Here is a 61,670-nt window from a genome sequence, read left to right as displayed (position 1 = left end):
TTGAATAGGAAAAATAGCAATGTTAGAATTAATATTTGATTTAATTTAAAAAATGCAAGAACATGATACATCAAATGACACAGAATTAATTTCAGAGACTAAAAAAGCCAAGGGTTTCATAACAAACGCAGCGATAACACGCACACACACACACACACACACACACACACACACACACACACACACACACACATACACAAACACACACTCACGCACCACTCGGGGTCAGTTCGTTCATCTGTCTGCTGGTTCCTCACGAAAATGAAGGGAATACGAGATTGGAAGGGAGGAGAACAAGGTTTTTCAGATATGGATGGATGGATGGATGGATGGATGAGTGAAGGAAAGATACACAAATGGATGGATAGACAGACAGTCAGCAAACGGACGGACAGTCGGAAAGATGGATAGATAGAAAGATAGAGATGGGCAGATCGATAGAGAGCAGATGGATGAGGTGTGATGATTGAGAGAAATAGTTGGACAAAGCAATGGAGAGAGGGATGATACAGGTGAAAAAAGAGATGGAGAGAGAGAGGGATGGATGGATGGATGGAGATGGACTCCATATTCCTTGTTGTTTTTATGTTCATTTCAACATCAAAATATTCCTAATCCACATCAGATTATTGATGATCCACAAATTATTCAACATCATCATTCAATTGTAAGTAATAAAAATCTGATTATTCCTAATCATCAAATGATTGATCATTTACATCTGATTCTTTATGTCAGATTATTGATCGCTTACATCGGACTGTTGTTAATTCACATTGGACAATGGATCATTCATAACTGGGTATTGATGATCCGCAACTGATAATTGATCATTTCACATCAGATCAAATCATGATCTACATCAGAATGTTGGTATTTAGGATGAGATTATTTATGATTCACATCAGATTATTGCCGATCAACATCAGAATGATGGTAATTAGGATCAGATTATTGATGATTTACATCAGATTATTGGTGATATATGTCTGAATGTTGGTAACTAGGATCAGATTATTGATGATTCACATCAGATTATTGGTAATCTACATCAGGATGCTGGTATTTAGGATCAAATTAATGATGAATCACATCAAATTATTTGCGATCTACATCAGAACCTTGGTATTTAGGATCAGATTATTGATGATTCGCATCAGATTATTGGCAATCTACATCAGGATGTTGGTAACTAGGATCAGATTATTGATGATTCACATCAGATTAATGGCGATATACATCAGTATGTTGGTACGTAGGATCAGATTATTGATGCTTCACATCAGATTATTAGCAATTAGGATCAGATTAACGATGATTCACATCAGATTATTGGCAATTAGGATCAGATTATTGATGATGTGAGGAAAAATTGTCGCTCGTCCACGTGTGTGAATCACCTGATCTTGGTCCTTTTGAGGGACTCAGATGAAGGTGTTGGAGGTGTGATGGAGGAGGAGGATCCCACCCAGGGAAACCCATCCGAGACCACCAATGAAGATCCCACCTGGAGGTCGGGGAGCTTCTGCCCCCCCCCCCCAGTTTATGGGATGCCTGTAACACAATCTTATTACAGCGTAAAGTCATTACTGCACACACACACACACACGCAGTGCGCCACAATGCAATTTGCCATTAGCCCATCACACTGACAGAGCATGGCTAATGAGCACATCGCAGACACGCAGGGGAGCGGAGCACAACATCTTTCATATTTTAATGCCCCATGACGCTCCTCCCCCCCGCCGCCGCCTCCCCGTTGGTTTGGTCCAAAGTGTCAGGTGACGTTCAAAGGCTCCGGTCACAGTCAGGAATTTTGGTTTCTTTTAAATCACGGGTCAGGAACCTTTTTTGACTGAGATATATTCTAAATATATTTCATCAAGAGCAATATAGTATTTTTAACTTATAATAAATTAAATGTGTCTTACTTTAAATGTGACCTCTGACGCTACGTGGATTTGTTTTCGAAGTGCGGCTTTATATTTGACCATTTCATCATTGTAATTTCATCATTGCATATTACTCACACCGCTGATCCAAATGTAAATTCCTCTGTCCACGCAGCCTGGAATGCACGGTAATTATCAGCTTTTTTTTTCTTTTCCCCATCTTTTCCGTTACAAGGGTTGGAGCGGATAAACTAGTTGGTTTTCCGATGAAATTGATTTCTTCACCTTTACAAAGACCCAGACGTGCTCGGAAGCCATTGGTTCCCGACCTGACCAACAGGTGACTAGTGAAATTTATCCTCGAAATTACTTTCTGTTTACTTTAAAATGACACAGTATTATGAAGAGATATCACTCGTATTTTAAAATCAGATCCAAACTGATTTTTTTTTTTTCAACTCAAAATTGTCTGAGAGCCATATGCCGTCACTGGAAGAGCCATATTTGGTTTGCGAACCATAGGTTTTAAAGCATCACGTCACATATGGATGTTTTTTTTTTTTTTTTATGCTATTACAGCGCCCAACGCTGTAATAGCAATGTAATAACATGCATTCATTCATTCACTAATCTGCTTATCCTGCACTGAGGGGGCGGAGCCTTTGCACCCTGTCATAGACATCCATTCACCCACTCAGACATGGTATTTAGACCGAAAAAATCACCCTCATTCGTTCATCAAACGATTCACTCGCTCACGATATAGACATAAACAATCACCCTGTAATTCATGCATCACACAGACACACAATCATTCATAGCACAGCGACACAAAAACATTATTCAGTCATTTCGACCATTAACCCTCTCATTCACATATTAAAAGCAGACATACAACCATTCATTCACTCACTCATCTTTCATAAAGACTTACATTCACCCTCTCATCCGCACAATGTGCAGGACTGTCTAAGAAAATTAGAATATTGTGATAAAGTTCTTTATCTTCTGTAATGCAATTACAAAAACAAAAATTTCATACATTCTGGATTCATTACAAATCAACTGAAATACTCCACGCCTTTTGTTGTTTTAATAATTGCTGATTATGGCTTACATCTTAAGAAAACTCTAAAATCCTGTCTGAAAATATTAGAATATCATGAAAAAGTGTTTTTTTTTTAATTGCATTACAGAAGATAATGAACTTTATCACAATATTCATTCAACATTCAACCATTCACTCACTCATTTACACATTAAATACATAGTTAACCCTCGTGCGATCTTAACATTGTGTTTACTCCCCTTGTCCTACGGGTCAAAAATGACCCATAATACAATCTTTGTACCCTAGTGGTGTACAGCCAACATGGAAATATAAACAAAAAAGAAGTATCACCTTTTTCTAATTATGGGGTCTCTAGGAAAAGTCATAAAATTTCAAGTTGGAAAAATTTTTTTTTTTTCTACAGCTTAACATGGAAGTGGGTCACTTTTGACCCGCAAGACAACACAAGGGTTAAAAAAAAAAAAAAAAAAAAAAAAAAGACACGCGATGAAGAGGATACAATTTGCCGAAGAGCATATCAACTGGGCTAAAGAGAAATGGAGAAACATTTTGTGGACTAATGAAAGCAAGATTTGTGTCTAAGGGTTGCGGGCGGTTTGTGAGACGACCCCCCAAACACTGAATTCAAGCCTCAGTACGCTTAAAACCGTGGAGCTCGACGGTGCAAGTATCATGACGTGGGGCTGTTTCTCTTACCGTGGTGTCGGGCCTATTTATCCCACACCAGGGATCAATTTGCTTAAATCTACATACTCGAAGAGGTCATGCTGCTTTACGCTGAAGACGAAATGCCCTTGAATTGGGTGTTTCCACAAGACGATGACCCCAAACACACCGGTAAGCGAGCAGCATCTTGGTTCCAGACCGACAAAATCGAGGTTATGGAGTGTCCGGCTCAATCCCCGGACCTTAATCCATCAGAAAACTTGTGGTGTGACATCGAAAATGCTGTTTCTGAGGCAGAGTCAGAAGTTGTTTGACTCCATGCAACACAGATGTGGAGCAGTTCTCAAAAATACTGGTTATGCAACTAAATATTAGTTTTGTGAATCACAGGAATGCTAAATCTTTATGTTGTTTCAGTTCATCGAGTAAACATTTGTGTTTGTTATGAAAAATTTCGACACTGCTATTTTTTTTTAATCCAAATATTGCTACTTTTTTCTTGATGCTTTCATGTAAACAAATAATGTGCAGTGTTCCCAGTGAATGGAAATGTAAATATTAGAAGGATTTTGAGCTTTACCCACATTTTTAACAACGCTGCTATTATTTTGAACACAACCGTATATAACCGTTCACCTTCTCATCACACGTCCGGGAAATTCGGGGTCTCCATTGAACCTCCTGCATGTGTTTGGATGGTGTGTGAACCCTGAGGAAGCCCACGCAGACACCAGGAGAAAGTGAGACTCCACTCAGGAAAAACTCCACAGTGGGAATCCGACCGAGGACCTTCTGGCTGCCAGGTCACCCGGGCACTTCGAAGCGGAGAGAACTTTCTTTTCTCTTTTCTTCTGTAGGGTCAGCAGCGGTCTGATCAAAGACTGACTGACAACACACAGAGAGAACAACTTGTGTGAGAGCACACACACACACACACACACACACAAAATGCCAAGGAAGCTACATTGTGAATTTACTTTGAAGGCGCTCTGACTGGGTGATGGCCTGCATGGAAAAACACTGGTTTAAGTGGACACACACACTCACGTGCACGCAAGCAGTAACCACACAAACACCTTCTCCAAGCCACTTATTTATAATCACATTCGTTGCAATAGATAAAAAAAAAAAAAAAAAAAGGAAAGAAAGGAGGAGCGGTTGGAAGGAGACACGGCACCAGCGGCGTTCATTAAACAAACTCAGACTTTATGAAGCAGTTCTCAGGAAGTAAGTGCAGCACTGACCCGGCGCCCCCGCCCCCCCACCCCAACCCGACCCCCACCCGACACACACACACACATACACACACACACACACACACGGACAGACGCGCCCTGCACTCCGGGGTGTGGGGGCCCGTCAGAAAGGGTGGGGATACCAGAGCAGAACCGGGCACGGCCACATGGCGGAGGAAGGGGAGGGGGGGGGGGGGGGGGGTGGGAGGGTGGGGGGGAAATTAAAATGAATAAATATATATAAAATAATGAGATAAAGAAGCACCAACCACGCTGGTGACCTGCGGGGGAGGGGGGTGGGAGGGCGAGCGCCACCGGCGGCGCCCCTGAGTTTGTTTTTCCTTGATATAATTCACGGCCGCTTGCAGCCAATGAGGACCCTGTTTGAATGCAGGGGCACCGCTTGTGTCGCTATGCCGGGTTGTGTGTGTGTGTGTGTGTGTGTGTGTGTGTGTGTGGGGGGGGGGGCTGGCAACCCCCCGACTGGACCAGCCCGCTCAAACACAATTGGTCGAGAGCCGTCAGGAGAGAAAGCAAAGCAGGTTCATGATGGAGAGGGGGGATGAGGGGGCAACACACACACACACACACACACACAAACAAACACACACTCAATCACTCACTCACTCACTCACAGAGGCAGAAGTGTGTGATGTGATGATCACATGACAGGGTTAAGGTTGGTTTCAGTGTGTGTGCGTGAAAGGTGAGGCTCACCAACTAGAGTGTGTGTTAGGTGTGGGTGAAAGGAGTTTTTCTAGAATGTGACACATACACACGCACACACACACACACACACACACAAACAGGTATAAGCACATGCTAGCACACACACAGAGACACACACAGATGTATAGACACAGGCAAGAACACAGACATACAGACATATAGACACACGCATGCATGCACGCACACACACACACACACACACACACACACACACACACACACAGGGAAGGAAAGACATGCATGGACACACACACATACACACACTGACATGGACACACACAGGGAAGCACAGACATGCATGGACACACACACACACACACACACACACACACACACACACACACACACACACACACACACACACACACACACACACAGACATATGTGGGGTTGATTGGTTTAATTTCCCTCACAGATAGGATCTGTCTGCGGTGGATAATCTCTGGGATTATTTTAATCCCTGGTTGCCAATAAAAATGGATATTTTCTGCTTTGAAGGGCTGATTTGTGTTGCAGGGGGCCGGGGAGACCACGGACGCCCCAGACTGTTGGACCAAATAACCGCATTATAACACTGTAAGAAGTGGTTTACTAAATAAAGTGGGTTTATTACTGAAATATAACATTGAGAATCACCAAATTGACTATAGTCTCTAATTTCAGATGAAACTCCTGTAATATTATTATATAATATATTCAACTATTACTTTCTTGTTATCCTTAAGTTAGAAAATACAAACATTGCAGTTTTTTCCCATATTTTTTTTTTTTTTTTTTTTTTTTTGCATTTTCCCATTAAAATCCTCCAACATCACATTGTTACTATTATTATTGTTTTATTATCATTACCATTCTAATTCCTAATGCAACTGATTTATTGATTGCTTTTTCATGAAATGAACTCTGTGCGCGTGTGTGTGTGTGTGTGTGTGTGTGTATGTGTGTGTGCATCTCTGGCACGGCTTGCTGCACATCTCTGTGCCTGACCAGGAATTAGACAGATCCACCTGCAGAGGCTCTGCAGCTGTGTGATGTGTGTGTGTGTGTGTGTGTGTGTGTGTGGGGAGGGGGGGGGGTTGGTGGAGCGGTCCGGTCCAGACGTGACGTGGATGCCAGAGGTGTCACATGACCCTCCTCCAATGAGGAGGGGAATTGGGGGGAACAGATCTCCAACTGCTGCTCCATTTTTATTTTTTCGGAGGGGGCGAAGGAGTCGGGTGGGGGGGTGGGGGGTCTGGAGCGGCGGAGGATATTATGCTATATTACCCAGCAGGCACCAGGTGGTGGCGGTGCAGAGGACACCATGGCAACGCCGTGTTTCCAAAAAAAAAAAAATGAGGAAAAAAAGAAATGCCATGGCAACGCCATAGCAACCGTGGCCCCCTCATCTGCTGGCTGGTGGCGCGGCGCGGCCCGGACTCGCTACAGTGGCGCGGTCGTCAAGGTACACACTTTTAGTCACATGGTCGCGGACCGGCGCCGCCCGTGGGACACTCCGTCGGCCGGTCGGTAACCGATCAAATCCATCAATCCATCAATCGATCAGTCAGAGAAAGGAGCAAGAACACAGTATCTACTGGTCTCTGTTTTTTGCTAAGTGAAAGATGGCGGCGGGGGGCCGGGAAAATGAAGTCATGGGGGAGGGGGCGCGCCCGCCGCCAACGGGGTGAGCCGTTCGGGGACGATGGTTCAAATTTCCAAAAAGGGAGCAGAAGTAGCAAAAAAAGAGACGGCAGACTGTGTGTGTGTGTGTGTGTGTGTGTGTAGGGGGTCGGAAAGGTGATGGCGGGTTGGGGCGGGGGTCCATGTTGGGGGGGGCGGGGCTGACAGACCGATCGCTAGAGTAGATACAGATGAACAGAGTTCAGACTCTTTACTCGTCTTATTTTTGACACAGGCACTAAATGTCTTCACAGTCATAGAGGAGGAGTGGGGGGGGGGGGGGGTGAGGAGGGGGTTGGGGGGGGGAGGCAAAGCGGCCCCCGCACCCCCAAAATGTGGCCCCCCCACCCTGGGAGAGAAACAAACAAACAAACAAACAAAGGAAAGTCAAACAAACAAACCAAAATGAAAAAAAAATGTGACCTCGGGGTCTCTAAATGCTACAAAGCTAAAAACATTTAAAACTATTTCATCTAACACTTCCTCCAAATATACCAAACTTAACTAATATATATATATACCTGTGTGTGTATATATATGTATATATTTATTCGTACATATATATTTCTTTATAGGTAAATGATTCAAATCGAAAAATGAGAGTTGAATACAGTAAAATATCTCAGTTAAATCACAGTATAACATGGTACATTCTCAAAAAACGTAGTATATTTCGAATATATTCTTTTTTTTCCTCTTTTTTTTTCTTCTTCTTTCCTCTCGGGCATTAAAAAAGGGTGGGGTGGGGGGTCCAATGAGCAGAAGGAAACAAATAAAGGAAAGTAAACAAACAAAAACAAAAAAAAAAAGGGTCTCTTCTGTTCATGTGGTCACAGAGTTCCAGTGTTAGCGCCTCAGTGTGTGTGTGTGTGTGTGTGTGTGTGTGTGTGTGTGTAGGGGGGGTAATGGATGCTCAGTGACATCAGAGGGTTTGAGAGCCCTGGCGAATGGGTCGGGAGAGAGGCGGGAAGCGGTCGCCGTGGTGACAGGGGTACAGAATGGACAGGTAACGCAGCCCACAATCGTTACCGTTTAAATGCAAGTAAATAAATTGATATGAAATCAATACATGATTTATCTGGGGGGGGGGGGGTGTAAAAAAAAAAAATTTGGAAAATAAAAAAAAATTCTCTTGACACGTTTCATTTTTTTAGAATTTGCCCGTATCAAGGGGGAAAAAAAGGGAGAAGCCCTGTGTGGTAAAAATATACAGTTTGAGATCATCGAGGGGGAGGAGCCACAGGTGTTGGGGGCGGGGCTTAGAGGGTGAGCTAACCTTTCCATCTGTGACAACATGCACAAAACACAGTCACCCCCCGATCTCCCCCCGCCGTCAAAAGCCTTTATCCACAGCAACCAGAGTCTAATAAAGTAGACATTTCTGCTACATTGTGACAAAGCTACATTCCACTACAGTAGAAGAAGAAGAACGAGGAGGAGAAGGAGGCGGAGGAGGAAGAGGAGCGCTGGTTTGTGGTCTAGGCGTGAGAGACGACAGCAGCGGCGGCGGCGGCGGCGGCGACTGGATGTTGAACCCTTGCAGAGAACGGATTCGCCACCTCCTGCGTTAAAGATGGCGTCTTTTCTTGACTCCCGTCTTTTTGACCTGAAAGATGGCTAAAGGAGCAGCGCGCCTGAGAAGGACTTGATATATAGAAATACAATGGACTGCGGGGCGTCTAGGGTAGGACCGGCGGGCCGCCACGCAGATGCCACAGCGGTGGCGGCGGCGGGGATATTGCTCAGAGTCACAACAGTCGTCCGCTGCCTGAGACCTCGGTGACGAAGCGCCAGATCAAAATGGTAAACAAAGAATATCCAAGGCCGACACTAGCGGCGAGCTAACGTGTCTGGGATGAGGATGGAGTACTTTCACTATGAGTGATTTAAATTGGTAAAATCAACGACTTGTAGATTGTGCGACTACAGCTGTATATATATATATATATATATATGTCTATATATATGCATATATACACACATACAGTATATATGTGTATAAAGATGAAAAAAGAGGAATTGTGCTTCGAACCCTGCGAGAGCAGAGCGGTAGTGAGATGATCCCAGGAGGCTCCTGTAGTCCACTTCCTTACATTAAACCCTGAAAGGACACTCTCGGGGAACAGCAACTACAACAAAAATGGCCGACAAATCGCTGCACCTGCGCCCTTTACTCCGTTACCACCGGTAAAACTCACTGGAAGCCTCCTTCGTATGTTACACAGCCGTTCAGTGCCAAACACAGATACTGCAGCGGAATTGAGATTGAAGCTACCATGTCACAGGCAGATGGTTGGGGTGGAGGTGGGAAGGGTGTCTGGACAGTACACAAGTATGCAGCCCTCTGGTGCCAATTATAGCTAGTCCCAGTGATCGGAACATGGGCTCCATCCTCCAAAACGACTTGGGTACATGGCATGATTGGTGGGGTGGAAGGGGAAGGAGGAGGTCATTGGGAGGGTGGGGATGGTGGTGGTGCTCTCTGTACCAAAAATAAGCCTATTTGAAAATATATAGATGGTGCCAATCACAGGTAGCATACCCACTGGCGCGCTGGCTTGATCCACCTATGGGGGCTGGGAATTAAATTATAGGGCACAATCAGATGGTGGGTTGGGCTGCTTGGGTGGTGGTGGTGGTGCTGTTGGGGTTTCTGTATGAAAACAAGCCCTATTTGAATAGCATACAGCCCTCGAGTACCAATCACAGTTCGCACACCAATTGGCACACTGTCTTGATCCAGCTATGGGGACTGGGATCAACAAGTGGGACACATTAAGATGGCGGGTGGCTGGGTAGGGCTAGCAGGATGATGGTGGTACTGGTGGGGTGTCTGAGTACAAGAACTAGCCTATTTGAATAGCATACAGCCCTCTAGTGCAAATCACAGTTAGTGAACCAATTTGTATGCCAGCTTGATCCACCTATGGTAACCAGAAGTTCAACGAGTGGGACACATAAGGATGTCAGGTGGGTAGGGCAAACAGGGTCGTGGTGGTGGTGGTGGTGGGGTACCGATAGGTTCTATGATACCAAACCTATTGGAAGAGCATCCAGCCCTCTAGTGCCTACTGCAGTTATTGCACTGCTTGAGAGGCTGGCTGGATCCACCTACACCTGCAGGGGTTGGAACTAGTCGGGGAACGTGCTGCAATGGCGTTGGCGGGGTAATTGTGACGGTGGGTTTGTTGGTAGATTGGGGTGCTCTCTGTACCAGAACAAGCCTATTTGAGGCAGTGCCAATCACAACACGCCATTTGGCATGCCTGCTTAATCCACTTTTGGAGAATGGGAATTAAACTTGTGGGGCTGAATGATGAGTAGGTGGTTTGGGCTGCTGGTGGTATTGTTGGGGTGTCTCTGCATGATAACAAACCTATTTGAATAGTATTCAGCCCTCTAGTGCCAATCACAGTTCTTGACCAACTAGCATGCCGGCTTGGAGACTGGGAATCAGACTATTGGGATACATTTGGACGGTCGATGGGTGGGGAAAGTTGGTTGTCGATGGTGGTGCTGGGGTGTCTTTGTATGGTAATAAACCTATTTGAATACCATTCAGCCCTCTAGTGCCAATCATAGTTATTGCACTATTTGGAAGGCCAGCTTGATCCACCGGTGGGGGATTAAACCAGTTGGCACTTGTCATGATGGGTGGTGGTGCGGGTGGGGAGCATTAGGAGGCTGGGGCCGGTGGTGGTGGGGATGTTCTCTGTCCAAACAAGAAAATTTGAAAACTAAACAGACAGCGCCAATCACAGTTAGCACACCGATTGGCATGCCGGCTTGATCCACCTATGGGAACTGGGAATAAAACAAAAGGGGCACATTTGGATGGTGGCTGGGTGGATGGGGCTGGTGGGTGTCTTTTATGATAACAAGCCTATTTGAATAACGTACAGCATTCGAGTGCAAATCACAGTTCGTGCACCAAATTGACATGCCCACTTGATCCACCTTTGGGGACTGGGATGTCAACTAGTGGGGCACATTCTGATTGTGGGCGGGCGGGAAAAGTAGGGTGCCGGTGGCAATGGGGTGTCCTTGTACGATAACAAGCCTATTTGAATGATATTAAGCCCTCTAGTGTCAAACAGTTATGCACTGTTCGGAAGGCTGGTTGGATTCACCCGCACCCGCAGGGGATTACACCAGTCGAGTACATGACATGATGGGTGAGAGGTTTGGGGCAATGGTGGGTAGGGTTGGTGGGGATGATGGTGGAGTACTTGGTAGGGTGGGGTTGGTAGTGGTGGGGGTGTTCTCCCTGCCTAAACAAGCCCATTTGACAAAGTATACAGATAGCGCAAATCACAGTTCGCACACCAATAAGCATGATAGTTTGCTCCACCTGTGGGTACTGGGAATGAAACCAGAGGGACATTTGGAAGATGGGAGGTCGGGGCGAGTATGGTTAGGTGTCTTTGTATCATAACAAGCTTATTTGAATAGTATGCAGCCCTCTAGTGCCAATCCAGTTCCCACAAAAATTGGCATACCCGTTCGATTAGTTATTGCCCCGATCACAGTTCGTGCACTACTTGGCATGCCGGGTCGATCCACCTATGGGGATTTGGGGGATCCACCAAAAGGGGAAGTTCCGGATGGTGGGTGGGTGAGGTGGGGTTAGTAGGGTGATGATGGTGCTGGCGGGGTTTTCTTTGCGTGGTAACAAACCTATTTGAACGGCATACAGCTACCCCGTGCCAATTAGTCATCGCACCAATTGGCACACCAGCTTAATCCGCCAATGGGGAATTAAGGTTGTAGCTCACAAGCAGCGGTGGAGGTGGGAGGGGGGCATTCTTTAAATGTAAACAAGCCTTCTTGAATAGCGTGCAGCCATCTGTTGAAAATTACAGCACCAATTGGCATGTGGGCTTGACGACGATTAATTAAACTTCAAGCTAACATGCGACGGTTCGGGCTGTGTGGGGCGGGGGTGGGGGGGTGGTTACGGATGGAAGTGCTCTCCATATGTAAACAAGCCTTTTTAAATAGCAGATAGCCCTCTAGTGCCAATTGCAGGTACTGCACCAATTGCTATGCCGGCTTGCTCCACATGTGGGGATTGAGGGTGAGGCTAACATGCACTTGGGTTCGGGGGGTTGCAGCTTCTTCTGTATGAAAACAAATCACCAATGCGAGTCTAGCTTAAAGGCTCCTGCGCCAAAAACAAAAACAGTTGTGGCTATCGAGTCCCTCCCACTCCCAACAGGAGCCACATCCAGCTTCCTTCTCCAACTCCTCCACCTACCCCTCCTCCAAAAACACTAACGCAGCAGAGAAACATGAGTAGGATCCAAAACTAGAAGATTGGAGAAAAGAAAATAGACAAACCCCAAAAAAAAGGGAGGAAAATTTTTGCTACATGTCCCTTTTTGTTGTTCTTGTTAGGTCTCTTTTGAAACATCAGTTTTGTTTGGACGTTCCTGGCTCCGACGAAGGGGTGGAGGAGGAGGGGGAGCGTCAGGTCCTGCTCCGTCCGATTGATTCAAAGGGTTTGTCTTGTTTTTTTTTTTTTGTTTTTTTTTTGAGTTCCTAGTAAAAGGTGACATCACATCAGATGGTCCTTGGGGGGGGGGGGGGGGGGGGGACCGAGAGGAGGCCCGGCAGTTCCACCCAGAGGAGGGGGCGGCCAAAGTGCGTGAAGGGGTGGAGGTGACTTAAATTGCTTTTTCGCGACGACTGATTTACAAAATCGTTGGCGTTTGGTAGCGGAAGGGCTCGGGCGGCGCCGCCTCTCCACCGCCGTGACACAGTTCACCCGCTGCCATAAGGAAGGTCCGTGGTCCAAACATCTTCAGGTGGGCGGAGGAGGGATTTCAAAGCCGGAGGGAGGGAGACGCTCAGAGTGTACATGTCTACGTGTGTGCACGTGTCAGTGTGTGTGTGTGTGTGTGTGCGTGTGTGTGTGTGCGTGTACAAATATGACATCATTACTCACAGGTCTGAGGCTAATTGTATCCGTAGTTGTGACTCGGGGAGGGGAGAAGAACTGATGACATCACAAAGCTCAGTTCCGAGCGGAGGAGAAGTTCCGGGGCCGCCGCCGCCGTCGCCGGGACGGCGACCTCGCCCTCGCTCTCGTCGTCGCGGGAGCCACCCAGGGGGAGGTAGCTCACCGTGGTGTGGTGCCTCACCGTCGCCCTCACTAGAACGTGTACAAAGGAGCGGGCGGCGGCGGCGGCGGAGCCACCCTCGCGCCGGGCGGCTCCCGCGGCAACGGACGCCAGACGGCGGCCCTCGGCGGCGTTGTCGACTCCGGGACGGCCGAGAGCATTGGCGGCGGCGCTCGCTCCTGCGTCTCCCTCTCTCCTCCCCCCCTGTCATACCTCGCTCTCCAGGCTGGAGAAGTGGGCGGAGCCTCGGCGCGAGCACAGGCTCTTGGCTTTGAGTGGCAGGTGCGGAGAGTAGAACCTCCTGGGCTGGGGCACCGACCGCAGTCTCTGGTACTGGAGTTTGGCGCTGGCCGAGGGCGGGGCCTGGCCCTGGCCCGCCATGCCGACGCCTGCTGGTGGCGAGACGGAGGACGACGAGGGCGGCGGGGGGATGGGCATGGGGAGGGACGTCGGCGACAGCGAGGGCGGCTGAGGCGGCGACGGCGAGGGCTGGGGGGCGTGGTCGAGGGGCTGCGCGCCGAGGCTGAGGTTCGATTGGCTACCCGATTTGGCCTGACCGGGGTCCGGTTTCGGGGGGAGGGGCTTGGGCCGAGACCCCCCGCTGAAGCTGTGGCAGTGGGGGATGAGCTCTTCTTGGCTGTGCGAAGGAGTGGCGCCCCCCCTCCGGGGGTGGGCGGGGTGCGGGTGGCTGTGGGGGTACGGGTGGGGTTGGGGGTAGAGGCTGCAGGAGCAGGTGGCGCCCCTACCCGCCCCCTCCCCTCGGTCCCTCGCTCGCCCTTTGCTCTTTCCGCCTCCGCTTTTCCACTTCTTCTCCCCTTTGACGGGGATTTTGTCCATGGACCAGTACCTCCTCGGGGGGGGGAAGGCGGCGGGCGGGGGCGGCCACTGCGCCCCCAGACCGCCGCTGCCCCCCCCCGACCCCCACCCGACACCCGGGCCCCAGAAGTCGCCGCTGATCCAGCCCTCCGCTCTGGTGCCCAGCAGGGAGTCGTCTCGGCTGTTGACGCTGCCCCCTCTCTCCCTGGAGGGGTAGGTGCCGAAGAACCAACCCCCTCCGCCGATTCCGCCGCCGCCCCCCGCGCCCCCCTCCCAGTACCGTTCGAAGCGGCCGAACTCCCCGGACGAGCCCTCGTCCGAGTAGCTGTCCTCCTGCCTCGCCCGATCCCGTTCCGACTCGGACGCCGCCGCCCGACCCGCCCTCCTGCCGCGCCCCCTCACCCGCTCCCGCTCCTCCTCCTCCTCGTCGTCGTCGTCGTCGTCATCGTCGTCGTCGTCGTCGACGGAGTCCCACTCGTGGAAGGACAGCCCCTCTCTGGTGTGCGCTTTCTCCTTCTCGTAATGCATCAGCAGCGGGCGCCGCTCGCCGACTCGGCCGCCGTCCTCCCGCTCCATACCGCCGCTCCTCCGCCGCTTGTACGACGGCAGCAACGGATGGAGGGACGTCGGCGGGGCGTTGGTGTCGTCGCCCCTCCCGTTCACCCAGAACTTGACGGAGGCGGGGAGCTTGTTGAGGTTGGGGTAGCGCTTGCTGGGGGTTCGATGCCTGGAGTGCGAGCTCTTGGGCCTCCTGCCGCCCTCCTCCTCCTCCCTGTCGTTCCCTCCTTCCCCCTCCTCGCCTCTTCCCCGCTCCCGCTCCCCTTCCCACGAGTCGCGCTCTTTCTCCCCGAACAGGCCCCTGTAAGGCCCGGAGAAGGGGGAGTAGCTACGCATCCCCCCGTCCCGCTCGCCCTCCGGCTCGGCCTCCCGGTCCGGCTCCACGTCGCCTTCCTCCGGCTCAGACCGCTTCCCCCCCATGGATTTCTTCCTCTTCTTCGTCTTCAGCGCCTTCTTCTTCTTCTTCTTCACCTTCCGCCGCTTCCTCTCGCGCTCCCGCTCGCGCTCGCGCTCCTCGCGCTTCTTCCGCTTCTTGCTCTTCTTCTTCTTCTTCTTCTCCTTCTCCTTCCTCCTCTTCTTCTCGCGCCTCTGCCTCGCCGAGTCGCCGCCGGCGCCCCTCTCGCGCTCGCTCCAGCTCGCCCACCACTCCTGGAGCTGCGAGAGCTGACTCCCTCCCCGCTCGCGCTCGCGCTCGCCCCAGGAGGGGCGGGGCTTCCTGGGCGGGATGGGCGGCGGAAGGCGGCCGTGGCTGAGGGAGCGCGGCCGGACGACGGAGCGCTCCCTGTCCCGACCCCTGCCGAGCAGCAGGCTGGACTCCTCCGTCAGCTCCTCGTCGTCGTCGTCGTCCTCGCCGTCGGCGCCGCCCGTCCTGTCCCGCGTGCTCCGCGAGGAGCTGTACGAGTACGTGGGCGAGGTGGAGCGCGACGAGGAGGCGGAGGAGGACGAGGACGTGCTGGAGGTGGACGAGGAGGAGGACGTGGAGGTGTAGTGCAAGGACGCCGAGGGCGACGGGGGGGTGTAGGAGGGGCTGAGGGGCACCGGCATGGGGAGCGAGAGCGGAGGGGAGAGGGGGCGCGTCCGCCTCCCCCCGCCCTCCCTCGCTCCGTCCCGCGCCTCCACCCTCCGCCCCAGGGGCAGGATGTTCTCGTACAAGGGTCCGCCGTGCTCTTTGGGCTTCTTGGGCCTGCGCCGCCTCCAGAAGGATGAGGGGAGAGGGGGGGAGGGCTGCGGCAGGGGGGGTGTAGGGGGCAGGGGGGCTTGGCTCTTGGGAGGCAGCCGTGGCGTGCCCAGAGCTTTGCCGGCCCCTTTCCCCTGACCCCCGCTGCCGCCGCCCGCCGCCCTCTTCCCCACCCCGTGGTCCGGCCCCTTCTCCGAGTAGAAGGCCACACTGGCCGGGGGAGGCGGGGGGTGGCCCCGGGGCATAGTCTTGGGGGTCTGGGACCCTGCCTGCTGCTCCATGCAGGGCCCCAGTCCCTCAGGGTCAATGGGACCATAGTATCTCTTATAGCCGTCGAGACCCCCGCCCCCTCCGGCAGTCGAGGCCCAGGTCGGCGGGACCTTCTGGGCGAAGGGTCCCATGTCGGCGAGGCCCCCCCTGACAGCCAGAGGGTTGGTGGCCGTGGCGGACTTGGGCAGCCGCCAGCGGTCCACCACGGCCAGCCTGCGGTCCGGCCGGGGCAGGAAGGTGGAACAGGGGAGAGGCGCGCCGGCGATGGGGGTGTTGGGGGGACCCAGGCCGGTCCCTGAATGCACCACGGTGGGAGGGGAGCCCGGCAGGGGCGTCTTGTAGACGGGCTGCGCCTGCTGCTGCTGTTGCTGCTGCTGCTGCTGCTGCTGCTGCTGCGACTGAGGCGGCGGCGGCGGCTGCTGCGCCATGGCTATGGCCTGGTTCGCCATGGAGGCGGAGACGACGTGCGGCTGGGACGACACCGTGACCATCGCCGTGTGATGGTGGGACAGGGTTTTGGAGCCGCCCGGCGCCGTCTCATCCTCGAAGCTGCAGCAGCTGTACATGCCCTGGGAACGCACAGAGAACACCGTCAACTCCTTCCGGTATCTATCGGGCTACAAGCGCAAATATGTTCGCATCCTTCGATCCATCGACATCAAGCTTTCTGTGTGAATATCCATTTATCCTCATTATTTGCCAACGGCTATGAGAAAGCTTAGAGTTAGCATTAGCCTAGCCCCTAGTCGGCTTACTCTGTCGGGGGGATTTCCCACCATGCAAGTAACCTCATGTCTTCTCCAGAGTCCTTCCAAGGGCCTGTGGTTTGATCTACTGCTATTAAAGCTATCATTGTATCACCTCAGAGATTAGCATCTAGCTGTTAGCACTACTGTTATTATCAGTATGAGATCATTCGCGCCCACATCCTCCCTCCATCCCTATCACACTCTTGCCTTCTAACTCCCTCCCTCCTTCTACCCCAGCCGGTCGAGGCAGATGGCCGCCGCACACGGAGCCAGGATCCGTCTGAGGTTTCCGCACCGGTAAAAGGCAGTCCTCTATTTGTCAGGCGTCCCGGGGGGAGTTTAAACAAACAGTAAAATCGCGCGCGCTCATTAGCATCAAAAGAAACGGATGCGAATAAAAATGCTAATTAATGACGGAAATGAAAACGCATACGCTGCTTCATTTTATTTTTTTTTGTTTTTTTTTTTTCCTGCCAATAAAACTCCCAGCCCCCATTTATCCGGCTTTCTTCACATATTAAAACAACACGCATGGAGACCCGAATACAGCTGGGAGAACATCGGAGGAACGGGGAGGAGGTTGATGTCCGCGCGGCGGCGCTAATGGGATGCGTGCGCTAGCGGCTCGACCAAGGTCACTGTCAGAGGATGAAATCCAGGGCGGGAGCCGGATTGAATTTCAATTAATCCCCAGAACTGACCCGGTAGAGTCGAATTGACTCCCCCCCCCCCACACACACACCTCCCGCTCCCCATCCCCCCCCACACACACACCTCCCGCTCCCCATCCCCCCTAGACTCTCCAACATTCCCACACAATGCGACGCATGAGGAAGGGTACAGCACGGGACGCACACACACATATCACATGCATACCCAGGTCCATATATTTGCAAGCACACACACACACACACACACACAGGGGCAGGGACACATTTACACATACTGCAATGCGCTCATGTATACCCAGTTCACACTGTGTGCAAACACACACACACACACATTCAAAATCACATGCATGCACACGTGGATAAGATGCCAAAATACACACACTACTATGCACACATGGATATACCCAACTCACATTCAAAATCACATGCATTCACACGAATTAATGCACGTGTGCATGCACACACACACACACACACACACACACACACACATATATTCAAAATCATACATACAACTACATTCATGCACCATATACATTCAGGCTGTGCACACCTGTGCCAACTCACACTCGTGCACACACACACACACACACACACACAGACACACACAACATTACAACATATCCAGGTCCATATACATGCACACACATGCACATGTGTCAAACATGTATCTGTGCGCTTGAAATTACAGTGGCTAATTAATTATTTGGGTTTATCAAAAGGCTGTAAAACTAGCAGTTAAGTATGAACCTAGAATATAATCCACAATAATATCTGGAATAAATCCAGAATAAAAACCCATCATAATGATAATAAGACTAAAATCAGAAAAAAAACAAACAAACATAAAAATAACTGGAATAACAGCCAGAATAAAATCCATAATAATGGACTAAACTGTACTAAAATCTGAAAAAAAAAAACCTAATAATAACTGGAATAAAAAACAACATAATAACAGGAAAAAATCCCCCCAAAAAAGCTGGCCTAAAATCCAAATAAAAAAAAAAAATCCATAATAATAACTGGAATAAAGTCTCCAGATTGAGCGGCGAGAAGACGGCGTCCCGATCGGACAAATGGCCGACACACAAAACAAACAGATCGAGGGGGAGGGAGGGGGGGTTTGCTGACCCTGCTGATGGCCAGGAGGAAGTCCAGCCTGCCGGAGCTGGTGGCCATGCAGTGGCGCAGCTTCCAGTAGACCAGGTGCTCCCAGGCGAAGACCAGCAAGCTGAGGCCCATGGCCACCAGCAGCATGTAGAAGACGCCCGCCATGTTGTCGATGTCCAGCTTGCTGCTCATCACCTCGATCTTGTCGTTGTGGCAGATGCCCGACAGCCAGAGGCGCTCCAGCATTTCAATCTCATCTGGAGGTGAAAAAAAAAAAGAAAGGATCGGAAGCAAAGGAGAGAAAAAAAAGTTAGCTTGTGCTATTACCGTTATCACCGCATCACATTATCGCCAGCGGGGGCCATGATGTTCTACCCGAAAATATCAGAGCAACACGGCACTTAGCTTAGCATTACATCTTGAAATGATAGACAGATAGAGAAGCCTGTCCGTGGTTTGCTAGCCGCCACCCAAGGTGACTCTTCAAGGTCAGAGGTCAGCAATATAGCGAGAGAGAGTGGGAGAGAGCGAGAGAGGAAGGGAGAGCGGGAGTCTGAGGTGATGAAGCTGCTCCGGGAAGCTAAACGGCAGCGACAACCCAATTTCTACATTGTAAGCAAGAGTAAATTAGGAAGGGAACAGAAGAGGGGGGTTGGAAGGGGGCAGAAGGAGCCACGGTGCGGCGGCCCGAGAGGTCGAACTGCCGCGCGTCGGATGGAGAGACGCGTCGAGGGAATGTTTGACGAAGGGAGGGCGAGCGTTGCGATGGGAGGCGGCGGGGAGGAAAGGGGGAGCGAGAAGAAGGGAAGTGGGGGGGGTCGGAGATGGACGGAGACAGGAGCAGGCGATCATAATCATTTAATTGTGCTGGTCAGAACTTCCATCAGGAGGTGGAGAGCTCCAGGGAATGGACATCCACATCTGGGCAGAGCCGCAGGGGGCGGAGCCAGGGGAGTCTGGCTCCGCCTCCCCGCTAAGGGTCAAACACTGAGCAGTCACTTGATCGCGATAATCACCTCATCACTAGTCACATGGTCACGCAGATCACATGATCGCCTGATGTATGGAGTCACACGGTCTCCTGATCAATAGTCACCTCATCACTTCAGTCATATGATCACCTGATCACTGGTCACCTGATTGCACCTAATCAATCACAAGGGTCACATGGTCACCCGGGTTTCCTGATCCCTTGTCCCCTAATCACTTCAGTCACCTGATCACATGGGCCTGCTGATCACACAGGTCACCTGATCACTTCACACATGATCACTAGCATCACCCGATCACACAGATCCCGACGCTTGAGTCTGTAACACAAACACACACACACACCTGTATATCTCATGTATTTAAATATCCAAGTGAGGACTCATGCGCAAAGTCGGGACCCCCTCCCAGAATAGGAGGGATCGTGTGATCCAACAAGACGGTGATGCAACCCAGAGACACCACTGAGCTGGAGGGGTGACGCCTGAGACGGGGGGGCCGCAAACCCAACCCCTTCCTGGGATATAACTATGCGATAACACGCCATCGGCATCCTGGAAGGCCCTGCCTCTGGAGGGAGAGATCATTTGGACCTCCACGAGGGATCACCTCAAATCGAGAAAAAAAGCAATACCCCAAATTTTTGGCATTTTGATCTCTATTTTCCTGCTATAACACAGGCGATGTAATAACAGTGTCATAACCGTGTAATCACAATGTAATAAGAGAAACTCTGCAGCTCCAAACATCTCAGATTGAATGATTTCCGGTGAAAACAAACACCATCCTTCATCCCCTCTTCCTCCAATGCAGATACACAACCATATTCTTGCAAACCTACACACACAGATTCAAAATTACATGCATATTTAGAACCATATATATACACGCACCCACACACACACAGATGCAAACGTACATTCACAGCTGTGCACACACATATGCCAGCTCCTATGGCATGCACATACACACATTTAAAATCACACACATACACACCTCCATATACATGCACGCACTCACACGTGGACATATGCACACGTGTATGGCTGTGCACACACATGTACCAACTCACACTCGTGAGTACATACCCACACACACTCAAAATCACACACATACCCACAATCGTATTCACGCACACACACACACATTCAAAATTACATACATTAGAACCATACACACACAAACACACATGCGGACAGATGCAAACATACAGTCACAGCTGTACACAGACATATATCAACACTCGATCGTTCACAATCACACGCATATCCGGGTCCATATACATGCACACACATGTGCACGTTGGGGCCGCGTATATCAAACATGTGTTGGGTTATTAAAGGGTCATCATCTATTCGTTAGCAGTACCAACCTGGAATATAATCCATATCAATATCTAGAATAAAATCCAAAATAAAATCCATAATAATAACTGGCATGAAAACCACACAAAATCAGTATAAAAACTGAACTAAAATCTAAAAAAAAAAATCATAATAACAACTGGATTAAAATGAAGAATTTTCTTCTTCTTTCGGCTTTTCCCTTCAGGGGTTGCCACAGCGAACCAACCTTCTCCATCTAACCCTATTCTCTGTATCCTCCTCTCTCAAACCAACTAACAATATGTTAATATCGGGATTAAAATAAAATAAAAAAAAAAAAAACATAAAAACTGGAATAAAAAAACAGAATAAAATCCGTAATAATTTCTGGACTAAAATAACAAATAAATAAAAAAAAAGTTAAAAAAAAATGAAAAAAACAACATTGTATCAACTGGAGTAAAATCTGGATTCACCCCCCCCGCCATTAATAATCCCTGAAATAAAATCCAATCATAATAATAAGTGGAGACTGGAATAAAATCAGGAATATCTGGATTAAATCCGAAAAAAAAAAAAAAAAAAAAAAAGTGAACAACTGGGTCCCCAACCCCCCTCCTCACCATCTCCCACCAGCTGCAGCAGTGACAGGTCAAGAGGACGTTTCCAGCGAGAGTTCTTGTGCAGGGCGATACCGTAGCCTGTGGTGGCAAAAACCTTCCCCGAGCCTATGGTCATCACCTAGGAGACAGGAGGCCAATCAGAGCGTGTTGTTTTTGTGTGTGTGTGTGTGTGTGTGTGTGTGTGTGTGTGCACGCGCGTGTTCGGTCAACCCTCACCTTACAACCTTCGTCCTTCCTGGCCATGTAGTTCAACACTGCAGCATCGTAAATAAAAGCATCTAGTTTCCTGCAGAGGGGACGGGGGGGGAGAATTAGTTTATGATTTGATGGTCTGGAAGCGGACGGGGGAGGAAGGGGCTACGGCATAAACAAAAAAATGGAGGGAAAGAAGGGGTTGGAATCGCGAAAGGGAGACTAGAAACAGGAGAATAAAATGGGATTTATACCATGCGAGGAGCGCCGTGACACAAGGATGGAGAGCAAGAACGGAAAGAAGGATAGAGGGAGAAAGAGGAGGAGGAGGTGGGGAAGATTTACACACTTCAGACGCGGCATGGCGAGCGGAGAGTGATGAGGATTATAAAGTTTAAATACAGCGAGGAGGCGCTGCGGAGGGGAGGGGGGGACCGACGGAGGTAGAGTTCCCCTGTTCTTTCCTGCATGGTGTTCTGCACGGGGGCGAAGAGGCGACAGGAGCCATGACAGGGGTTTAGGTGGAAGTGGAGGAGGGGATTATCCCGCAGCTGACGGGCGGAGGAGAGCGGAACAGGAAAGAAGGGGTGGTACGGGGGAGGTGGCGGAGTCCGCGCACGGATGAAGAAGATATTCTGTAGGGTTTCGTGTAAAGATGCTCACTAGCGGCGCACACTAGCACTTTGAGACAAGAGTCGGGTTTCACGGAAGCATGTTGGGGTTAAGGATTTCAGATGCGATACTTGATTTTTTTTTTTCCGAAAAGTCGGGACCAGAACACGAGACCATAGTCCCTAGACCAGAGTCCCGAGACCAGAGTCCCGAGACCAGGGTCCCAAGACCGGGGTCCCGAGACCAGGGTTCCTAAACCAGAGTCCCGAGACCAGAGTCCCCGGACCGTGGTGCCTAGATCTGGGTCCCTAAACCAGAGTCCTAAGACCAGGGTCCCGAGACCGTGGTGCCAAGATCTGTGTCCCTAGACCAGGGTCCCTAGACCAAAGTCCCGAGACCAAAGTCCCAAGACCGGGGTCCCGAGACCAGGGTCCTTAAACCAGAGTCCCAAGACCGTGGAGCTTCGATCTGGGTCCCTAGACCAGGGTCCCTACACCAGAGTCTCGAGACCAGAGTCCCGAGACAGGGTCCCGAGACCAGGGTTCCTAAACCAGAGCCCCGAGACCGGAGTCCCGAGACCGGAGTCCCGAGACCGGGGTCCCGAGACCAGGGTCCCTTAACCAGAGTCCAGGGACCAGGGTCCCAAGACCATGGTGCCTAGATCTGGGTCCCTAGACCGGGGTCCCTAGACCAGAGTCCCGAGACCAGAGTCCCAAGACTGAGGTCCTGAGAACAGGGTCCCTAAACCAGAGTCCCGAGACCAGGGTCCCAAGACCGTGGTGCGGAGACCAGGGTCCCAAGACTGCAACAGCAAACAGCTACGCCCCAGAAGTGTAGAAGAGGAGCAGTGTCCTTAGCTATTGTTTCAAGCCAGCCAATTTTGGCCACTTTGCGGGTGAAACGTCTTTAGAAAACAAAAGTGGCGTGATGGGGAAATGGGCGAGGCGGCCACGGCGGCGCCGGAAGGAGGACGGACCCGGTCTTGAGGTTCAAGATGGCCTCCTCCACTCCCTTCTGGTTGTATTTGCCCATGTACTGGTGCATGTCCGGGTAGTTGGAGCGGATGTTTTTTTCGGTGCTCCCATTGGGCACGGTGCCAAACTTCAGCGGCGGGTACTGCTCCTCGGGATGCTGGAACTGGAGGAGGGAGGAACAGGAGGCGGAGTTGGAGGGTGAGGAGAAGTTGGAGAAGGGGTGGGGGGTTGAGACTGTGCACCAATATGTCTGACCTACTTCTGTCCACTTTCCCGGACGAAACTCACAACAAACCGAATGTTTGAAGGCAGATTCGCGGTACTACTTAGGACCTTCTTAAAGGACTCCAGGACTGTTGTAAACCCCAAATACCTCAAATGAGATTTTGCTCATTTTCTAAATTCCTGCGCTTTAATCAATTAAGGATTCTAATTCCCTGGATTTGGCCCGGCTCTAAGACTTTAATTCCCGGCCCCCAGGCTCCCTGCTGTCACCCGAGGCGACGGGATACCTTCTTGTCCGAGAGGCCCGACACGGTGTCGATGTACTCCTCCTGGATCATGAAGGCGGCCAGGTTGGCGGTATAGGAGGCCAGGAAGATGACAGCGAAGAATGCCCAGATCAGCACCATGATCTTGCTGGTGGTCCCCCTCGGGTTCTCCACCGGCACAGAGTTGTTGAAGACGATGGCCCACAGGAGCCACACAGACTTCCCAATGGTGAAGGTGGAACCTCCGGCTTCTGTCCGATGGAGACGACGAGAGGCGACACAAAAGAGGGGCATGATGGGGCAAAGGGAATCGGCATTCGAGTTTGGAGCTTTAGTTTGTTTTCGCACACTGAGCTAGTTTCCGCTGCTCTGATTCAAGCTAGCCTGTGATTACGTTAGAATATTGGGAGGTTGTCCGAAGGTAGCGGAGAAGGCTCAAATGGCACTGGTTAAGTAATAGTTGCCATTGCTCCAAGGAGAAGTTCCTTCGTTTGGGCATCAGTGGCAGGCAGTGCTTATTTGCAGTTCAGATACAAATTTTTATCAAAAAAAAAAAAAAAAGCAAAATATGCAGTTGAAACCAGTACCGGCAAAAGCTATGCAAGAATGAATTCCCCGATGTCTTGTCTGAAATAAGCAACAGGAAGGAAAATCGTCTAATCTCAATCTGGATGCCAGGTACGAGGGAACTAAGGGCAAACGTGTTTATTTGGCAGAGCTAAACAACGACAACTGGCAAATGAACGATTGAGGCAAAGCGTTGGGTTGGAGGCTAGAGGTGCCCAAATAGATGGCAGCAAAGAGGCTAGCTGACATCCACGGTCAGAATCGAGCTCCACCGGTTAAAGAGGTGGCCGTTGGCCCCTAGGATTGTGGGTAATGCGGTTCTTCTCGATTACATCACCAAGACCATGCTGTTCTCACAGACGTTTGGCCTTGACAGGACCAGAGTCCATCCGAGCCCCTGGTAGTCCAGCATCAGATCGTCACGGATACGTGGCTCCTGTTGAAAATCCAGATAGGACAGGGAAAGGGGTGGAGGGGAGAGACAGGGGGAGGAGGGAGAAACCGCGAGCGGACTCACTCTTGCCGGTCTGAAGGCTGCGGTTGTAGCCGACGGGGCTGAAGAACTCAAAAATGAAGACGGTCACCGCTACGACGGTCAGACACATGACGAACATCATCACCCAGACGGCGGGGCTGTAGGGCTCTGCGGACAGAGGGAGAGGGAACACACGGGTGAACTCATCCCCAGCTATGCTCACCCATTCTCTGAACCTACCGCAGACTACACTCATGCTTCCACTACACCCACCCCTGCACTGTACTGACCCCTGACTCTTGTCACCCCTCAGCTGTACTCATCCCTGTTACTGTTATCACAAGTAAACTCACCCCTCCCAGTACCTACCGAAGACCACACTCGTGTCCCCATTGTTCTGACCCCTGTACTGCTCTTGGCCTTTTACTACACTCACTCCTACACTGTCCTCACTCCATGAACTACACTCACCCTCCCATGGTACTCACCTCTGACTAGAGCCACCCTCCACTGTACTACCCTCAGACTACATTCATCCCTGCAATGTACTCAATCCCCAAACTACACTCAGGTCTCCAATAAACTCGACCCCCATACTAATTCACCCTCCAATATACTCAACCCCTGACTAAACACACCTACACGCCACTGTGCTGACCCCAGTAATGGTATGCACCCCGTACTATCCTCACCCCACCAACTACACTCGCCCCTTCCCTGTCCTCACCCCATCAACTACATTTACCCCTCCCCTGTAGTCATGTCCAACCACACTCGCCCCTCCACTGTACTTACACCCCTGACTAGTCACCCTCCACTGTACTGACTGCCGACTCCACTCCTCCCTATACTTCTCACCACCCAACTAGTGACCCTCCACTATACCCACCTCCGACTATACTCGCACCCTCCACTGTGCTCATCCCAAAACTAGGCACCCTCCACTGCACTTGCCTCCGACTACACTCACCCCTCCCTGTACCCACCCCACCAACTACACTCACATCGTCCACTGTGCTTACCTGACTCACCTCCGACTACACTCACCCCTTGCACAAAACCCAAAACACAAATACACTTACACCCTCCACCACTCTCCAGTGTTCTTCCCTCCCTCAACCCCAGCCTCCCCCCCTAAGCCATATTAGCTCCGTCCTTAAACAAATAAATACAGTGCAGGCTCGGTGTACCTGTATGAAGTACACAGAAGGTCATTCACTGCGGTGCTTCTCTTGGGCGATTTTCCCGGCAGCTCCTTTAAACCTCTGGTGATTTGGGTCTTTTTTTTTTCTTTATTGTCTCGAGTATATACCGCACTGTCGCTTCCTGACTCAACGGAGGACAGTCGGGAACGTCAGCGCTTTTTCAGCCACTGTGCCACTGCACACTAGTGGTGTGCATTGTGAAAATTATCCAAAATTATTTAATTGGCCTTAAACATTTTTTTTGTGATCAACAAACTGTTACATATAAATATTTAGTCATTGGGAGTGTTGTTGCTGCACACTAGTGACAGTAATCTAATACTCTTCCGTGTCAGTGGGAGGCAGCAGGTAGCTAGCGAGTTGCCAAACTTGTCGCCCAATCCAAAGAAGACACAGACTACTAGCCTGCAAAGCAGCTGTAAACAAGACAGTTTACGTAAACTAAAGGACGATATAGAGAAAAATGATATAATACAGTCATACCTTGACTTAGGGGTTTAACGGGTTCCATGGCCGAGCTGGTTACTCAGTCTGCTTATATATCAAATTAAATCTCCCAATTATAATTAATTGAAAAGCTGTTAATCCACTCTATCCCTCTTGCTTTTGTCACGTGTTTTAAAGTACTTCATTTGTAACAAAGTATAAAAAAATACCAACACATAATAAAAGAGAATGTAAAGAAATAAAAACATTTTTAAGTGTGTTTACCTTGAAGATTGCCTGTAGATGCCAGAGGCAGAGGAGGAGGTTGGGGGAGTTTTTCATTTTGTGCATCGCTTAACTTAACTTACTGGCTACACACTTAATGCTACAACGTGTTGCTAAATGCGACTTGCACACTTTGCTACACTTTATGTCTAAACCTCAATTAGAGACAGAGTGAACGCCGCTGCTCTTTTTAAAACGATCAAACCGTCCGCGACCGGCTTTGAAAGACTCCTCCGACGACGTCTTGTCCGTTGACGTTTCCGCCGTCTGCTGCACAGAATCCCCGGAAATATCTCCTGCCTTTTGCTCTCCGTCGCTGTATCTCACCAACAATAACTTCCCCATTTCTTCATGGATGAGTCCACGACGGGCACCACCTCACTCATGATGATGATTTTCTCTGGGCTACCTAGTGGCACGTGGATCGTCCGACTGTTTTTGATCGCCGCTTCGCAGACATCGGCGGCCACGTCGGTGTCAAACTCACATCCCACATGCTCTAAGATCCGGGCTCGGATCACAAAACCGAAAAACCCACGAAACTCTTAAGCCCAATCACTCGGGAGTCAAAGTTCCGGCGAATGTAAAAAACGCCGGAGGTTGAAAACACAGGGGCGGGTTGCTATTTTTTTTTTTCTTTCGTTTACATCGACAACATGCGGTGTTTCCAATCGTCCCTTTGCACGGGCTCGGAGTATATCTCCCCAGGGGTCAAAGGTCACAGGCGAATCACATACATATACATTTAGCGTGGGCTAATAACAGCTGATGTGAAGAGACTGAAACACGCGTCCTAGCCCAGATTGATGGATCATTCTGGCTTTGTCTGATATCGGTGTTATTATTATTTTTCCTGTTGCGACCGGGGATTGTGGTGGGGGCGGTCGTGTAATTCAGGAGTGGGGGGGGGGATGACGGATTAAAATCCCCCAGCAGAGAAATAGAAAGAGAAACCAACTCAAGTCCATTAAGGTGGTTCCCATCAATCATGTGGATGCGGCCTATCGAACAGCCCCCCCTCTCCCAGCCCGGAGTCTGCTGACAGAGGGGAAGTTGGAGTCGGGGAGTCGGGGAGCCGGGCGGCTCCGGCGGAGAGGCTAATCTCCACCAGAGGACAAGCAGCCAAAGACTAAGGCGCCTTCTTTTTTTTTATGCAAAGTCAACACTTCGTGATTGGATTAGTTTAGTGCACGCACGCGTATACACACCCGCGCCCGTGCACACACTTACCTAAGAAGGCGGAGGGCGACACCGTCCCGTTGCTACGGGAGACCATGACGCTGATCCCCGTCTCCACGAAGGGGACGGAGAAGTCCACGACCTCGGACCGTTCCTCGTTGATGGTCAGCGAGCCGATGGCCATGTCGGCACGCTTGTACACCACCTGCGGAGACGGGTGGGGGCGGGGCTTCAAGTAAACACCTTTAGGTTGGAAAAAAAAAAAAAACGCTTCCTGTTTTGAACATCATAATCAAAAGAAAAACAAAAATGTTTGGAGAAAAGAATGGCAATATGGGGAGCGGATACTTTGGACTCAAAGCCAATCACGGCTGACATTGGGGTCGAGAGGCGGGGTTTAAACGCAACATCACCTGTCATTCCCGCCTACGGACAATTACGCGTAAATACACGTACTCAATTATTCAATTTATACGCCAATTATTAATGAACCGATTCTTCTCCACATAGCCACTGCTGTTGGCTTCAATTAAATCTAACCTAGCCACAAATTTCACATTTTTAAGTTGGTTGCATGTGATGAACTAATATACATTATATTATATAATATACACTCACAAATGTGATATATCTAAACTTATAGGTGAATATACAACAAAACTATGTATATATCTATATATGTGTGATGGATTTAAACGTGCATGTGAATAGGAGAAATATATACACTCACCCGCCACTTTATTAGATACACCTGTCCAACTGCTCGTTAACACTTAATTTCTAATCAGCCAATCACATGGCGGCAACTCAGTGCATTTAGGCATGTAGACATGGTCAAGACAATCTCCTGCGGTTCAAACCGAGCATCAGTCTGGGGAAGAAAGGTGATTTGAGTGACTTTGAAGGTGGCATGGTTGTTGGTGCCAGAAGGGCTGGTCTGAGTATTTCAGAAACTGCTGATCTACTGGGATTTTCACGCACCACCATCTCCAGGGTTTACAGAGAATGGTCCGAAAAAGAAAAAATATCCAGTGAGCGGCAGTTATGTGGGCGGAAATGCCTTGTTGATGCCAGAGGTCAGAGGAGAATGGCCAGACTGGTTCGAGCTGATAGAAAGGCAACGGTGACTCAAATAACCACCCGTTACAACCAAGGTAGGTAGAAGAGCATCCCTGAACCCACAGTACGTCCAACTTTGAGGCAGATGGGCTACAGCAGCAGAAGACCACGCCGGGTGCCACTCCTTTCAGCTAAGAACAGGAAACTGAGGCTACAATTTGCACAAGCTCATCGAAATTGGACAATAGAAGATTGGAAAAACGTCGCCTGGTCTGATGAGTCTCGATTTCTGCTGCGACATTCGGATGGTAGGGTCAGAATTTGGCGTCAACAACATGAAAGCATGGATCCATCCTGCCTTGTATCAAAGGTTCAGACTGGTGGTGGTGGTGTAACGGTGTGGGGAATATTTTCTTGGCACTCTTTGGGCCCCTTGGTACCAATTGAGCATCGTCGCAACGCCACAGCCTACCTGAGTATTGTCGCTGACCATGTCCATCCCTTTATGACCACAATGTACCCAACTTCTGATGGCTACTTTCAGCAGGATAATGCGCCATGTCATAAAGCTGGAATCATCTCAGACTGGTTTCTTGAACATGACAATGTACTCAAATGGCCTCCACAGTCACCAGATCTTAATCCAATAGAGCATCTTTGGGATGTGGTGGAACGGGAGATTCGCATCATGGATGTGCAGCCGACAAATCTGCGCCAACTGTGTGATGCCATCATGTCAATATGGACCAAACTCTCTGAGGAATGCTTCCAGCACCTTGTTGAATCTATGCCACAAAGAATTGAGGCAGTTCTGAAGGCGAAAAGGGGGTCCAACCCGTTACTAGCATGGTGTACCTAATAAAGTGGCCGGTGAGTGTATATCTATAAATGTATGAAGAATTAATATTTTGCTTTGTGAATCAATGATGAATTCATGTGTACATTTGACAATATATGACTTAATCTATATGAATAAATAGAATGATTTTTGATTTTCTCTATTTAATTATATATATATGTTTTTAAGGCAACCTGTTTCCTGCATTTTGCCGCAAATCAGCAGAAATTAAACCGAATAAACAAAGCGAAGCGGGGAAACAAGGATAGAGCCGCCCCTCCTATCCCCCTCGCCGCTCCCCCCTTCCCCCCCTCGCCGCCCAGCTTCCCCCCCCCCCCTCGGCTGCGGCGCGTGGATTAACCTGATCAAAGAATGACGGGCTCTCAGAGCGTCTGATCAGAAGACAGACGGAGAAAACAACATTTGCTCGGCCTTTTCTTTTCTCTTCTTTCTTTCTTTTTTTCCCCTCCATCCCCCCTTCCCCCCCCCCCCCCTCGCCCTCGGTGTGTGAAAACTGATCTGACGGACGGCTCTGACCCGGGCGGGCTCAGGCGGCGGAGGGAAGCGCCGGTTGTTGTGAAGGTGCGACATCTCATCCACCCCCCCCTCTCTGAACGATTGGAACAGCTGGGAGCTTCAATGGAACAGCGGGGCTGCTATCACTTTCATTCTGCGTGTGTGTGTTTGTGTGTTTGTGTGTACAAATGGGTTTATGCTCGTGTGTAACCATGTAGAACTCATCCTCCATTCTGTGCACATATGCGGTTTTACGTGTGTGAGTTTTTTTTTTTTTTTGTGTGTAAAGAGTGCAGACGTGTACATGTGTGTCCAGGCTCTTAGCGTGTGCATGTGTCTGCATGCGTGTGTGTGTTTCGACTTGTGTATGACCTTGTTTATATTCTATGTGCGAGTGCAAGCATAAGTATATGCCTTTATTTGATGCACACAAGCAGATGAGTGTTCTAAGACTTTGAGTGTGTGTGTGTGTGTGAGCGTGCGTGTGTGTTTGTTTAACTGCCTGTGCACGACCTTGTTTGCTTCTGAGAGTACACACAAAATACACTGTATGCCTTTCATTTGTTGTGCAGAAGCGGATGAGTGTTTTAAGGTTTCAAGTGCGTGCGTGCATGCGATTGTGCGCGCGCATGTCTGTGTGTGCGTGTGTGTCCGTGATGGGACGATATCAAAACCCAATCAACCCCCCTTTTATTTTAATTAACCGTTCTCTTGACTCCTAGCGAGCAAAAGCTAGCACTCCTAGCATTAAGCACTTCACCTTTACCCCGCTAATCAGGCACTTTGTAATTAGCTGCCTTCTAGCTTGTTAGCAAACGGCTAAGTACAACCACTAGAGGGCAGTGTCTAACGTTAGCTGCAAAGAACACTACTGTACTCGTATGAGGACTCCCGGTCCCGAGAGGTCTATTTATTTGAATATTATTTAAAAGGAAATTGAAAAAAATAGGTCCTTGTTGACGAATGAAAGCTGGCGGAGCACAAAATCCCCACTTTATTAAACGCCACGCGACAGGGAGCGACTCAACTTAACGATACCCGCTCAAATCCACCGCTCCGGTTAATATCGGCTCTCCGGTTCGGCGCGGGAGTATGCGCTCGCTACCTAATGAGACGCATTTGGGTAAACCCACCCGGCGGGGCTCGGGAACGCAGGAACGTTTATTAGGAGTTTATGGACGGATGTATAATCCGGGGTCTCCTTGTTAGCGGGCTATTCGTCCAACGCACTGGATTAACATTCAAAATTGTCCTTTCCCTCACAAGTCCTATAAACATACAACTATTCACACATCCTACAGAGACATTCAACCGTTTACTCTCTCATTTACATCATGAAGAAATACAACCATACAACCATGTCATTTACACCATATGGACATACAGTACAACCATTCACACAGTCATAGATGTCATATTCACCCCCTCATTCACATTTACTACAGAAATAAACCTTACACCCTTTCATTTATATCATATAGACAATCAACCATTCACCCTCTCATTTACATCATGAAAATAAAATAAAAATTATGATAAATAAATTAAAAAAAACAAAAATAATAATAAATAAATGGATAAAAAATAGTAGATAAATAAAATACATGCAGATATTAAAACCATTCACTTATTCATACATTACATATAGACACACAACCATTCACCCAGTCTTTCATACATCAAATACACACAACCATTCACTGTCATTCACACTTTACAGAGACATACAACCATTCACCCTCTCCGTTACATCATATAAATCAAATAAACAAATAAAATAAAATAACAAATATATATATATATATAGAGAGAGAGAGAGAGAGAGATTACAACCACTCACTCATTCATACATTACATATAGACACACAACCATTCATCCTCTTGTTTACGTCATATAAATAAATCTAAATAACAATAAATAAACAAATAACATAAATAAATAAAATAAATAAATGAATGGATAAAACGTAAATAAATAAATAAAATATAGATATTACAACCATTCACTAATTCATACATTACATATAGACACACAACCATTCACCAAGTTATTCAGGCTTTGTGGACACACTGGAATAACATCCCACCCTGGCCCTGCTCTTATCGTGACACATGATATTATACAACCGAGGCTCTAAACATATGTTTGCGTGTGGCGATCCATCACCACGGCAACTAACCAACAGCTCCTCAACGGATCCGATGATTCATTAGCAAGAACCATCCGGGAGCGATGCCCGGAAAATCTGAGTGCCGCAGAGAAGAATCAGCGCTCGTCCTTAAAAGTACTCAAGACTTCAAATACCTGGAGGATCTGAGTCGGTGTGTGTGGTCTAACAAGTACTCTGACTACTTTCTAAATAGAGTATTCTACTTCTTATTGTCAGTGTTCAGTGATAGTGAGCTACCAACGTGTTTCACAAACACACACACACACACTTGCCTCCCCGATCATGCCGTTCCAGACGCCGTCGATCTTCTTCCCGTGCTTGCCGTTGGTCACCAGGTAGAGCTCGTAGGTGAAGCCCACGTTCTTGGCAAGACGCTTCAGGATGTCGATGCAGAAGCCCTTGCAGCACTGCTTCATGGGGGCCACACCCTCGTGGATGGAGCTGACGAGTAAGGAGAGGACAAAAATAAATAGATAAAAACCCATCGACGAAATCCGATAAAAACCCGATCGATCGTTCCCCGTCGATCCCCCCGGTTGCCGAGGGTTACGGCGCTCTGACCTGTCGTTCAGGTGCCTCCTGCAGGGCACGGAGTCGCGGATGCAGGTGCCGGAGGCAGGGTCCGCCAGCTCCACGATGACGAAGGGCCGCTCCTCCAGCGTCACCACACGCAGGTGCTGCGCGTCGTCCGGGGGCTTCAGGAAAGGCCCGTACCGCGACCATGCCGGGTACCGCAGCCGCAGCACGCCATTCTCCCACCAGCCTACCTGGGAGACACAGGAGGTCACGCGCTCAAATTTATTACTATGTTATTACTACCCTATCGCCGTGTTGTTACTGTGTTATTACACCCGTGGGACGTAGGATTCTGATTAGCTAATAGCTAACGGGGTTGTTCTCAGTGCAGGGAGAAAATAAAAACATTTCAACACATCTGATTGTCCATGGTTATTATTCCCACTATGCAGAAGATGAACGCTGAGGCAGCAAATCAGGAAAAAAAATGACGGAAATTAGCTCAAATGTGCTTTTGTGTAAATAAACAGTCTTCATATGTATATATACACACACACATATATATTGGAATAACTGGAGAAACAGAAACCGTCCGATTTTTAAATCAAAATAACCAAAACAAAACAAAAAGAAACAGTAAATCACTTCATCGTCTGCAAAATATTTAGCAGATGGTGACAAGGGATGAAACTACTGCTAAAATCTAGAATAAATAAAATAAAATGATGAACATAATTTAATATCTGAAGGCCTGTTAGTTCAAAGTGACAAAAAAATGCATACAGAAGTTTAGAATTAGCATAAATAGCAGATGTTGTTGTAAAAATCTGGCATTAAAGAGAAAATATGCTAGAAATGTATCGAAAAAAGAAAAAAATGTCAAAGACATAACTTTTTTTGATATTCCGATATAGGTGAAAATTCTGGAGTAAAATAAGCTGTGTGAAATAGAATCAGAATGAGTTATGATTAAAAAGAAATTAAAAAAAAAAGTCTGTCTCTGGAAAAAAAAAATCTGAAAATAATTAATAAATTAGATAATTGGATTAATCTGCATTGAAAATGACAGATTTAGTGTCGGGGGGGGTGGGGAGGTGGCAATTTATTAAAAAAAAAAAAAAAAAAAACTTGTAAAATCAGAATATAAATGACAAAAAAAAAAAAAACCCAAATAAATCGATAAATAAATAAATAAACAATCTTATTCCGACAGGCGCCGCGGGCAGCGCCGTAAAAAAAGTCGGAATTGAACGAAGGGAGTTGCCGGGGAAACGACGAGCGCCGCCGCCCCCGCTTCATCGACACCGTCGGGAGGAAGACGTGACAGGTCCAATCGAAGAGAATCTAATCCCGGCCGCTCTGATTAGTTCGCTGTCGATGGCGAGCCGCTCCTCCTCTTCATCGGCCGCCTCCCTCCTCTGATTAAGACTTGCCTTAAAGGGCAATTTCCCCCTTTAAGGATTTACCCTTAACGCGCTCGCCAATCAGCACGTTGCTTTGGAAAGATTTCACTCACAAATCATCGCTCTGAAAAAACACATATTATAATATTGTTATGTGACATGCTATATTGAAAAAAAAATGTTAAAAAAATTTTAAAAAGTCCAAATCCCAATTTTTTATTTTTTTTGTAATGTTTATACAATCTTCTACTATTATTTATTATTGTTATGTTTTTTTTGTAACTCTGGCAAAACAATTTCCTTCGGGATAAATAAAGTTGTTCTTATTCTTATTATTTCTCGGGGTTCTGTATTAGGACGCCGCCTTTAGCGTTCATTCTGACAAGCTGATTATTCTTATCTGACCTTTGACCCTCAGTGAGGCATGGGGTCAGAGGTCAAATTACCTTTGACACTGACCGAGGATGTAAATACTTCTAAAGAATACTTGTGAGAAAATACTGTCTTGACGCTGCCCCCGCTGGCCGCCGGCTGACACTGCGCCCCTGCAGAGACATTTAATATTCTGCGTGTGTGTGTGTGCGTGTGTGCGTGTGTGTGTGTGTGTGTGTACACGCACACGAATGCATCTGTTAAAACCATGTTTGTCCCTTTTCTGTGTTAACATTTATTCCTTTATATGTTTGGTTGAACACACACGGGAGAATGTGTTCCAGCTTTAAGTGTATGTGCATGTGTGTGCATGTGTGTGTGTGTGTGTGTGCGTGGGCGACTATCATATCCTGGCTGTGCATGTTGTGGGAGGACCTGCGCGGGAGCTTCTAATTGAAAGGGAACGGGGGAAATGGCAGGAGTCAGCACGTTACGACACACCGAACCCAGGCCCTGCAGGCTGTTGGAACCAGCAGGGGGCATGCATGCGTGTGTGTGTGTGTGTGTGTGTGTGTGAGTGCACAATTGCGTGCACATGCCTGATGCTGTGCGGCAGCTGCATGCATGAGCCATTGTGGAAGTGCAGGACCACGCACTGGGGGAGAATAATCAACAATTGGGACGCAGAGGTGAGTTTGCGTGTAAAGATTAGCGATGAGGCTGGACTGTACCATTCTATGCAATAAATAATAATTAAAAAAAACAGTGATGAAAAAAAAATAATGAAGTAAAAAATGAATTATTGATGATCATAATATGGTGGTTTTGTGGGAAAAGGGTCTTCTAAATAGCTTCAGTTTCTGCACAGATATCTCTATATCAATTGAATCTTTCATTTACCAAACTAAGAGCTTAAAAAATGCAAAAGGTTCATTTGAGCAGTAATTCAAATCAGTAAATTAAATTATTCATCCGAAAAAAACAAACAAAAAAAAAGCGAATAAGTAAATATGAAAGGTTTTAATCAAAATACAAATGATTAACTTTGATGATGGGCAGCAAGAGGCGGGGCCTAAACTGGTCGGATCACCTGTCAATCACAGGGTCACCTGTCAATCACATCCCAATATCATCCTTTGATTCACGCCGACATTCAAGAGTCTTCAATGAACCTGCTGACTCTTCTTGGACCGTACGGAGAAGAACATGCCGCGTGACCCCCGACCCCCCCGAGGAACCTCGCAAGAACTTACATCCTCCCAGCCTCGCCCGGGCGTCCAGGAAATGACGTCCAGGAAGGGGTTGGCAAGGTAACCGTCACCGTTGAAGGAGTAGTCCCGCCCCCCCAGCGTGATGTTGCTGAAGTACCTGCGACGGGAAAAACGGCATCAGAAAACTCAACCTGTCCGCATGTACTTTTATTACATGCTATTGATAAATATAAGTGATAAATATTTGAGACGTCGTTATAAATAAATAAGCAAATGAAAAAAAATAAAAAATTGAAGCTCCTTGGAGGTGTTGCTTTTCGGATATTGCAACTTTGGGGAGCTTTTTGGGAAGAACTGCCAAGAAGAACAAAAATAAAGGAATAAATATCTGCAAATTACAGAAAGACGTAATAGTTTTTTTCCATTCAAATGTTAAGATATATATCTTAACCCTCTTAATATAATCGCCTAAGTCATTTTTTTACAAAAATGTTTTTTTTTTTGCCTAAATCATCTGACCACCTCTGGCAAAATTGCCTACATGCTCAGTTAAACAGATTGTGCCATTCTACCCCTTTAGTAGAAATTGCCTATGTCAAGAGTGTGTCAAATGGTTCAGTTTTTTGTGTTTCCTGAAAAATCAGAAAAAAAATGACTTAGGCGGTTATTTTTAAGAGGGTGACGATATATATATATATTCAAACAGGAGATATGGAACACAGATGCTTGTACTTTCATCGCTTGTCCAGCGGGCGGCAGCGCGACAACAGTGACGAGGGTTCACGTGTTTCCTGAAACAATCGGGGAATGAAGAGAACTCCCCTCAAGCTTTAGAAGAGCAGAACCTCCTCTAGAAACCTCCGGAGGTACCGGAGCGGGAGTAACTCCGAAGCCAACAGGGCAGTGGAGCGCTAACAAAAAAAAAAAAAGCTAAAATGCGGCAGCGGCGCGGCAGATGACTGCGGTCTGCGAGGCCGGCCAATCACGGATCGCGACACACGGCTGGATGCGGGTTGTTTTTCATGGGTTGTCGACAGTGGACACCACAACCTGGATTTCATCTGCTCGTCACAAAACAAATAACGACGACCTCGACGTCTCCTCAAGAACTCGTGCCATTTTTCAACCTCTCGCGTTGTAGAGTTTAAGCTCAACGCTGCCCCCGGTGGTTTCCCGCGGTACTGCACGTCCAATCGTTTCCATCCCGCGCAAGATCTGGAACCCCTTGAACCCCGGGATCGTGTTGAGCAAATTTTTGGAGCCGTTTTTTTGAAGCAAATTTTCCGGAGGTCACCGGAAGGGGTGACATCGAGTCGAGATAAGGGGGTTGGAAAATAGGCGGAAAATATGCTAAATCGTCAGCGTGTCCGCGACATCTCACGCACCTCATCCTTCCCCGCAGCCTCTGGGTCTGGTTGGCGTCCGTCATGCAGTTGGTGACAAAGTTGGGCCCGCCCGCCGTGCCGTAGTCCCTGCGCATGGCCACGGCGCCGTGCGTCAGCACCGATACGCCCCTGGCGATGCGCCGCCGCGGCTCGTCCCGCCAGCCCTGCGGACGCACGGCGAACAAGGCGCGGGGAAGGTTCTCCATCCCCAGGCCCGACAGCGCCGGGCCGACCGCGAACCACATGTGCGACGCCCCCGCCTGGCCCGCCGCCCACGCCGCCCGGAACACAAGCTCCGCCTCCTCCTGGGAGCAGTAGAGCAGGCGGACCTGGAGGACGGGGAGAAGGAGGAGGAAGAGGAGGTGGGGGAAGGAGAGAGGGAGGGAGGAAGAGGAGAAGGAGGAGGGAGACACACACACACACACACACACACACACACACACGCTAGTGAGATAAGGAGGGGGAAAGGGGAGAGAGACAGGGGTTGAGAAGGAAGGGAGAAAGACAGAGAACCTGAAGAGGAGGAGGAGAGGAGGAAGAGGGATGGGTTGAGAGGATTCAGAGGGAGGAGAGGAGGAGGAGGAAACCGGACGAGGAGGAGGAGGAGAAGGGAAGGAGGAGGAGGAGGAGAAGGAGCCGATGAAGGTCGGCACCTAATGAGTCGGAGCTTGATGAGGCAAGCAATGAATAATGAAGGAGAAACAAGGAACTGTTAGCGGAGGCTGGGGGGGCTAAACATACCTGAGGGAGAACAGGAGGGGGAGGAGGTTAATGTCTGACATGTGTTATTAAAATCAGGGTCGGGGGGGGGCAAGGGGAAGGAAGGAGGCGAGAAAAAAAAAAAAAAAAAAACATCATCTCAGCCCGGAGAGGATGATTTAGGTGAAGATGAGGATGATGTTGATGATAATGCGTCACGTGGAATCCGGACGCGGGAGGGTTGCCGCGGTGACTCCGCCCTCGCACCGCTCCGGACGAGGGTCGGATTCCACCTTCACACTCGACCCCGTGACGTCGTGGACCGGATCCCTCGCACTTCCTGTTTGTCTCTGCCGTCCCGAGGGCCGAGAGGCGGGGCTTAATCCGGACGGATCACCTGTCAATCATTCACGAGTCTTCAGTGAAACTTTGCTGATTTTGGACCGAAGGCCAAGAACCTGGAGGACCTCGACACCGATACCGAAATGACGGCAAAATTAAATCCGAGCCACAGTTGGTTGGAAGGGGTGGAACTCATGAAGGAGGTTGATTTTCGGAGAACGTTAGGGAACCCTAGCCGTCGCTCGCGGTGTCTTCAGAAGGTGCGAGCTACGCTAGGCTAACTAACACTGTGCGTGATGTTCCACATAATGAGCGTGAAGAAAAGTTTTTTTGTTGTTTTTTTTTTTTGTTCTTTTAAACCTATCCAAATTTTTTTGTTGTTCACTACCATTTTGAAATAGCAACTTTGTGAATTTATCAATCCTCCTGCTATAAGTGTACTTGCGCTGGCTTACCCCTTCCCTTGAGTCTTTATCATACATGTAGCTTGTCAGTGTCGCTTCTACACTTTTTGGAAATTAGCTGCGTTCCAAGCCTCTCTGTGAAGCACGTCTCATGCTTCGATCTCTCCGTCCCATCGCCACCAGCTGGTGTTCGGTGACCACGACTCCGCGCCGCACCGTCGGGGTGGGAGCTTCCATGAGAAGAGGCGGGAAAGATGGCGGTGGAGATATGGGTGGGTGGAGGTGGAGGCCGGAGAGATGCATCTCAGACACAATAAAAATTTGGGGACCAGGACGAGAGCGACAGGGTGAAAGCTGGGGGAGTCTGAGAAGACATATTTGAAGATGGAGAACAGGAGGAGAAGGAACGAAGGAGGAAGAGGAGGAGCCGGAGGAGAAACACTGACAGCAGAAGCTGGAATGGAATAAAAAAAAAAAAGACACACAAGTGAGAACCACAATAGAAAGCGATCCAGAGGCCCAGGGGGAGGAAGAGGAGGAGAGGAAGGAGAGAGAGAGAGAGAGAGAGAAGGAGGGAGAAGAAGGAGGGCAAGTACTGTAATGTAAACACAGGAAGCATCGCTGGACATCACAAGCATCGATCAGCCCGTCGGAGTGACAGAAAGGAGGAGGAGGAGGAGAGGGTGAAGAGCAGAACAAAGAAAAGAGCCTTCCGGAACCCCTGTCGCCATGGCAATCTCTGCATAACCTCCACCATCAACACAACGTCCACCTTCTGGAACGTCTTCAGGGGTGAAGACGGGAAAGAAAAAGGAAGACCGCCGCCGGGCCGTGGAGGCCGACGTCAGTTCCCCTCCACGCCATCGGAGGCTCCGCCCACAAAACATCCAGAACTGAACACGCCGTTAGCACCGTGCTATTCTAGTAAGTGAGCTAGCAACAGAGCTCATCCTCCTCCATCTTCATCTTCTTCTTCTTCTTCTTCTTCTTCTTCTTCTCCACCTGGGAGCGCGGCACGAGGGTCGGGATCCTCCGGCGTGTTTTGGCCTCCGGGAAACTTTTCGAACCATCTGCTCCGGCGTCCCACTGCCACCACCGTAACAGACCACCGGGACAGTGCAGTGGAAAAATGAAAAATAGAAGAAAAAAAAAGACTCCAGGATGTTTTTTGAAAAAGAAAAACATTTTGGAAAAAAAAAAAAAAAAAAAAAAAAAAAAACATGAATAAATAAATCTTAAAAAAAAAAAAAAAAATCCAAGAAAAGCTTGACAAAATAATTTGAATATTTCTTTTATAGTTCAAGACTAAAAAAAAAAATTCCAGAGTTGAAAGGTTACAGGAAGATTTCAACCAAAGAAAAGAAAAATCAAATGGATCTTTCCCCCTTTCAACCCTTTGATCCCACCACATCAAAACAACTTTGGGGTCTTTGATCTCCGATCATGGAGCGATAATCCCGCCGCCGACACTCGTCCAGTCACACCTGGATTAAGCGCTGCAGACTATTCTCACACCCTGACCGGCTGCGTTCATATTGGACGTCATTAATCCAGATTAGGAGTCAACTCAAGAGACACACACACACATATGCATGCGCGCACACACACACACACACACACACAAACATTGTGAAGCTCAAGATTCTCTAATCTGACTTCGTTGGCTGGACTGATCCCCAAACAAGCGGAAAACACCTTAATCCAGATTAAGATGATAATCCCAACATCGGTGTGAACGGGCACACTTCCCCCCCACCAAAGTCGACCCCGGTCAGATCGCGACGAATCAGGAGACGGCGTTAAGCGGGGTGAGGCCTTAATCTGAGCTGGGATTGGTTTAAATCTGGCAAGAGTTTTTTTTTTAAATCATTTAAATATTGCTAAGAATATAAAAATCATTATTATCAATTAAAAATCGTTAAATAATTTTTATATTCCAATTTGAGAGCAACCACAATTTGAATCATATTTTTGATAATTTCGCGTTCATTTATTTTGCCACCGTCAAGTTATCAGACTTCTACCGAACACACAACATGCGCACATACACGCACACTCACACACACACTCAAATAAACACATACAAGTAAATGCATATTTAACAAACACGACATAAATGCAGACACTCATACATATAAAATGTGCACACACACACACACACACAAACGTACACACACACACACACACACACACACACACACACACTCCCCTTTATGTATTTGCACGCTCACACACAAACACATTAACACACCTACATACACTTGTTTAAACATAGACATGAGCACTCACACAGACACAAACACTCCCACACACATAAAGGCCCACACACACCCATTCTAAAAAACACATATTGTTAATGCATATGAAAACAAAACATAAATGCAACACACACACATTTTCACATGCACATACACACCTAAATGAATATGGATGTTTTCACACACACACGCACACTTGCATAAGACCACTCAAGGAACACAAACGCAAAGACACACACACATACCAGGCCCCACACGGACACACACACACACACGTTAGCACATACTGGTAAATGCATACACAAACAAAACAATATAAAAACAGACATAACTATAAATGTGTGCATAGACAAACAAACACACACACATTTAATATAACATAAATGTACTCCCATAGGCCAAAACGCTAATCAATATACACTCGTATGAACAGACGCAAAGTTACACACACACACACACACAGACACATTCAAATCAGTAAATACAGATAAATGAACACACAAACCAAACATAGACGCAGACATTCATACATATGAACATGCGTACATGCACACACACAAGTTCCAATAAGAACAAACAGGAAAATGCATACACAGAAACCAACACAAAGACACAGGCGCGCGCACACACACACACACACACACACACGCCATACATTCAAATAAAAACAAACATGTAAATGCATAAACAAACATATATTTACATGCATTTACACACACACAGAAATGGACAGACGCACAAATGTGTGCATGCACGCACACATCAAGACCCCCCCCACACACACACTCACACACATTTGAATAAGTACATACAGATAAATGCATACACAAACCCAACAACATAGGGACATTCACACATACAAACATGTACGCAGGTGCGCATACACATCACACACACACACACACACACACAAACATTTACATGCGCACACACACACACACAGATATGGACAAATATATACACACACACGCACACGTTCCAGGGTCTGATAGCCAATATAATTTCATGCTTTTTATAAATCTTGAACATCAGCGATGCTTCTTTGGAGGTCTGCCACCCGACGCGACCTTTGACCCCGGCGACCCCGTAGACCGCCCCGAGCTGTTTTAACCCTTGGCGCGCTGGCGGCTGGGGAAGGGGGGGGGGGGGGGAACAGAGGGATAGAGGAGAGAGGGGAGAGAGAGACGTGGAGGGAGAGAGGGAGAGGCGAAGAAGGAAGGAGAAAGCCGGACGGCCCGCCCTGCTCTGCCGGTGAAAGGGGAGGCACTCGCGGCGTTTCCTCCCCCTTTCCTCCCCCCTCTCCCGCACCCCCCCTCCCACCCTCCCCCCTGTCTCACCTGCGCCTCGTTCTCCTTGAGCAGCCGGCGGGTGCGGGCGCCCACCGGGTCGTCGGTCACGTTCAGGATCACCACGCTCTTCTTTTCCCAGCCGATGAAGGAGCCGTCCGTCAGGCCCTCCACCACCGACAGGAAGTCCTGGTAGCCGTGGTGACGGGTGGAGACCACCGAGAACGCCGTCCAGTCGTACTCTTCCAGCACCTCGAATATGACCTCCAACTGGAGGGCGGTGGAGGAGCTGAACTGGAGGAAGATGGAACCCGTTTCCTGACAGGAAGGGAGGAAAAGGGTTAGAAATCACAAAGAGGTCTTCTTTTTTAAAAGGCATTCATCAAAGTGTCTGGATTTTAAATAAATTAATTTAAAAGGGGCTATGAAACACACACCCACATAAAATAAAATAAAATAATATAGAATAAAATAAAAATAAAATTATTTTCTGGGATAAATGTGTTTTCTACATATTCCATATTGAGATGGCTGGTAGATTACATATGGGAAAAAAAGAAAAAAAAAAAAGTGGATATATATGGAAACTCCCACGGCATCTACAGGGACGGGTCATTTTTCTTTCCTGATTTTTCCAAGACAAACTGACAAGCAGATTTTTATTATTACTATTACTACTACTTATTTTATGATTACTTTAATTTATACATTCATGTCATGTATACACTTCAAAGAAATATAACTACATTTATTCTTAGTAACTTTACCATCTCAAATGTATTATTTAAATATATATTATTTCAATCATTTTGATGCTCAAATAAGCATTTTCTAGAGCAGCGACCAACCAGAGCGTGGCGATCAGTATCCTGGGCTCTGATTGGCTCAGCGACCGTAGCATCATCCTCTGCTTCTTCCTCGCGTGGCATCGTTCAAGCATCTCACCTTGTCCGTTTCACATCGACGTGCGATCACTACTCATCGTGCCGCTCTGAGTTGTTGCGTTTGTGAATTATCAGTAAAAGTTTCAAAATTTCTTTCAACTCCTGCTATTACGCTGAACCGAAGCGGCAGAGGAAGATGCTCGCCATCATAGAAAAAGCGAGGGGGGAAGCGTCGCTGCTGCAGGCCGCCATTACAGCGTCAACAAAGAGTGTGTAAGAGCGTTAAAAGTAATTAAGAGTAAAGGAAGTCTTTATACAAGTATGGGAAAGGTAAATGAGAATGATGGGAGGGTCGTATAGCTTTAAAATATACATAAATAATCAAAATATGGTCGCTGCTTAGCGGAATTTTGTTTATCGCAGCTGATTCTGGTCGCAAAAATAACCAGGGACTACTGTATTGTAAAATATCTATTTTTATTACATATTAAGTATATGTATAGTGTATTAAGTATATCTATATATACCCCCCATTTTGTATATACATATCTCTATATAAGTCCTATTCTGTACACGTGTATCATATTCATCCCATTCTATGTATTTAGACTGTTTGTATTTTTTGATATCCATCTCATTATATAAACACACAAAAATATACACCTATAGTGTGTGGGATAAATGAATACATAAATCTATAGATAGATCTATAGATAGATAGATAGAACACACCTGAACACACAAACAAAATAAACAAACAAAAACAAACAAATAAAGATCAACATTGTCTATCCCTTGGAATGACTTCCTGGGTAAAGCAGAAAAATCAATGGAAATTTAACTGAAATCAGATTAAAAATAATAAATAAAATGACATCAATTACATCAAAGATGAAATAAAACGGGAAGAAGGATGATAAACTCTGCCTGCCTGAGGACAAAAAGCCTTTCATGGCTTTTTTTCAGGTTCACTGGTGACATGTGAGACGCTCGTGTTTACTGTACGCACACACACACACACACACACACACACACACACACACAGCCTTCTCCCTGGACACCGGACAGACGCCACAAATGTTTCAGTTGCTGCCATTTACAGATCAAACACCTCAGAGTTTTTCAGCAGCTCTGACCTTCAGCCCTCCACCAACACCCCCTACACACACACACACACACACACACACACACACACACGCACACAGAGCTAAACATTCATAATCACACAGAGATACACACATGAACATAGATGCAAATAACACTAGCGAACACACCTAAAGCATTCATAAACACACAACACAGATATACGCATGAACACACACACACACATGCACACAAATATACAACTGAACAGAGATATGCATGAACACACACACAGCCGGACACACAAAAACACAGAAACACACATGCAGATATACGCACAGAGACAAATACACACATGCACACGCACACAAAGAGAAACATGCATAAACACACAGGCTCACATGTAAACACACACACTCACTCACACACACAGGTCAGAGTTGGAGACCCTACTTCTGATTTTGTACCCTTTTTTGCTCCACATTTGTGTTTTACAAACCGGGTCTGGAGGAGGCGGGGCTTATCATCTCAACGATAAGCCCCGCCTCCAAGGATACCTCACCCCCCTCAATTGCTCCGCCCCTCCTACCTGAGGCATCCGCCCCAGCCCCGCTCCCCCGCCTACTGCCACGATGGGCAGCCCCGTCTGCGCCGAGACAAACTCCAGCATGGGTGCCAGCGGCCCCCAGGCGGTGCGCGGAGGCCGCTCCTCCTCGTACACCAGGCCCTGCAGGGGCCGGGCGGCCAGCAGCTCGCACAGCTGCGACAGCACTGTCTTCGGACTGCTGTCGTTCACCTGCGGACGGAGGGAAGCGACAGTCTGAAAAACAACTCTCTTCCAGTATCCCGGCTAAAACCTTCGTTCCTCCGTTACTCTGCGGTTTGAAGCGCTTTCAAGAATTTTTGTCAGTAAATCAAACACTCAGCTGATCATGCTGTACTTTCAAGGAACTTTGAAACACTGATATCCCGGTATTTTTTTCTCTCAGAAGACGTTTTACTTGTGTACTTCGATGGGTCACATGACGGGGTGGAGGGTGATTGACAGCTGTTTAAGCCCCGCCTCCCACTCCCAGCTGAGATTGGCTCCGCCCCCCCCCCCCCCCCCCCACAACATGAGAGCAGTGACAACAACATGAATGAATGACGGACAAATGAATGGAAAACACACCGCCCGAAAAACAGGCTTCGGTCAGAAATGGATCTCACACACACACACACACATTTGTGCGGCGGCCAATTCAACCCAGATAATGAAAGTGAGATGAATAATGGATGATACCCCCGCCCCCTCCAGGACACCGACCTGTAGCCAGATGACGTTAGCGGACCCCCACTGGGTGACCACGTTGTCCCCGAAGTTTCCGTAGACCCGTCCGAAGCCCGGGTACAGCACCCGCCCCCCGGGCCCCGCCCCCGCCACCGCTACCGCTTCCGCCTGGACCGTGGCGCCGGCGTGGATCACGGCGATGTTGAAGTTCATCATGGAGCCGGCGTCGCGCTCCCGCGGGCTGGGCCGCAGCAGGAGGTGGGGGGAGGAGTCCAGCAGGCCCGTCCACTCTGCCAGGACCAGGAGGAGAGAGAGAGCAGGTATGGCGACCATGGCAACCTGCCGCCGGGGGAGGCAGAGGAGTATCGCACCAGGAGACGGGAGCCTGGAAGACAAAACATCCGGGGTCACACGCTGACCCCTCCCCCCCCCGTCGCCATCTTGTTTTTTGTCACCATGGCGACAGAAATCACCAACCAGGGAGGGAGTCGGGGAACCCGTTTGCACGATTGAAACGCCGAAGGTGAACCGTATTACGAGTGGCGCCCCCTTGAGGACGACGGATATGTCTTAATTTTAGCAGTTTTAAAAAAAAAAACCTGCACCGAAGCACCAGCACAAAAAGGATCGGTGCCACGAGACTATTATGGGATGTCCGGCCGATCACGGGGGTCTCCGCTGGAAGTTTCACTTCCTGTTTCCTCTCACGATTGGTGAGCCAGAACGATGTCGAGCGGCGAGGTCCTGGAGGAGAGAGTCGTTTCCATGGCAACACTAGCATTGCACCGCCCGACCTCCGCCCAGCTGCGGAACTACAAATATGGATTCCGGATTCTGATGCAGAGGCGCTGAGTTCAAATATGAGGACAGGAAGACGGAATGCGGATGGATGGGTGTGTGTGTGTGTGTGTGTGTGTGTGTGTGCGTGTGCGCGCATGTAAAGGGGGGTGGGTAAGAGTTGGGGGGAATAATAGCTGACAGAGACAAAGACGGGGGCGTAGGTGGTATTTTGTGCTGCATACACGTACGTGCGCGCACGTGCACGCACACACAAAGATGAATGTGAGCCCACACTCTGCCTGTAAAGGAGCTTAATGACAGTGAGATAGCAGGGTTAATACAGTACACACACACACACACACACACACTACACTGTGTACAAGCACACAAACACACGTGCACACACGCCCCGAGAGATAATGACTACCTGGGAGATAGCAGGGTTAATATGGGAGTCATACACACACACGCACACACACACACACACACGCACACACGTGCACAAAACACAAACACACAAAGAAGCACATCATTTTCAATTTACTCCTGGTGCCAACTGGCCTCCCTTCCTTTCTCCTGCCCCCCTTTCACACACACACACACACACACACACACACACACACACACACACACACACACACACACACACACACACACACACACACACTCCTGACTATTTCCACATCTTCAGGTATCGAACACAATGGTGCTGATTAACGGAGGCCGACTGACATGATATTTCCCACCAATGTGCCCGCCCCCCCGCCAACTTACACCCCCCTCCACTACCATACACACACACACACACACACACACACACACACACACACACACACACACACACACACCAGCCCTCCACCAACCTACACACACACACCAGCCCCCCCGTGTGTTTTCCCGCTCCGTTTTCATCGCAACTCAGCTTTTTGTCACAGTCTGACGATTCTCTGACCCTGATCGGTCTTTTGTGTGCGTGTGTGTGTGTGTGTGTGTGTATGTGTGTGTGTGTGCAAAGAAAGGGGGTGGGGGGTGTGAAAGGGGAGACTATGGAAATTAATACAGCTGGAAGGGGTGATGGAAACACAGCCGGAGACTTTTATTACACTGTGTGTGTGTGTGTGTGTGTGCGTGTGTGTGTGTATGTGTGTGTGTGTGTGTGTGTGTGTGTGTGTATTTGGGGGATAGTTCAGGCTTTGTCAGAGAGATGGAGGACGATGCAGCAAACCGTTAAAACAGAAAGACGCTTTCTTATTTAAAGGAACGGAAAAACACTACTCCAGGATTACGCCCTAAGGTTGAAAAAAATAGGCGAAAGTTAGCAAAATAATCAATCAAATAATTCAAAAAAAATAAAAATAAATAAATAAAACAAAAAATTTACAGGAATAAATAAATGAAATGTAAAATAAGTAAATTATTAAATAAACAGTAAATAAAAATCATAAATAAAAATGGAAGAAAATGATGAAAATGAATAAATAAATTCAAACTACATTCTTACAAAATTTATGAGAGTGCCACCCAAAGTGCGCACAACTTATTTGATTCAATGGTCAAAAATCCAACACAATAAATGAATAATAAATAAAGTGGGTTCTCTAAGCGGGTGGCAAATGGTGGGGGTTGGTTGGGAAGTGTCTCAGGGGGAAACCGGGTGTGTATGTAAGGGGAGCCGCCAGGGGAGTCTAAGTGTGTGTTACGGGGGTGTGTAAGGGTGGTGTGTCTCAGGGCGGTCTGGGGCGTCTAAGGTGAGCCACATTCGGTTGCAGACTGAGCGAATCAGACGTTCATTGTCTTGGAAAAGGATGGAGGAGGTTCCCAAACTCCAACCTTTTCCCACTTTCCTCCCGTCTTAAAACATTGGCGAAAACTCTCAACTAAAAAGATCCAAGTTCAAATTAAGTTCCTCTTAGCGTGGGTTCTCCACGTTCTCCATCTTCCTCCAAGAGTCCAAAAACCGCGGCGGGGTTCACCGAGGAACGCTCCGACGTCTCGGTGATTGACGGGCGTAAGCCCCGCCCCCTCCGGCCCCGTCGCAAGCTGTGATTGGCTCTGCCTCCTCCGAAGGTAAGCGACAGCGATAACCAATGAATAAATCACACGGCCGATCTGGTGAGAGCTGTGAATGACATTAGCGGCCGATTAGAAGGGGGGGGAGGAGAAGGTGGAGAAGATGGGAGGAGGAAGGTGGAGGTGAAAAAAAGAAAGTGGGACAGGACGGTGTAAAACATGTGAGGAGCGAAGAGGCAGGAAGAGAAATATTGATTAGTTGGGAACGTCTACGTGTCCGGCCTAAACAAATAACAACAGGAGGAGGCCACTGCACGCTCGTGTGTGTGTGTGTGTGTGTGTGTGTGTGTGTGAGTGTGTGAGTGTGTTACAGATGGAATGAGGAGTGCGGGGGGGGTGAGATGGAGGTGCAGGGAGATGTGGAGAGACAGAGCTGTTAGTGCTGGAGGAGAATGTGATAATGAAGATGAGAAAAACAGCTTCTTTGTTGTTGTTTGTGTGTGTGCGTGTGTGTGTGTGTGTGTGTGTGCGCTTGCGTGTCTCTCCATGGCGGCGAGGATGTGACAGGAAAGAAGGGTAAGGGCATGGCGAGGCGGCGAGGCCCCCGCTGCTGTATTTCTATCCCCAAGAGATGTTTGCATCGGTGTGAATGTGAGTGTGTGTGTGTTTGCGCCGGTGTGTGTGTGTGTGTGTGCGCGTTGCAGCAGTGCGAACACGACACACAGCTCCCCGCGGAGCGTCGGCGAGCTCGATGAAATCCCCACCGATTCCCCTGCGTTCTGGCGCCGGTTGTGGAGTAACCGTGCGTGTAATAACGTGTAATAACATATAATAATAAAGCGTAATAAAAGTGTCATTACAGTTTTAGACCTTGTGACTATTTCCCATATTTACTGCAAGGGGGAGGTGAATGTTGTGTTTGTTATCGATATCTCTCTGCTCTTTAAATCTATTTTAGAGATTCTCCCCGGAGTCTGTAAATTATTATCATCATTACAGTGCATTTTCAGCCATAAAATTAATGTCAAAAATAATAATAATCATCACCATCATCATTATAATGAGTACATATTAGCATTATCAGAACGACTATTATTACAAGTTGCAGTAGATGTATCATTACTTATCATTACTGGAATTACGTACGTCATCACTTGTATTCTGAGAATTAGAAATAAAAAAATCGTCTAAGCGAGGGCGAGACGACCATTTCTGTCAGTACGACGATGACCTTTGACCCCTGAGGACTTGAACGGAAACGCCGGCGAACGAAATAAAAACGACCAGGCGTTTTTTTGTTTGCGGTAGGGGTGGGGGGGGAACTCGAAATTCGACACCGCTCACCGCATACACCTGCTTTCCGGTCGTCGACATGTGTAATAACATACTTATTACACTGTAATTACTCCCGCCGCTCAAACACCCCACTTTGGGTTTGAAATAGAAAAACGAAAAATGGCATTTGAGGTTCGGTGGACGCAGACGACTGCCAAAAAAATGGATTAAATAAATAAATAAAAAAAAAAAAAAAAAAAAAATTTAAGTAATGAAATAAATAAATAAATAAACCGACTCCCCCAGGAATATTGAAAGCGTCTTAAAGAGCCGGAACGTTCCGGGGCCGCCGCCGGCGGCAGCATCTAATCAAGACGACGTGAGAGGAAACATTCAGACGGGCGACAAACTCCTTCTGACGGCTCGTCTCAAACACGGGGTTTCATTTATTCCGCTTAAAGACTCCACTGTGATCAGCGCACGCACGTGTGTGCATGCATGTGCGCGTGTCTGTGTGTGTGTGTGTGTGTGTGTGTGTGTGTGTGACAGCCAGACAATATTTAAAAACCCCTGCAGTTGTGTGCGATATCTTGAAATTAGAAGTAAAATCTTTCGCGCACACACACGCAGATGCAAGCACACGCACGCATATATTATATATAATTACAAACGTCAAATCGACTACAGATCAAAAAGCAAAATGGCGGTATGAAAAAAAAAAAATGCAAAAAAATAAATAAAAAGAAGCATAAAGTTCCATGAAAATCAGGAGGGAAAAAGAAATTAAATAATATAAACGCGCCACTAGCGAGTTTCATTAATTCTGTGTGTGTGAAAACAGGAATGAGTAAAACTCCACCTCATTAAAAAAAATGTAAAAATCCGCCAAAATTATTGCCGGGTAAAGTCGGAGACGTCAAACCCCAAAGAACCGTTTAAAGATAAATAAATATACAAGGATGAAGTACTGGGAGTATAAATACTGCCAAAACATATGACAGCGAATTAATTACCAAAGTTTGTTATTTTTTAATCTGCAAGTTTGTGTGTGTGTGTGTGTGTGGGAACGTGCATGAATCAAGTTGATGTTGAAATCCAAAATTTTTACTATTTTATTTTGAAAGTTTCGTTGAGGCGATCTGCTAACTTCCTGTTTGCCTCGCTCTCCTTCTTCTCACTGCTTTGTTTTCTTTCACCCCCCCCTGCCCAAAAAAAAAAAAAAAAAAAAAAAGGAAAAAATTCAATAAATTCCCTCCCGATGATCTGGAACTTTCCCCCTTTTTTTCCGCCAGTAATTTGCTTTCACCCTCTTTTTTTTTCTTTTTTCCTCTCCTAAGCCGGGGCTCAGCAAGATGAAGAAAAGTCCTGCATGCAGCTTCTGTAATTTCCTCGGGTCCGTAGCTGCTGCACTACAGTACAAGATAAGATAAGGTGCCAGCGCAGTGTGTGTGAGTGTGTGTGTGTGTGTTTGTGTGTGTGTGTGTGTGTGATATGACAGTGTGGCGAAGCAGAGGGATGGAGATGAAGAAGAGGAGGAAGAGCGTGCAGCTGGAGCTCAATGCTCCTCGTATTAATTGGCCTGTACTTCAATCACAGCCAGCGGAGTGTGTCCTCCCGCCATCCGTGTCACACACACACACACACACACACATGCACGGATACATGCATGAGACCGTCTTCATTTCACTTGTTCATTCATCCCCTGTTCCTCCCTCCCTTCGCCTCCGCACGCGTCATTCACTCCAGTTCCTGCCATCCTTCAACCCCCCTCCACCTCTTAAACACACACACACACACACACACAACACACACACGACAAACCTAAAATCTGACCCCTTCGTCGGCGGAAGGTACGAAATCCAAAGGTTCACTTCTTCTTCAACTTAATTCAATTTATCACAAACACAATTTGAGTAATCTTTCTATTTGAGGGGGCGGGTTCCGCCATCTCTGCCCGGTCACATGACCCCCCCCCAGGCTCCACGCCGTCACAGGAAAAAAAAAAGCTTTTAACCCCCACCGCCACCACCACCACCACCGCACCCACACACACTTTTTTTTTTTTTTTTTTAAAGTTAATGGTTGCGGATTAAGTGACGGCGGTGCCGGGAGACGGCGTGGATTAATTGGACCTTCACCGCGGGACGTCGGGGGGATGAATTTCATTAGCGGGATGGCAGGACGCCCCGCCACCGCCACCCGCTCCGCCTCGCTCTCAAGGAGGGATGGAAATGAGATGGAGGTGACCCCCCCCCCCCCCCACACACACACACACACACACACCGCCGCCGCCGCGCCAACAGGTCTCCGACCTCATTTTTTTAAATAAAAAAAAAAAAGCGCAAAGAGAGAGAAAAGAGGAAGAAGAGACGATGGCTCTTGTAAAACCAGAGGCGGTGACTGGAAACGGCGACCGGACGGCCGGGGGTTCACGTCCGCCAGGGGTCTTCCGGGAGCGGCGTGCGTGACGGAGGCGGGCTGGAGAACTCACGCTTTTGGCCTTATTACATTGTTAACATTATCATTATTAACATGTTATTACACCGTTGCGTCATCTCAGTTATCGCTTCCATCTTTGCTACTCGGACAAGTATTGCTACTTTGTGATCAAAATTGATGCACCGCTGCTACGATATATAATTATTATGGTCCCGTATAGCGTTTTTTTTTCAATGATAAGAATATTCACGACACTGTTATTACATCAATCGTCGGCGCTCCTTCTGTAAAGTTGTTGCTATTCGTTTCGGCACAACGACCTCAATGTAGCTTTAGCAAAGAAAACGTCGCGTTGACTGCGACATTGTAAGTTCGTAAATCGCTTTTGTTCGACGTAACAGCCTTTTAGCATCTTCAGTTAACAATCTCTGTAACGTTACATTAACTTTTGCGACATTCATAATCTGTGTTGATGCGCTAAATTTTGACGGACTGTTATTGCACAATTATTACATCCATCGTTAAATATCCCGGCCAGGGATCATTGTTATAGATATTACGTCAAAATGATGTCAGATATTACATAAAACGTCTTTTTTACACTGTCCTGACATTCCTCATCGCACTAAGAGGAATTTTTAGTAAGTTAGCCTTGTTACAATGTTATTACACATGCAATGATTGTTACACTGTAATTACAGTCTACATCGATTCGCTGTTGCACCAACCATCTTCATCGACGTCGATGAACTTTTTCACCTTGAGCTCGTGTGCGCGAACACACACACACACACACACACACACGTGATTGATAAACTACATCGATAAGGTTTGAAACAGGAAGTTGATTTCACACTGTAACAGAATTTCTTTTTGCTCTTTCGGACATTTTACGAAGACATCGTGTGTCGTCGGTCAGGGGGAGACAATCGTCACCACACACACGCACACGCACACACACACACACACACACAAAAGGCAGGAACAACTACAAAAACGCCCGTCATCACAGGAAGTTGTCAGAATAAAAGAACAGTAAGTCCAAACAGGAGGGGATGGGATGTAGCCAAAAATATCGCAATGGGAACCCGCCAAGCCAAGGGATGTGGTGCATACCCCCCCCAATCCCAACACACACACACACACACACACACACACACACACACATACACACACAGGAAAACTACAAAACTGAAGAACTACAACTCCAACGCCATCACAGGAAGCCGTCAGAATAAAAGACCAGGAAGTCCAAATGGCCAGCTCGGATGCAGCCGAAAATATCGCAATGGGAGCCGAGCGACATGGAGTATGACCCCCTCCCCCCGGCCCCCACACACACACACACACACACACACACACACTCTCTCACACACAGGAAGTGGAGTTTGGAGTCAAAGTGAGGAAGAAGAGGAGGCTCTGCATCGCAACAGATTAAACTGCTGCGGGGGAAACTTAGCGATTGCTATCAAGGCTCTGCTACAAGGTCACGCACACACACACACACACACATACACACACATGCGTCCTTCAGGTGTTCAGGGATTTTGAGGACGCTTCTTTCTGCATCAGGAAGAAGAGTCTCGGTGGGGTTCTTTGGATTTATCGGAGAGGAATTTTCTCCCCAAAAGCTGCGAGCATGCACGCACAAACACACACACACACACACACACACACACACACAGACTGAGGCGCACACAGGCTGTTTCTGAGGGCGTTTCAGACGGGAGCCCGGAAGAGGAGCGGCGTGAAGCTATTTTTACACGAGGAGGCGACAAAGCTGAGCCGGGCTCTGCACCTGCTGGAGCCGCCGCTGTCACTTCCTGTGCCCAGACGGCGGCCTCCACAGCAGGATGACAAAGGACTTTTCTCCCCCCCCCTCCCCGACTGAGCTGGAGGGACAGGCAGCGGGGCGGGTGGGGGGGCCACATGAGGGTCGCGGGTTTCACAAACGCCCCAATTTCCTCCCTTTAATAACCACTTATGTTGTCATTTCCTGCGTCATCTATCAACCGGGAAGGAGCCTCGTCGTGGCCAAACGTTCCCGCGACGTCCACACACACACACACACACCCCCATCCTCCCCTGCTCCGTGTGTTTTTGTGTCACACACGCATACTGTATAAGGTGCACGTGGGATGAGTGTGTAGAGACATGTGAGTAAAAGTCATGGTTCCTGCAAAACTGCACGGGTGTTTATGTGTAAATACACCAGACCACGTGTGTGTGCAGCCTGCTAGCTAAAGTGCTGTCATCAGTCATGCAAAACTGCAGCCTGTGTTCAAAAGCGCTTTTCTGTGTGTGTGTGTGTGTGTGTGTGTGTGTGGTGCGCACACACCCATGGGTCCCCGCCTGACTATACGGTTTCCCGGTGTTTGTCTGACTGCATGCAGCCATGTGAAGCTGCGCGCTGCTTCCAGACTTGTATTCCCAAAACAAGCCGCAGGGGCTTTAGCTCAGGTTTGCGTGTGTGTGTGTGTGTGTGTGTGTATGTTTGTGCGTCTGTGTGTGTGTGTGTGCGCGTGTCTGCCAGTTCACCATCTGTCTGTTTGTCTGTCTGTTTTCATCTCCACCTGTTTGTTAAACGACGCTCTGTCACTCTTTGACTACTTTCTGTCTTTCCAAGTTTCAGTTACACACAATAAATAAATTAAAACATTTAAAAAAAATAACAAAAAAAAACTAATTGACATCACTTCCTGTTCCTGGAATCATACGCAGTGGGAATTTTTAAAAAAAAAAATTAAGACCAACCAACTGTTGCTCCGCCAGGAAGGATAAGCTTTTATTTTGCCGTCTGAGACGAGTGTTTTGATTGGTTGGTTAACTCAAGTAATCGGATCAGAAAAACTTTATTTATCCCCGTGGGGCAATTGGAGCCTAACAGAGTCCCGCCCACCTGTTGATGGAGAAAACAGCGCCGGGGCCCGGCTGATGTTGTTTTTGTGGTTCTGGCGCCAGAATCTGGGCCCTGACTCCGATGTGACTCAGCATATGGGGTTTTTAATTCATCGCGGGTCTTATTACCGTTAATAAAGCTTAGAAATGGGTGCAAACATTTGGAATAAAGCTAAATTGGGCCAAGAATGCCCTGTTATGCAACATCATATCGTAGCTATTTGACGACAAACACACGCCGCCGAGAGCCGGCGTTCCCACGCGCTATGGAAAATGTAGTTGTCATCGATGACGATGATTGGCTGTGAGTCGATCAGAACAAGGAAGTGTCAACTACGTGGAATGTTCCAGAGATCCAATCAGGAAGCTCAACAGGGAGGGTTGTGCAAATTCACATTAGTGCACGTGGGGTGGGCCAATCGCAGCGCGCCCCCCCCGCTGGGTAAACTGAGGACGGGTAAACAACCAATCAGATTCAAGGGAGGCCAGACTAACTGTCTGGTTTTTATGAATAAAAAAATAATCAAACATTATTGTCCATCCAGGTGGACACAGAAACACGTTAGCATGTCGCCTTGACACACACACACACACACACACACACAAACACACATATATATATGCGCATTGGTGTCGTACACACACATCAAGCATCACCTCAACTTGAATGGACGCCGCACTTTAACTCAACTGAAAAAAAAGGCCAGCTCCATGTTTTTGCGTCACACCATCCTTTGCTCTGATTGGCTGCAGGCAATGACCTGCAGTCACATGACCTGCGCAGCCGATGACATCACTGAGGAGGATGGTAATAAGGCATTGCATAGCTACTCCGGGGGGGGAACGTACACCCTCGGGGGGGGTAGAAATATAAAGTCATATAGAGAATAATTACGCATTTAAAGAAATCATGAGAGAAATCCCTCAGGGAATTAAGTAATTGTAATGTGATTACTTCAGAACGAGCAGTAAATAATGTGACATTAGGATCCGAAAGGTCAAGGTAGCGCTTCGGGGCGCCCTCTGCTGGTTGGTGGAGGTCCCAGCTTTCAAATGTTGGACTTCTTAGTTTCAGTGTTTTTTTTTTAGTTTTTTTTATCATAGTTTGTTTTGTTTTTCGGTGAAAAAAGTAAGAAATCACATCCGAGAGACACTTCATTAAAAGATAAACAGACCACGCCTGATTTCCTGTCACGAAAAGCCCCCCCACACACACACACACAAACACACACACACACACACACTTTGTTTTTCCAGTTTGCGGCGCAGCGCGTCGTGATCGGGATATTCCGAACGCGGCAGATCGTTTCGTAAGCCAGAAAACATCAATCGGGTCCCCCGGTTTGTCACATCATCTTGGATGGCGCCGGGTCGGGTTCATATGACCTTCCTTGAGTTTGTAACCTCTGACTGGCCAAAATGGCAACTGTGTGAATTTTATACAGCACCTCCCCTACCAGGACGTGACTGCGTAAAACCGCCTTTTTACGCCGGACGACGGGAACCGGTTCGGCCGGTGAAACCGACAGAAACGTCAGCAGGCCCTCTGAGCGTTAGCAAACACGACAGCGTGCTAATACGGTCATTCATCATGTGCGCCGCGGAGCCCCTGCGCCGAGGGCTGCACATTTCCAGCTGACACTGCGGCCAGAGGTGGGGATTAACCCGGAGGGGTCAGCCGTCAATCACAGGTTCAGCTGTCAATCACAGGTTCAGCTGTCAATCACAGGTTCAGCTGTCAATCACAGGTGCTACGCGGTGACGCGTCCGTCCGTTCACCCTCTCATTCACACCGACAGGCAATTTAAGAGTCTTCTGCCGTGGGAGGACGATGGAGAACATGAAGAGAAGAACATGAAGAGAAGCTAGAGAACATGATAAGAAGTAAGGCATGTGGAGATCTCAGTCCGAGTAGAGCTCGGAAGCCGGTGGTCTGCGATGTAAACGAAAAATCTCCTATGAACAGACAGGAATGGGAACGACACCCACAAACGGGCGTGGAATAGGATCGGCGAGGTATCGGGCGAACCGATGCCGAGAACCCGCCGGAGAACGACCGGGAGGGGTGGGTGGACATCTAGAAAAATCTAGAAAACCATCGAGGGCCGAGCGGAGAATTAGCAAAGCATTACGGAGCGGATGATCGATGAAGGAGCGGAGGAGGAGCGGGAGGTTATGACCACATTAATCAGGGCGAATGACGCCACGTCAACAGGAAGTGACGGGAAATCAGTGGAAAATAATCCGCCGGGACACGTGGGGAGAACTACCTGGAAGGACCTTCCACGGGAGGAAGAACAACATGGGAATCGCCCGGTTTCCACACATTTTCAAGCGAATCCTCGTATAAAAATCCAAACGTTATATACTATTAATCCGAATGTGGAACGTGGAAAGACTTGTGAACGAGAGTGAATGACGCTAGGTGACGTGTGAATTCATGAATAGTTCTACGTCTCAATTCGATGTCTGAATTAAAGAGTCAATGCTTGCTTGTCTAGATGACGTGTAAATGGTTGCGTGTCTCAAATAACACGTGAACAATTACGCGTCTAGATAAAATGCGCGAATGAGAGGGTGAATACTTGTATGTCTCTGTATATCATAGGTGTCAAACTCTGGCCCGCGGGCCAAATTTGGCTCGCACTGGAATTATATTTGGCCCGCAAAGCCATAACAAATGACTATTAGAGCTGGCCTACAGCGCTTGTATCGCTAATTCTACAAATCCCAGAATTTTCTGCTGACGTTTTGGCACAAAAATCACAACAGGACGCCCTCTCCTCTGTGTACAGTAGTCATAGCAACCTCATGCTAATACTAGCACCCTGCTACTTAGGGAGAAAACAGGATTTTGCATGTGTGCCATATTAAGTTATATATTGTATAGCATTAAGCTATGCTTGTTCCATATTTAGTTTTTAAGCAAAACTTGTTAAGTCCATATGAAAAGGTTCATTTTTATATCTGGAGGATGATTTTTTTCAATAAATATCAATGTTGGCTCGCAAGTTTTGGATTTTGGCCCACTGTGTATTTGAGTTTGACACCCCTGCTATATGCAATATGAATGAGGGTGAATTGTTGTATGTCTAAATGACATGTGAAGTGAATAAATAGTAGAATATGTCTCTAATTTGTGGCCCTGTGGTCAACCTAGGATAAAACCCTGCCTCTCGCCCAAGCCGGGATAGGCTCTGCCCCCCCTCGGTGCAAAATAAGCACGAGAGATAATGAATGGATGAATGAATGATATTTGGGATTTCTCTCATGAGTGAGCCGATTTTAAGGCTTTAAGTCTAATTTAAAAGAACTACTTGGTAAAAAGCAGCAAAGTGGTTTGATCCCCCCCCAAAATCACATCACGCTTTACCTCCAAATCACCATCTCCGGTCTTATTTTAACACATGCGGCATATAAATACGACGATTAATTATAAATTTACTCTCAGGTGCCGTCCCATTCTTGTTTTTCCTTCCGAGGGAAAAAAAAAAAAAAAAAAAAAAATCTCCCTTTAAGCGAGCGTCTGAGAAAAAGTCGGGAGGGGCTTTTACTTTGAAATAAATATGACCCCCCCCCCCCCCCCCCACACACACACACACACCTGCACCCCCTCCCCCTTGTGTTAATGAGCCTTTTTTTTTTTTTTTTTTAGTTTTGTTTTTTCTCATGATTAAACTTTAATTACAATGACAAGAACCGCCCTCGTCTCTATTGACGGAGAATTATTAGTTGAGACTCCTGGGGTCGCGTAACTTGGTGTGTGTGTGTGTGTGTGTGGGGGGGGGGGGGGGGGCAATGGTAAGGGGTGAACGGGGGTCATTTCGGGGGGTCGGCGTGGGGTAATTACCCCAAAACAGCGTTCTCTGATCTCCTTAAAAACTAATTGATGTTTATGAGCTTATAAGGAACGCCGGGTGAGGGTGAGCTAACCGCTAGGCGATGTTGCATCAAAAATGATGAAAGGGGGGGGGGGGGCAGGGGAAAAGAGGGGTGGGGGGGGGTGCAAGGTTTTCCGTGTAAAAGTCAATTAATCAATATGGTGAAATTGATGAAGAGCAAAAAGGGGGGGAGGGAATTGGAAAAAAAAAAAAAAGGATTCTGCTGCTGCAACTGCTGCTACTGCCGCTGCTTCCTGTGCCATCTCTGCTTCTCACCACCGCATCCACACCTTCTGCCCCACCACCTTCGCCCCCTCCTCACAGCTGGTACAGTAAGCGTCTCTCTGGGCGACTGTACAGCGGAGAAGAAGAAGAAGAAGAGGAGGGTGGGGGGGCGGCAGTGCATGCAGCTCACCGCCTGCTGCAGTACGTTTCAGCGGATCAGCTGAAAACACCTTCCTCCTCTTCCTCTTCTTAGTCCGTCACCTGTGGGCCAGGGAGCGGGGGAATTTAAACAATAATAATAATAATAATAATAAAATAAAATAAAAAGGGGGTCGCACTGCTGCAGCACAGCTTCTTTCTGCACCCCGGAAGCAGAAGCGCAAAGCAAAGGATGAAATAAGAAAAGAGAAATAATATAGAAATGGAGCTGGAGCCCCGGTTCACCTGCTATTAAAGAAAAAAACGGACAGGGACGACACACACACACATGCACACACACACTCCGCGAGGTAAAATAGAGCCGTGTAGCAACAGTGGGATCTGAGTTTGCAACCAAACTAGTGTGTGTGTGTGTGTGTGTGTGTGATGGGGGGGGACTGCTGCAGCTGCATGTGTAAGTGTGTGTGAGGCAAAGTCCGTGCGCCGGTTAGTGTATGTTTGTGTGTGTGTGTGGGGGGGGGGGGGTAAGATTCCTCGGTGGCGGCAGGAAGGAGCCGTGTGTGTGTGTGTGTGTGTGTGTGTGTGTGTCAATATCCGCCCAAATATCGGCGGATATAAATAGATCAAGGACGCGAAGAAAAAGAAGAGATGAAGAAAAAAAAAAAAAAAAAAAGAAAAAAAAAAACTGGCGATCTTGCGACGGCTGGACGTGACGCGCACGCACGAGCGCTGACCACGCGGGCACGAGCGTCACCAGATATGATCGCCGTCAACGGGTGCGCGCGCGGGCGCGCGAGGACTTTGTGCGAAACTCTTCTTCTCGGAAGGACTCTGCAAATCCGCGCGCGCGCGCGCACGCACGCACGCGCACAGGCCACAGGTTTAGTCCCTCCGATCAAGTGAACTGCCGGCACCCACGCACACGCACGCGTCCACGCGCAACCCCGGAGCCTCCGTCCCAGGCTGGTGCCTGTTTTTTTTTCTTTCTTCCCAGGCGCAGCAATGACAGAGGGGTCAAACCCCCCGTTATGCCACCACCACCACCACCCCGCACCTCACGCACAATCACACACAAACACACACACGCGTGCACACCGCATCCGTGCCCGTGCGTGCAGGAAAGGAAGAGGGGGGTTAGAATGGAAGGAGGGAGGGAAGGGAAGGGGGGGCGCTCGGATGCCGACACCCGAGCGTTATCCCGGTCTCGCATGACGCGAAGCGGCGGGCTCACACCAGCGGAGCCGCAATTAATCTGTGTGCGTGCGTTTGCGTGAGTGTGTGTGTGTGTGTGAGAAAGAGGCGACGACCGAACAAGAAGGGGGAAAAAAAAAGCCTCCGCAGCCGCAATAATAGCAGGTGGCCGGAGACGCGTTGGTACTCACTGTGTGTCAGCGGCCGGCCCCCCCTCGATCCCTGCGTCCCTCCATCCTCCCTCACATCCTTCCTGCTGGAGGGATCCGGCTTCTTCTCCTCCTCCTCCTCCTCTTCTTCTTCTTCTTCCTCTTCTTCTTCTTCTTCGTTATTTCCCCCCGTTTTTCTTTTTTTTTTTTTCTTTTTTTTTTTTTTTTTTTTTTTTTTTTTTGCGGGTGTCCCCCAGCAACCCACCCACCCACGCACGCACACACACACGCACACACTCACTCACTCACTCACTCACTCACTCACTCTCACACACACACACACACACACACACACACACGCACACACACACACGCAAGCGCGCGCTGGGGGGGGGGGGGAGAAAATATCTACATAGGCTGTGTGTTCTACATGTATTCAGTTTCTCTCCCCGATCCCCCTCTCTCTCTCTCTCTCTCTCTCTCTCTCTCTCTCTCTCTCTCCCTCCCTCTCCCTCTTTCCCTGTTCTTTGGTTAAAATTCAGTATATGCACCCCGTCACCTAGCAACCGTCAACCTCTCTCTCTCTCCCTCTCTCTCTCCTCCTGCCTCCTCCCCATCCCTCCCTCCTTCTCCCTCCCTCCCTCCCTCTCTCTCTCTCTCCATCACTGGCGACACGTGTTGAATGCTAAACTTAGCGGTCCGGAATAAAATTAATAAAGGGATGGGCGCTCCTCCTCCTCCTCCTCTTCCTCCTCCTCCTCTTCCTCCCCCCATCACCTCCCTCTTTCACTCTTCCTCGTATCATAATGCAATATAAATATTTACTAGAACCATTCAAGCCCTCCCGTTGCAACCCCCCTCCTCCCTCGCGTCCGTCCGCATTTTCCCTC

The 61,670-nt window shown here is 48.3% G+C and overlaps 1 protein-coding gene across 1 annotated transcript; it reads right to left on the bottom strand.

Annotated features, from left to right (window-relative positions):
* Positions 1-12,706: 12,706 nt before the first annotated feature.
* grin2db (glutamate receptor, ionotropic, N-methyl D-aspartate 2D, b) lies at positions 12,707-61,378 on the bottom strand. Its single transcript, XM_086155674.1, has 16 exons — positions 60,823-61,378; positions 45,810-46,158; positions 45,093-45,299; positions 42,588-42,854; positions 37,548-37,876; positions 36,205-36,319; positions 33,222-33,427; positions 32,933-33,101; positions 28,128-28,281; positions 25,024-25,149; positions 23,961-24,190; positions 23,451-23,611; positions 21,887-21,956; positions 21,671-21,788; positions 18,754-18,989; positions 12,707-16,768 (listed from the first exon to the last, which is right to left on the bottom strand). The coding sequence occupies exons 2-16, from the start codon at positions 46,104-46,106 to the stop codon at positions 13,586-13,588; spliced, it is 5,868 nt and encodes a 1,955-aa protein (XP_086011800.1). The 5' UTR covers positions 46,107-46,158; positions 60,823-61,378; the 3' UTR covers positions 12,707-13,585.
* Positions 61,379-61,670: the final 292 nt, after the last annotated feature.

This window comes from Fistularia commersonii, chromosome 11, assembly GCF_037954325.1.
Source record: "Fistularia commersonii isolate RoL2024-O1a breed Wild chromosome 11, RoL_Fcom_v1.0, whole genome shotgun sequence".
Lineage (NCBI taxonomy): Eukaryota > Metazoa > Chordata > Actinopteri > Syngnathiformes > Fistulariidae > Fistularia > Fistularia commersonii.
Note: the sequence above shows the minus strand (reverse complement) of the source record. Positions and strands in the feature narration are given on the sequence as shown.

Bases quoted from the DNA above. Each gene is read 5' to 3' on its own strand.
- grin2db (XM_086155674.1), bottom strand. From the start codon at position 46,106: ATGGTCGCCATACCTGCTCTCTCTCTCCTCCTGGTCCTGGCAGAGTGG. The intron at 45,300-45,809 runs GTCGGTGTCCTG...CTCCGTCCGCAG, and splicing joins CTAACGTCATCTGGCTACAG to GTGAACGACAGCAGTCCGAA. The intron at 33,102-33,221 runs GTCAGAGCGCCG...CTTACTCGTCAG, and splicing joins AGGAGGCACCTGAACGACAG to CTCCATCCACGAGGGTGTGG.